Genomic DNA, 71291 nt, shown 5'->3' with positions numbered 1-71291 from the left:
GTGCACTACTCTGCCACCTGCACACCCCTGGGAACCCCATGGGAAATGGATGACCCTTCCCACGGAACATCAAGCACAGCCTTCTCTCACCTAGAGTGTTGGGAGCGTTGCAGGGGTGTGGAGTTTCTTCCTGTTGCCTGCACAACTTAGCCCACCTTTTTATCCTTTTCTGCTTTTCTTTTGAGGAACCTGGGGTTGTTCCTGAATCTCTTGAAGGCACTTTGTGGAAATTAGTGCAATGGGACACACTCCGGACCTGCAGCAGAGTGCCTGGGAGCTGGAGGCAAATGCTGCATCCTTCTGCTGAAGGGACACGGGAACATCTTCACGGCAAAGTCCACGACAGCCTTGAATAGCAGGATCACTTCCTTCTCTATGTACGCACTGAGCAACACTGTGATAAGGAGATTCCACGCTGCAGCTTGCAGGGGCTGTGAGCCTGAGCGTGAGGGTGTCCATGGGAGACTCAGCTGAGAGGCAACCTGGCACAAACATGCCTGCCTGAGCTTTCTTTCTCTTCTCTTCATTTGGTGGCTCTTTGTGTATTTCTGTGCTATGCTCCCCTGAGGCTGCAACACAGCCCCATCACCGCTCCTGTGATAACACTTATCTCCCATCCATGCATACACACACAAAGCAAGAAGTCAGTGGAGCAGGGTCCATGCACCTCGTGCCTGCGTGCGGGTGTCATTTCCCACTGTGCCACCCAGCTAACTGCCTTTGCACGTTTCAGGCTGTCTCTCACTGCCCTGCCCACCCACAAAGAGAGTGTGTCTTCCTCTCTCAACCGTTCCTCTTCACACAGCTCTGTGCCTGGACTGCCACCACGGCAGGATTGCTGGAAGGAGGTGGCCTTTCTTCATGCTTCTCCACTGGTTTCTAGTGGCCATAATGGCCCCCTGGGGTAAGTGAAAAGCCCCTGCTTTCTGCTTGAAGATCTGCATGGGATGTGCTGCTGCCTCGGATGTGTGCCCAGATGTTGGTAGTGCCCCATTCTCCAAGGCTTCCCAGGGGAAGACGGGCCAGGAATGAGGTGAACTTTTCTTCAAATGCTTAAGATGGAAAATTCTAAGGATGTTCATTTTTTTCCTGTGCCACTTTCAACTGTTCAGTTGAGAGCATTAAATTCATTATTTTCCTAACAAACTTGTTACTGTATTTGAAGCGGGAGATTTTTTCTCCTATGTGTCTCTGTCAGAGAAATGGGACACTGTCTCAAGCTCATTGACATCCCTATGCCACCTCATGCCATGTCATACTTCAAGGACGTGTGTTTGTGTCGTCTTCAACGCGTTTCATTCCTCACATCTCCTCCCTTCTCTTTCCAGGCCAGGCCCTTCAGCAATCACCAGATACAGTTGTCCGAGCGGGAGACCCTGTGACCCTGGACTGTTCCCACAAGCAGAGTTTACTCTCAACTATGTACTGGTACAAATTGCCCACTGGGGAGAAGGCCACTCTGCAGTTGGTTGTATACTCGGTGGAAGGTGTGTGGCAGAGATTGAGAAGGAATTCAGAAACCGCTTCCAGAGTAACGGGACTAAGAGCAGCCACTTATCTGTGAAGATAGATCATGTCCTACTCAATGACTCAGGCACATATTTCTGTGCTGAGCAAGACCCACAGTGCCTCAAAAGCTGGAGCAGCACAGCACAAACCTTTCCATGGAAGCAGGGATCTGCCCCCAGCACACACACAATCCTGTATTTGACGGTACATCGTTTTCTCCTCTTGCCCCCTAGCTCTGTATCAATAAGAAAAGTGCTAGTATCATCTGCCTTTCTACTGCCTGTTCTCTAATTTCTGTCCTATGCTTTCCCATATCTGAATTGCCTTTTGTTCATGCTTTCTTCCTGTACTCACTGCCTTGTCTCTTTTCTCAGCCATCTAAAGATCACTTCTCTCTTTCCTCCTCTGCTCTCGTTCTCTCTGACCGCTTGTTTTTCTTCTCTGTCCTCTATTCACACACAACCCCCTTCTATTTCCTAAATATTCTTCTGTTTCTTCTCCCTTTCAGTGTGACTCATGGGTAAGCAGGATGTGGTATAGTTCATGCAGTCTTCTCCACCAGCTAGAAAGCCAAGGCCACCCTGGAATTCAGTCTGACAAAGGAACCCGGAACCTGAGCACTGCCGTGTGCACTAATGTGTGTTCTCCTGGGATTGCTTACACTGCAGTTTCCAAGAGTACAGGTTGTCTCACTGGTAATCCAGAGCTCAGCCTAGCTGCTATGTGGGAAGGCTTTGGAGTTCCAGAATGCTGTCAGGACCATGTCACTGAGAACTTCTAGTTGTGTGCTGGTCCCTTGGCCCCACCAGTCCCCAGGAATAAGCACGCTGCAGTGTGCCAGGGTCTCTGAGTTGTGCCACTAACCTGTGACCTGAAAACTCTGATAATATTCAATGTAGCCCAAGTCTTCGAGGGTATCTGCGGACAGAGCATGGTCTTGTAGGTGAGGAGCCCAAGCTGCAAGGTGCACTGTGGCAATAACCCCACCATACTTTTGGCTCTGCTAGCAAGGACAGAGCTGTCAAAGCCAGAAAGGGATCTTCCCGTACTGTATTCCAGACCGTGGAGGCCACAGTTGTGGAACTAACCCACCTTGTGTTCCTTGCTTTCTCCTAACTCCATCACACAGAAGAGCCCAGCTCCCTTGAAGGAGCCCTTCATCTTGGACTAGTCCTTTAACATAATGGAAAATTTCCATCTGGACCAGTGTCACTGTGTCTACCAGTACTTAAGGGATCTCAAAAAAAGTGATCAAGAAATGAAGTAGAAAGATTACTGCTTAGTCTCTCATGCCATTTTTAGCATCTCAAAGCATATGCTTCTGTTACAGTCACTTGAGGTGACCCCATGTCTTTCAGGAGCCTGCATGCAGAAGTCGGCAGCTGCTTGGAAAATGATTAGTCATCAAACCATTTAAACTTTAGCAAATTCAATGTCATGACAGAAGTTATCCCTCCCAAGGATTTTGGAAGATCTCTTTAGTTTTGTTCACAGCATTTTGTTCATACGCATTACAACCGTAAACATTATTGTGGTACTGAAATACTTCTATTGCAAAGATAAGTAACTACAGAACATTGCCAAAGCTAACTAGAAAAACATGGTTCAGTACTTAGGCTGATTATTATTATCCTTTGGATTGGGAGGGAGAAATGCTTTCACAGAAATACAGGGCTCATTTCCCACATTTGAACAATTTCACTTGGGAGGTGGTGGCCAACACTGAATAGTTTGGGGGTAGTGGTGGTGTGTCGTCAAAGAAATACATATTACCTTACTGTCCATTACCAACAACACTCACCTTCTGGAAAAAAATACGCCTTTTTAAGAATGACCCCGTCAGTGTAGAGGAATCTCAAAGGGGCTGGAGGGTTGCCCTCAACAGGTGCTGCATATAAGAAGAAATGGGCAAACACCTGCACATCTTCCAAAGATCAAGTATATTTTTAAATTGAAGGCTGCCATCTGAAATAATTTAAAATAGCTCTCTGTCTCAGGAAACGCTTATGATTAACCTGATACGTTATTTGTCTCTTTCTACCAGTACCCTTAATGTTCCCATTTGAGATCTTCTAATTTTCCACTGTGTACTTTTTGTCTGGAGAAAACCTTGGACAAGAGATAAGGCCATTTCCAAAAATGTATTTCTAGCAGCTCCACTCTTCCACTCCTACACAGTCTGGGCTTGAGGCTGAGTCAAAATCATGAAGTTCTTCCTCTTTGTCACCTTGTTGGCGTGGCTGGTGAGTATACTTTTTACTTCTGTTTTTGTAATTTGTGAGGAAGCTCATTTTCTGAGCAGATTTCCAAGGAAGTCCATTGTGGGAAAGCGAAGTACAACATTTCTCTTGCAAAAGTTTCAAGTCGGAGCACTGTAACTTCTTTTCATTGCTGTCTGTTCATACTTGAATTGCTCCATAAAACGGGGAAAGGACGCCTTCACAGGAGTTCTTAAACCCAGGAATACTGAAATGTGGTCCACTAGCTTCAAACAAGACTGTCTCTTTCTTAAGGACTAGGAAGTATAGCGACCTCTTTCAGTACCTGAAGGGGGCCTACAAGAAAGCTGGGAGAGGGGTTATACGTAAAGGCTTGTGGGGATAGGACCAGGGGAGTGGGTATAAGTTGGAGAGGGGTACATTTAGACTGGACATTAGGAAGAATCTCTTCACCATGAGAGTGGTGAGACACTAGAACAGGTTGCCCAGGGAGGTTGTGGATGCCCCATCGCTGGTGGTGTTCAAGGACGAGGTTGGATGTGGCCTTGGGCAGCCTGCTTTAGTAGGATGTCCCTGCCTATGGCATGGGGGTTGGAACTAGATGATCTTTAAGGTCCCTTCCTAAGCTAAGGCCTTTGGCCCAGGAAGTGCTAAAGCTGCTGTACATTTCTGGACTATGGGCGGTGCTCGCTCCCACTGCTACTGTGAGTTTTTATGGAAAGAGAGACCTCCAGTGAGATGTTGCAATCAGTCCCAGGGCCACAAGATTCCTTTATGCCAGATGTTAACTTACGGCACTATTCTTATCTCCCAGTTGCCTTCCCCATCAACGATGATGATGACAAGATCGTGGGAGGCTACACCTGTGCAGCAAACTCCGTCCCTTACCAGGTGTCCCTGAATTCTGGGTATCACTTCTGTGGAGGTTCCCTCATCAACAGCCAGTGGGTCCTGTCGGCTGCTCACTGCTACAAGTAGTAAGTTGAAAAACCTAGGCTCTCCTGTAACCTACTTCTTTCTTCCACTTTGCTTCTAGCAGGAATTCTGAGCTGTGAGATCCAAATATGTAAGCGACTGCATATTTGATGGGAGACAACCAGGGAATGGGTGGCTCATTCAGGAAGCGAGGCTGAGGCATCACAAAGGGTTTTCCACCTCTGCAAAAGTTTCTGTGAATGCAGAGCACTTTCTGAAATGACAATGTGATCCTCTAGCAATGAGTTAGGAGTTGCAGTTCCCCACAAGAGTCATTAGTCTTGCTAAAACTTGGTCACTGGAGAACAGGAAGAGGAATGACGTCAGGGTGATAGCAGTTTGTCCCTTTCCAGAAAGTTTGTATAAAGCATTGTTATATACTCAACTTCTCCATCTCATCAAAATAAACCTGCAGAAGCTCGCCACCTGTACTGGGAGCAGGTAGGATCTCACAGGGTGGATCCCCAGGACTTCTTGCAGGACGAAGAAAGATAACCTGCATGAAAACAGCTGCTACGAGAGTGATACTGAAGAGAGTGCACACAATGAGGGGGAGGTTCCTCATCGCCCGTCAGGAGGCAGTAAAGTGTATGCCATTCCTTCTCTTTTCCAGTCGCTTCCGAGTGCAGCTCGGGAAACACAACACTGGCGCTTACAGAATCCACCGAGCAGCTTATCAGTGTAGCTAAAGTCATCCTCTACCCTGGCTATGACGGCTGCAACACTGGACAATGACATTATGCTCATCAAGCTTGCCCAACCAGCCCAGCTCACCCCGAGCCGTCCAAACAGGTTTCTCTGCCTACCAGCTGTGTGGATGCAGGCACCACATGCCTCATCTCTGGATGGGCAACACACTCAGCGATGGCCGTGAGTATTCTGTGGGAATGTACAGCATCACGAGGGCCCAGGAGGCACTCTAAGACCTCACACTCAAGTGCAATCGGTATAGGGTAAGGCACAGAGAAGTGCTGTGAGATAGGCTTTTTTGAGTGACCAGGCTGTGAAGGGCAGTGACCATTCAACTGCTTTAAAGACAAGCCCTTATCAGGTCCTTCCTTTTGTGCTGCGTTACAAACATGGAAGCATTAAAATTGATGTGTCTGAAGTGTAGGGACAGCTGACGCATGGATAGAATCTGTTCCATCAAAAGAAAAGGAGTCCATGCTGTGATTCCTATTCAGAGGAAATATGTCAAGTGCATAAGCAGGATGTTTCAGTCATTACTTTTCTGCTAAGAAAGATCTTCTCTGGGCTCTGAAATGAACTCGAGATGTCACCAACTGTCTCTACTTTCTTATAGATCTATATCCAGACACCCTGCAGTGCCTGGAGGCTCCTGTGCTCTCCTCAAGTGAGTGCAGCAATGCTTATTACCCTAGGGAAATTACCAACAACATGATTTGCATAGGATTCCTCGAGGGAGGGAAAGACTCCTGCCAGGTAAAACTTCTGCCTCTCTTTTCCCATGTGTTTTTTCTCCTGCCTTTTGCTAGTCGAAGAGGCCACCCTATCAGAGAATCTGGTGTACTCGCTCTGCTGGCACACCTGAATGCCGGGGTTTCGGTTTGGGTTTTCTTTTTTTGTGTGGAACAACAGGGGAGACTTAGGGTGAAAGTTTCTTATTCGGTGAAGCTAGGGGTTGTTGCACCCTGTTAATCATCGTCCCCTGCCATTGTCCTCCCGCCTCTCTGCCCTAATCCTCCACAAGCAGACCATGCCACCTCCTGTACCTTCGGCTATTGAAAATGAAGGAGTGCTGCACCAGAGAGGCAATAGTGATCGTGGGGACTTCAGAGCTTAAGACACAAATGTTAGTTTTGGACTTGCCAAAAATGAAAGAGCCAGTGTGCCAGGATCCAGGCGGGGTGGGAAATGGGCACAGCTGGCGATTACTCTGGATTTCCCACATGGAAATATTTCTGAATTGGAAATATTTGGCAACATAACACACATATACTAAGGCATCTGCCGAGAACTGCAGCTGTCAAGCCCCAGGCAGCTTACTCATTTCATTCTTAGCTGTGGTGCCTGTGGAGCTAAGGTAAGGCACAGTAGCATCAGGTGTAGAATGGTAGTCCGAAATGGATTCTGTAGAACCTCTGTGTAGAAAAACCCAATGGAGCTCCCTCGAATTGTCAGTGATTTCCGGCATCTCTGACTCCTCACTTGTGCTGCTGCCCTTTCTGAATATCTGGTATCCTTTATGCACACAGAATGATTCCGGCGGTCCAGTAGTCTGCAATGGGCAGCTCCAGGGCATTGTTTCTTGGGGTATTGGATGTGCAAAGAAAGGCTATCCTGGGAGTTTACACTAAGGTTTGCAATTTTTGTCTCCTGGATTGAAGAAAACCATGGCTTCCAACTGAAACACTCTTGCTCTACGTCACCTACTTTTCTCCTCATCATTTTCTTCTCTTTTGGGACTGAACACACAAAAATTATGTTAAAATAAAGACTTTTAGGCACCCCTTCTTTGTGCAGCATTTCTTTGCGCACTTCCATACACTATGATATAAAGGACAAGGGCAGGGTGTGTCACTCAGGGGAAATATTTAATAGTTATAGCAGTTCTCAGCCCGCAAAATCTTAGAACATTTTGCCATCTTCAGAAGTCTTTCAAACAGTTACAGCAGCCATTTCCGGAGCAGAATACCTTTTCTGTTTATCAGCATTTACTTGGCTACTACAGAACCGCCTAAGACAGCTGAGAGAGTGTGTTGAAACATGCAGGCCGCTTACTCCTACTGTAAAAAAACAAGCAGGCAGCAACGCAAATGCTGCCTGTGTCCCCCACTGCCACTCCCAACAACATGACACAACAATGCCTAGTAACCACATCAGTGGACATGGGAAAACAACAGATGTTGTAGTGTTTAATATTTTTAATATTTTCAACTATCATATAGACAGTGAGATCGCGCGTACCCTCAGCAAGTTTGCAGATTACACCGAGCTGAGTGGTGCGGTTGTCACACCAGAAGGATGGGTTGTCATCCAGAGGGACCTGGAACAAGCTGGAGAAGTGGACCCATGTGAACCTCATGAGGTTCTACCAGTGCAAGTGCAGGGTCCTACACCTGGGTCAGGGCAATCTGCAGTTTCAATACAGGGTGGGGAACAAGTGATTGGGAGCAGCCCTGCAGAGAAAGACTTTGGGTTGCTGATTGATAAGAAGCTTGACATGAGCCGGTAATCTGCGTTCAGAGCCTAGAAGGCCAATCATATTCTGGGCTGCAACAAAAGAAATGTGGCCAGCAGTTCAAGGGACGTGATTTTGCTCCCTCTATTCTGCTCTTGTGAGACCCCACCTGGAGTTATTTGTCCAGCTCTGGAATCCCCAACATAAGAAAGATATGGGAACGTTGGAACAGATCCAGAAGAAGGCCTATGAAGATGATCTGACGCTGAAACACCTCTACTATGAGGACAGTCTGAGAGGTTGGGTTGTTCAGCCTGGAGAAGAGAAGGCTCCAGGGAGACCCTATAGCAGCCTTCCAGTACCTGAAAGGGAAGCCTACAAGAAAGCTGGGGAGGGACTGTTTACAAGGGCATGTAGTGATAGGGTGAGGGGGAATGGATTTAATTGGAGGAAGGAAGATTCAGATTAGACATTAGGAAGAAATTCTTCACGATGAGAGTGTGAGGCACTGGAAGAGGTTGCCCCAGGGAAGTTGTGGATGCCCCTCCATGGAGGTGTTCGAGGCCAGGTTGGATGGGACATTGAGCAACCTGACCCAGTGGGAGGAGTCTCTACCCATGGCAGGGGGCTGGAACTGCGTGATCTTTAAAGTCCCTTCCAACCAACCCATTGTATGATTCTATTAAAACAGGGGGATGAATTCTTCTATCATCAAGTAAGAGTGCATTCTCAAATACTGATAAAATGACTTTGATGTAAACAGACTCCTGAAACACCCTGTTTTGGGGCCACCTGTGTTTGTGCTTGGATGATTGCAGTCTGTGTTACTGGCAAGGGCTTCCTGCACAGGCTATTAGCCGCGTGCTATAGCTGAATAGAATGTTTCTGGCCTCTATGGAGTCTCTTTGATGCTTAACATTGAAGTTTTTCTCCTGTCTGTACCCAGAAAAGTGGGTACAATTGCCTCAAGCAATTAACAGGCCATGGGTCTCACTCTGCACCAAGGACGCTGGTAGGAACTGAATGCTCTGGGCATTCTGGACTATCTGCTCTTCACAAGGGTAGTCAACATATCTTGCTGTCTCCCGAGAGACACACTAGAGGTCTGAGCTAGGTCTTCTAGCTATTTCCTTCCTCCAGAGGTGCAGTCATGATTTGTTTTTTCTGAAACTGAAAAGTTACTCTGAACAAAAGTGATCAATGGAGAATGATTAATAAATTCTAATGGCATTTGACTAGAGAATGCATTTGAATAGAGAATGCATTTCAGCGCCACCTGCACTGAAACTCATCTTTTCTCAGAGTTCTTACACAGCATAATTAGAATTAACTCCTACAGCTCCATAGATTGCTTCATGCCTCATCAAGTTTCTGAAATAGTTTCTCCCTCCAGGACATCAAGTGTGATTACCACTGTAAGAAGTTTTTGACAGGTCCTTGTTTGACAGACAGTAGTCAAAATAAAAAACTTTTGTCTCTGTGCACAAGAAATTAAGTATTAAAATAGGTGTTATTGTGTGATGGAGCCAGGGAAAACCACCATTCTTTAAACCTTTGCAATTCACATTGGAAAACAGTGGGTAACTCACTCATCAGTTTCATATTTACCAGGGTCCCCAAAACTGTTATTAGGGATGTGACTTGTTTGAGACATTAGGAGCTCAAAGTGAGTTTTATGGAAAATTGGTGGAGATCTTCTATCCCTGAATCTAAGTACATAGAGGCTACAGCATTATTATTACCAGACATCAACACACAAGGAACAGTGATCCGGCAGGAGGTAGAAGAAGCAATGATTCCATATTGCGTTGGGCTATAGAGATACCAGGGAGATACAAAAGGGTGAAATCAGTATGAATGTATCTTAAACCAGGAGCATTGCCAGTAAGAATGAACAAAGTCGTTTTAAAGTCCGAAGCTCAGTGGGGACCAGTGTCTCAGATGCAAAAGTTTTTGAAATACAAATTGAGAGTTGAATGTGAGTCAAAATATAACTGCACCAATTCTTTTCTATAATCGCCTCTGTTTGCATTCTTTCTCCATCTCGAATGCAAGGTCAGGCAGACCTGGCTCAAAAAGCTCCAATTAACAAGATATTTGGGAACCTGGTGGGAGTGACAAGCTTGCAAAACCACAACCCCAGCTGTCTAGGATGTGGGCCTTACGAAGATCACAAACCTCCAGGAGGAGGCAACCAGGAATTTCCAGGAGCCAAACACTCGGGCTGTCTGCAGGCACTGGAGTCTATGGGTTAAAGGGCGTGAAGGAGGCAACCGAAGCTATATTGCGGATTGTCCCTGATCACAGCAGGAGACATTCCAGGTGCCCACATTGCTGCAAGACAAGTCAGCTTGCCCTGACTTGCCCACTCTCCTTTATGTCCAGCGTCACTGAGTAGGAAAAGAGAATGGAAGCCTCCGGGGGAAGCAGATGCTCAAGTATATTTTCACCATCCACCAATGAGAGATCTGAGGAGTCCTTCATGGATTGTAAGGAATAGACGTGGACAGGGGTGGCTCCAGCTCATGTTGTAGCTGTGGGGAGAAAGGAGATGCTGTCAGGCATGCATAAATAAACTGTGTGCTGGTTTGAGATAAAGGTGGAATCAACTCTCTAACTTTTCATCTAAGCTTCTCCTAAGTAACTTCATTTTTCTGAGAGAAAACAACATGTTTTTCAGACAGCGTCTGTCCTCTTTGGGAGATAACTCTTAATATTTGTAGTTATCACCAATGTAATGAGACACTGGCTCACAGAAAGGCCATGGCTTATACTTGTTCCTACAGAAACCAAGGCTATCCTTGTGTTAATGGAGTACCACAGGTCAAAGGGCAAAAAAGGGTGGCACTCAGAGGGAGGAGTGGATAGGGCAGCTGATCCAACACTGACCAACAGAGTAGTCCTTTCTAGACATGTCACATTCAGTATAAGTCTGAGGGCTAATGAGGGTCAAGCCCTGTTCCTCCATGGCTGGTGTCCAGTGAGGGACCTCATCTGTCCCATCTGCTCCTATTCCTGATCTGTGTGGTCCTGAATCCAGGTCCTGAATCCAGCTCCTATCTGCCACTGAGTCCAGCCAGGGACCTTTCCTGTGCCTGCCCTGCAGCATTGGTTGCAACTTATAGTCACTGAGGAACTTGAATATGTCTGTTTGTATACATTTCATTATTTTTTGGTTAATATTATTCTTTTCTTCTTACTATTGTTTAACTTAATCTCTTTCAGTTTTAGTTTTCTAGCCCAACAAGTCTCCCTCTCTCTCTCATTTCCCCTTTCCCCATCCCTTTTGGATGGAGTGGGGCTGCAACTTGTCCTGTCTTCAGCTGCTGACTAGGCTGGGAGAGAGCTAAAACCATGATATACTGTGCAACAGCATAGTTCTCGACCTGCTGATCCAGTGTCTCCTGCTTCAGTAGCTGTGCACTGATTTCTTATAGCCTTTCACTGAATTTTTCTCCCTCGAGAAAAACTGATGTGGATGGCACCTCACTATCCTTCTCCTCTTCTCAGCATTATGAACTACAAGTACCACCAAGGATCCCAGTGACATTTCCACTTGTTTCTCCTTCCCTATCTCTTGGCAGAGCTCCAGATACAGAGTTCTGTTGAAGCAAACCTTCCAGATTCCAGAAGCCCTTTCCCCAGAGGCAGCATGAGAATAAGACAACCAGGCCTGCCCAGTGTCACAGGGAGAAAACTGTCCCTGAAGAATTTATGCAACTGGTCTTCAACAAGGAAGGTGGAGGGAGAAGCCACCCTGGTCCCCAGTCCTCAGCATCTCTTCTCCCTCATGCCTCCCCCTTTGAACCACACACAGGTCTTTCTTCCTTTCTCTGGGATCCTTCACAGGTATTTACCTTCCTCTCCCATCCCTTTCTCACCAAGTCAGCCAGGCCAGGGCTGGAGAGTAGTACTGCACACATCCAGACACACACAGGTGGACACCTATGTATGCACACATGCACACACCCAAAGACACTGATCCCCTCATATACATCCCATCCCCACCACAATGATCACTGCACCAGCCTGGAGCACTTCCAATACTCAAACACAAGTGAGCGGCCTGGCTGCAGGGGGACAGGACATCTCCTGCCGCTGCAATCCCTCTGGGGGGGAAAGAGGGCTGCAGGAAAGCAGCCAGGAAGGGAGGTCCTGGTCCAGCTTTGTTTTGTGTGCCTCCTCCTCCCAGGATGAGAAATGCCATGGGTAGGGTTAGCATGGGGCAGGCTAAGAGATCTCCCCTCCCCCATCCCACTCTTTCCTTTGGGATATTCAAGGATGTTTCCAGCTCTTCTGAAGAGAGTAAGAGAAATTTGTAACGTTGTGGAATTCACAGTTTGCTGCAGGAGAGCAGCTAGAAGGTACAGGTACTATTTTGCTCTTCAGGGAAAGAGATGGGGAAAGATCTTCACCGCAAAGCCCACGAGAGGCCTCGCAAGGCACTGAGAGGACTATTCACTCAACCAGGGCAGAGGGGTAAGGGAGTGGGGAAGGAACCAGCCATGGCTGCAGACGAGAGGATAAACACATGAAAAATGCAAGGGACTATATGTGTCCTTCATACCTCATTCCTCCACTCCCAAGGAATTAAGAAGGATGAACCTCTCAGCATTCCTCTGCCTTCTACACACTCAGACTGCCATGAAAACTATCTCAACATAGTTCTGTCCATACAATGCCTTTTTGCCCTCTTCACCTTCCCAGTGCCACACACCTCTGTGGGGTTTAATATCTTCCTGTGATGTGTGTGCATCATTCCCCAGTGTTCCAGCCAGCCAATCATATCTCACATTTTGTGCACTGCCCAACCCCAATACTATCTCATCCTCATTTGTTTCTTCCTCTTTGCATATCTCTGGGTAGCTACAAAAGGCAGATCCCTGAAAGGACAGGAGCTTTTTCCTCATGGTTCCCTGCTGGCTCTTCGTGGCCGCACTGGCTCCTGTGGGTAAGTGACCTCAAGTCACCCCTGGGCACTGACATCCATTGCTGCTGTCCCAGATGTGTACCCCGTTGCTGGTAGTGTTCCATTCCCCCGGGTTTCCTCTGCTGAGGATGGGCAATGAGTGAGGTGGGCAGGAACCCTAAATCTCCTGCAATGATTCTCTAATTTTTCTTCCTTGCACAACGTCAACATGGCTGCTGGTTTTAGACACAACTACCCAGGAATGTTTCTTGCTTATCAGAAAGAGATTTGGAAAAACCCACCTGCTGATCCAAAGAGTGATCCCATCCCTTCTGCCACTGCCTAGCCTCTCCTGTTCCTTCTTAACCTCTTCCCTAGCAACCAATGGTGCCTAGTTCATGGTTTCCCATTTTCCCTCCTCCTTAATGCTCTTCCTTTTCCCTTTCAGTGTTGGCTCTGGAACAGTCTCCGGACACAGTGGTACAGCAAGGCCAGTCCGTGAATCTGGGCTGTTTCAAGATGAAATCCTCCAGCACGGCTTTGTACTGGTACAAGCTGCCTTTAGGGAAGGATTCCAGGCTGATCTCTGTGGCTTCTGCATTCAAAGGTGGTAAATTAAATGTTGAAGCGGATTTCCAACATGTCAAAAGCAGTGAAATAAAAAGAAGGCAGGACTGACCTCTGGATAGAGCATGCCTTTCTCAATGACTCTGGAATCTATTACTGTGCTGAGAGTGAAGCACAGTGGCCAGGCTGCTGAGGCAGCTGAGCGCAAACCGCCTCCTGCACAAAAGGGACCTGCTTTCCTCCCTGTCGGTGCTGCACAAGGCAGGATGATCCCTTTCTACTCATTACCTCTTCCGCTTCCTAGCCTTCCCGTCCCCCTCTTCTCAGACTTATTTGCGCTTATTTCTGCTGCTTTCTCTTCTTACCAACCCACTCCTCCTTGCTTCCTTCTTCATTTAACTCTCATTTACGCTACATTAACTTCTGCCAATCCTTCTTGCCCTCTCTGCCTCTCTGTCTCCCCATCTTCTTCTTTCTGCCCTTGCTCAGTCTGCACTCCTCAGACTTCCTTTCATTTGACGCCAGCCAAATCTTCTTATCATCCTCACTGTTGAACAGAAAGGATGTTTGTGTGAGAAGTTCTTGGTGCACCTTTAAATAGAGGCAAGGCCAGGCAAGGTGGCGTAATGCCCAATACCAGCCGGGAGCTGCCCGGGAGCTCTTCTGTTACAACAACCTGTCTGAGGTTATCCTGTGGCCAAGGGACATATGTAGCACAGCGCAGGACAGGCCGGCACCTACTCAGATTAGCTGCTATATGGATCACTAACTCCCCCGTGTAGTGTTTGCTGGGTCAGGATCACTACCTTCCACCCCTTGGTCCACATGCAGTTTATGTTACCCAAAGATATTATTTAGATTACAGGTTATGTTACTAAGCTGTGCAGCTAACAGGATGTTTCCTGGCAGGTTGAAGTGTTATCTTTGTCGTAACATACACAACTGCACAGCGCAGACTGTGGTGGGGCATCAGCCGGTTCTTACTCTGCAGCTTCTCATGCTAACACAGAGGCTTCTCAAGCCCTAAGCACAAGGCCCAACAAAGCGAGTGTGGTGCTCGAGATCACTAACTCTTTGCACACTATGTCTTCTGCCAGGCTCCTGGTGCACTACTCTGCCACCTGCACACCCCTGGGAACCCCATGGGAAATGGATGACCCTTCCCCACGGACACATCAAGCACAGCCTTCTCTCACCTAGAGTGTTGGGAGCATTGCAGGGGTGTGGAGTTCTTCCTGTTGCCTGCCACAACTTAGCCCACCCTTTTTATCCTTTTCTGCTTTTTCTTTTGAGGAACCTGGGGTTGTTCCTGAATCTCTTGAAGGCACTTTGTGGAAATTAGTGCAATGGACACACTCGACCTGCAGCAGAGTGCCTGGGAGCTGGAGGCAATGCTGCATCCTTCTGCTGAAGGGACACGGGAACATCTTCACGGCAAAGTCCACGACAGCCTTGAATAGCAGGATCACTTTCTCTCTTGTACGCACTGGGCTTCCACTGCCATGCATTGCCGGGCCCACAGATCATCATACATCTGCAGAGACTCTGCTGGGTCTCTGACACGCACAGCGTGTGTTGGTCTGGGCAAACCATAAGCCTCACTTTCTGCCCACGGTGATTTCTCACAGCCTTGGTCTGGTGAACAAGCTGATGCCCTGCAGAGAGAAAATGACAGGATTTCCTCCAACTCTGTCCATCCTCATCTTGCTGCTCCTCTGCAGAATGCCAAAGAGGAGAATAGGAGAGGGGACAGACACCAGGATTACAAGTCAGCAGCCTGTCCCATGACTGGGCAATGTGACGAGCAACACTGTGATAAGGAGATTCCACGCTGCAGCTTGCAGGGCGGTGAGCCTGAGCGTGAGGGTGTCCAGAGGAGACTCAGCTGAGGGGCAACTGGCACAAACATGCCTGCCTGAGCTCTCTTTCTCTTCTCTTCATTTGGTGGCTCTTTGTGTATTTTCTGTGCTATGCTCACCCTGGGGCTGCCACACAGCCCCATCACGCTCCTGTGATAACACTTATCTCCCATTCCATGCATACACACACAAAGCAAGAAGTCAGTGGAGCAGGGTCCATGCCCTCGTGCCTGGGTGCGGGTGTCCATTTTCCCACTGTGCCCACCCAGCTAACTGCCTTTGCACGTTTCAGGCTGTCTCTCACTGGCCCTGCCCACCCACAAAGAGAGTGTGTCTTCCTCTCTCAACCGTTCCTCTTCACACAAGCTCTGTGCCTGGACTGCCACCACGGGCAGGTTGCTGGAAGGAGGTGGCCTTTCTTCATGCTTCTCCACTGGTTTCTAGTGGCCATAATGGCCCCTGGGGGTAAGTGAAAAGCCCCTGCTTTCTGCTTGAAGATCTGCATGGGATGTGCTGCTGCCTCGGATGTGTGCCCAGTTGTTGGTAGTGCCCCATTCTCCAAGGCTTCCCAGGGGAAGACGGGCCAGGGAATGAGGTGAACTTTTCTTCAAATGCTTAAGATGGAAAATTCTAAGGATGTTCATTTTTTTTCCTGTACCACTTTCAACTGTTCAGTTGAGAGTATTAAATTCATTATTTTCCTAACAAACTTGTTACTGTATTTGAAGCGGGAGATTTTTTCTCCTATGTGTCTCTGTCAGAGAAATGGGACACTGTCCCAAGCTCATTGACATCCCTATGCCACCTCATGCCATGTCATACTTCAAGGACGTGTGTTTGTGTCGTCTTCAACGCGTTTCATTCCTCACATCTCTTCCCTTCTCTTTCCAGGCCAGGCCCTTCAGCAATCACCAGATACAGTTGTCCGAGCGGGAGACCCTGTGACCCTGGACTGTTCCCACAAGCAGAGTTTACTCTCAACTATGTACTGGTACAAATTGCCCACTGGGGAGAAGGCCACTCTGCAGTTGGTTGTATACTCGGTGGAAGGTGGTGTGGCAGAGATTGAGAAGGAATTCAGAAACCGCTTCCAGAGTAACGGGACTAAGAGCAGCCACTTATCTGTGAAGATAGATCATGTCCTACTCAATGACTCAGGCACATATTTCTGTGCTGAGCAAGACCCACAGTGCCTCAAAAGCTGGAGCAGCACAGCACAAACCTTTCCATGGAAGCAGGGATCTGCCCCCAGCACACACACAATCCTGTATTTGACGGTACATCGTTTTCTCCTCTTGCCCCCTAGCTCTGTATCAATAAGAAAAGTGCTAGTATCATCTGCCTTTCTACTGCCTGTTCTCTAATTTCTGTCCTATGCTTTCCCATATCTGAATTGCCTTTTGTTCGTGCTTTCTTCCTGTACTCACTGCCTTGTCTCTTTTCTCAGCCATCTAAAGATCACTTCTCTCTTTCCTCCTCTGCTCTCGTTCTCTCTGACCGCTTGTTTTTTCTTCTCTGTCCTCTATTCACACACAACCCCCTTCTATTTCCTAAATATTCTTCTGTTTCTTCTCCCTTTCAGTGTGACTCATGGGTAAGCAGGATGTGGTATAGTTCATGCAGTCTTTCTCCACCAGCTAGAAAGCCAAGGCCACCCTGGAATTCAGTCTGACAAAGGAACCCGGAACTGAGCACTGCCGTGTGCACTAATGTGTGTTCTCCTGGGATTGCTCACACTGCAGTTTCCAAGAGTACAGGTGTCTCACTGGTAATCCAGAGCTCAGCCTGCTGCTATGTGGGAAGGCTTTGGAGTTCCAGAATGCTGTCAGGACCATGTCACTGAGAACTTCTAGTTGTGTGCTGGTCCCTTGGCCCCACCAGTCCCCAGGCAATAAGCACGCTGCAGTGTGCCAGGGTCTCTGAGTTGTGCCACTAACCTGTGACCTGAAAACTCTGATAATATTCAATGTAGCCCAAGTCTTGAGGGTATCTGCGGACAGAGCATGGTCTTGTAGGTGAGGAGCCCCAAGCTGCAAGGTGCACTGTGGCAATAACCCACCATACTTTTGGCTCTGCTAGCAAGGACAGAGCTGTCAAAGCCAGAAAGGGGATCTTTCCCGTACTAGTATTCCAGACCATGGGAGGCCACAGTTGTGGGAACTAACCCCACCTTGTGTTCCTTGCTTTCTCCTAACTCCATCACACAGAAGAGCCCAGCTCCCTTGAAGGAGCCCTTCATCTTGGACTAGTCCTTTAACATAATGGAAAATTTCCATCTGGACAGTGTCACTGTGTCTACCAGTACTTAAGGGATCTCAAAAAAAGTGATCAAGAAATGAAGTAGAAAGATTACTGCTTAGTCTCTCATGCCATTTTAGCATCTCAAAGCATATGGCTTCTGTTACAGTCACTTGAGGTGACCCCATGTCTTTCAGGAGCCTGCATGCAGAAGTCGGCAGCTGCTTGGAAATGATTAGTCATCAAACCATTTAAACTTTAGCAATTCAATGTCATGACAGAAGTTATCCCTCCCAAGGATTTTGGAAGATATCATTAGTTTTGTTCACAGCATTTTGTTCATACGCATTACACCCGTAAACATTATTGTGGTACTGAAATACTTCTATTGCAAAGATAAGTAACTACAGAACATTGCAAAGCTAACTAGAAAAACATGGTTCAGTACTTAGGCTGATATTATTATCCTTTGGATTGGGAGGGAGAAATGCTTTCACAGAAATACAGGGCTCATTCCCACATTTGAACAATTTCACTTGGGAGGTGGTGGCCAACACTGAATAGTTTGGGGTAGTGGTGGTGTGTCGTCAAAGAAATACATATTACCTTACTGTCCATTACCAACAACACTCACCTTCTGGAAAAAAAATACGCCTTTTTAAGAATGACCCCGTCAGTGTAGAGGAATCTCAAAGGGGCTGGAGGGTTGCCCTCAACAGGTGCTGCATATAAGAAAGAAATGGGCAAACACCTGCACATCTTCCAAAGATCAAGTATATTTTTAAATTGAAGGCTGCCATCTGAAATAATTTAAAATAGCTCTCTGTCTCAGGAAACGCTTATGATTAACTGATACGTTATTTGTACTTTCTACCAGTACCCATTAATGCTCCCATTTGGATCTTCTAATTTTCCACTGTGTACTTTTTGTCTGGAGAAAACCTTGGACAAGAGATAAGGCCATTTCCAAAAATGTATTTCTAGCAGCTCCACTCTTCCACTCCACCAGTCTGGGCTTGAGGCTGAGTCAAAATCATGAAGTTCTTCCTCTTTGTCACCTTTGTTGGCGTGGCTGGTGAGTATACTTTTTACTTCTGTTTTTGTAATTTGTGAGGAAGCTCATTTTCTGAGCAGATTTCCAAGGAAGTCCATTGTGGGAAAGCGAAGTACACATTTCTCTTGCAAAAGTTTCAAGTCGGAGCACTGTAACTTCTTTTCATTGCTGTCTGTTCATAGTTGATTGCTCCATAAAACGGGGAAAGGACGCCTTCACAGGAGTTCTTAAACCCAGGAATACTGAATTGTGTCCATAGCTTCAAACAAAGACTGTCTCTTTCTTAAGGACTAGGAAGTATAGCGACCTTTCAGTACCTGAAGGGGGCCTACAAGAAAGCTGGAGAGGGGTTATACGTAAAGGCTTGTGGGGATAGGACCAGGGGAGTGGGTATAAGTTGGAGAGGGGTACATTTAGACTGGACATTAGGAAGAATCTCTTCACCATGAGAGTGGTGAGACACTAGAACAGGTTGCCCAGGGAGGTTGTGGATGCCCCATCGCTGGTGGTGTTCAAGGAGAGGTTGGATGTGGCCTTGGGCAGCCTGCTTTAGTAGGATGTCCCTGCCTATGGCATGGGGGTTGGAACTAGATGATCTTTAAGGTCCCTTCCTAAGCTAAGGCCTTTGGCCCAGGAAGTGCTAAAGCTGCTGTACATTTCTGGACTATGGGCGGTGCTCGCTCCCACTGCTACTGTGAGTTTTTATGGAAACAGAGACCTCCAGTGAGATGTTGCAATCAGTCCCAGGGCCCACAAGATTCCTTATGCCAGATGTTAACTTACGGCACTTCTTATCTCCCAGTTGCCTTCCCCATCAACGATGATGATGACAAGATCGTGGGAGGCTACACCTGTGCAGCAAACTCCGTCCCTTACCAGGTGTCCCTGAATTCTGGGTATCACTTCTGTGGAGGTTCCCTCATCAACAGCCAGTGGGTCCTGTCGGCTGCTCACTGCTACAAGTAGTAAGTTGAAAAACCTAGGCTCTCCTGTAACCTACTTCTTTCTTCCACTTTGCTTCTAGCAGGAATTCTGAGCTGTGAGATCCAAATATGTAAGGGACTGCATATTTGATGGGAGACAACCAGGGAATGGGTGGCTCATTCAGGAAGCGAGGCTGAGGCATCACAAAGGGTTTTCCACCTCTGCAAAAGTTTCTGTGAATGCAGAGCACTTTCTGAAATGACAATGTGATCCTCTAGCAATGAGTTAGGAGTTGCAGTTCCCCACAAGAGTCATTAGTCTTGCTAAAACTTGGTCACTGGGAGAACAGGAAGAGGAATGACGTCAGGGTGATAGCAGTTTGTCCCTTTCCAGAAAGTTTGTATAAAGCATTGTTATATACTCAACTTCTCCATCTCATCAAAATAAACCTGCAGAAACTCACCACCTGTACTGGGAGCAGGTAGGATCTCACAGGGTGGATCCCCAGGACTTCTTGCAGGACAAGAAAGATAACCTGCATGAAAACAGCTGCTACGAGAGTGATACTGAAGAGAGTGCACACAATGAGGGGGAGGTTCCTCATCGCCCGTCAGGAGCAGTAAAGTGTATGCCATTCCTTCTCTTTTCCAGTCGCTTCCGAGTGCAGCTCGGGAAACACAACCTGGCGCTTACAGAATCCACCGAGCAGCTTATCAGTGTAGCTAAAGTCATCCGCTACCCTGGCTACAGGGCTGCAACACTGGACAATGACATTATGCTCATCAAGCTTGCCCAACCAGCCCAGCTCACCCGAGCCGTCCAAACAGTTTCTCTGCCTACCAGCTGTGTGGATGCAGGCACCACATGCCTCATCTCTGGATGGGGCAACACACTCAGCGATGGCCGTGAGTATTCTGTGGGAATGTACAGCATCACGAGGGCCCAGGAGGCACTCTAAGACCTCACACTCAAGTGCAATCGGTATAGGGTAAGGCACAGAGAAGTGCTGTGAGATAGGCTTTTTTGAGTGACCAGGCTGTTGAAGGGCAGTGACCATTCAACTGCTTTAAAGACAAGCCCTTATCAGGTCCTTCCTTTTGTGCTGCGTTACAAACATGGAAGCATTAAAATTGATGTGTCTGAAGTGTAGGACAGCTGACGCATGGATAGAATCTGTTCCATCAAAAGAAAAGGAGTCCATGCTGTGATTCCTATTCAGAGGAAATATGTCAAGTGCATAAGCAGGATGTTCAGTCATTACTTTTCTGCTAAGAAAGATCTTCTCTGGGCTCTGAAATGAACTCGAGATGTCACCAACTGTCTCTACTTTCTTATAGATCTATATCCAGACACCCTGCAGTGCCTGGAGGCTCCTGTGCTCTCCTCAAGTGAGTGCAGCAATGCTTATTACCCTATGGAAATTACCAACAACATGATTTGCGTAGGATTCCTCGAGGGAGGGAAAGACTCCTGCCAGGTAAGACTGCTGCCTCTCTTTTCCCATGTGTTTTTCTCCTGCCTTTTGCTAGTCGAAGAGGCCACCCTATTAGAGAATCTGGTGTACTCGCTCTGCTGGCACACCCGAATGCCGGGGTTTCGGTTTGGGTTTTCTTCTTTGTGTGGAACAACAGGGGAGACTTAGGGTGAAAGTTTCTTATTCGGTGAAGCTAGGGGTTGTTGCACCCTGTTAATCATCGTCCCCTGCCATTGTCCTCCCGCCTCTCTGCCCTAATCCTCCACAAGCAGACCATGCCACCTCCTGTACCTTCGGCTATTGAAAATGAAGGAGTGCTGCACCAGAGAGGCAATAGTGATCGTGGGGACTTCAGAGCTTAAGACACAAATGTTAGTTTTGGACTTGCCAAAAATGAAAGAGCCAGTGTGCCAGGATCCAGGCGGGGTGGGAAATGGGCACAGCTGGCGATTACTCTGGATTTCCCACATGGAAATATTTCTGATTGGAAATATTGGCAAAATAACACACATATACTAAGGCATCTGCCGAGAACTGCAGCTGTCAAGCCCAGGCAGCTTACTCATTTCATTCTTAGCTGTGGTGCCTGTGGAGCTAAGGTAAGGCACAGTAGCATCAGGTGTAGAATGGTAGTCAGAAATGGATTCTGTAGAACCTCTGTGTAGAAAAACCCCAATGGAGCTCCCTCGAATTGTCAGTGATTTCCGGCATCTCTGACTCCTCACTTGTGCTGCTGCCCTTTTCTGAATATCTGTATCCTTTATGCACACAGAATGATTCCGGCGGTCCAGTAGTCTGCAATGGGCAGCTCCAGGGCATTGTTTCTTGGGGTATTGGATGTGCAAAGAAAGGCTATCCTGGAGTTTACACTAAGGTTTGCAATTTTGTCTCCTGGATTGAAGAAAACCATGGCTTCCAACTGAAACACTCTTGCTCTACGTCACCTACTTTTTCTCCTCATCATTTTCTTCTCTTTTGGGACTGAACACACAAAAATTATGTTAAAATAAAGACTTTTAGGCACCCCTCTTTGTGCAGCATTTCTTTGCGTACTTCCATACACTATGATATAAAGGACAAGGCAGGGTGTGTCACTCAGGGGAAATATTTAATAGTTATAGCAGTTCTCAGCCCGCAAAATCTTAGAACATTTTGCCATCTTCAGAAGTCTTTCAAACAGTTACAGCAGCCATTTCCGGAGCAGAATACCTTTTCTGTTTATCAGCATTTACTTGGCTGCTACAGAACCGCCTAAGACAGCTGAGAGAGTGTGTTGAAACATGCAGGCCGCTTACTCCTACTGTAAAAAAACAAGCAGGCAGCAACGCAAATGCTGCCTGTGTCCCCCACTGGCACTCCCAACAACATGACACAACAATGCCTAGTAACCACATCAGTGGACATGGGAAAACAACAGATGTTGTAGTGTTTAATATTTTTAATATTTTCAACTATCATATAGACAGTGAGATCGCGCGTACCCTCAGCAAGTTTGCAGATTACACCGAGCTGAGTGGTGCGGTTGTCACACCCAGAAGGATGGGTTGTCATCCAGAGGGACCTGGACAAGCTGGAGAAGTGGACCCATGTGAACCTCATGAGGTTCTACAGTGCCAAGTGCAGGGTCCTACACCTGGGTCAGGGCAATCTGCAGTTTCAATACAGGGTGGGGAACAATGTGATTGGGAGCAGCCCTGCAGAGAAAGACTTTGGGTTGCTGATTGATAAGAAGCTTGACATGAGCCGGTAATCTGCGTTCAGAGCCTAGAAGGCCAACCATATTCTGGGCTGCAACAAAAGAAATGTGGCCAGCAGTTCAAGGGAGGTGATTTTGCTCCTCTATTCTGCTCTTGTGAGACCCCACCTGGAGTATTTTGTCCAGCTCTGGAATCCCCAACATAAGAAAGATATGGAACTGTTGGAACAGATCCAGAAGAAGGCTATGAAGATGATCTGACTGCTGAAAACACCTCTACTATGAGGACAGTCTGAGAGAGTTGGGGTTGTTCAGCCTGGAGAAGAGAAGGCTCCAGGGAGACCCTATAGCAGCCTTCCAGTACCTGAAGGGAGCCTACAAGAAAGCTGGGGAGGGACTGTTTACAAGGGCATGTAGTGATAGGGTGAGGGGGAATGGATTTAATTGGAGGAAGGAAGATTCAGATTAGACATTAGGAAGAAATTCTTCACGATGAGAGTGGTGAGGCACTGGAAGAGGTTGCCCAGGGAAGTTGTGGATGCCCCTCCGTGGAGGTGTTCGAGGCCAGGTTGGATGGGACCTTGAGCAACCTGACCCAGTGGGAGGAGTCTCTACCCATGGCAGGGGGCTGGAACTGCGTGATCTTTAAAGTCCCTTCCAACCCAACCCATTGTATGATTCTATTAAAACAGGGGGATGAAATTCTTCTATCATCAAGTAGAGTGCATTCTCAAATACTGATAAAATGACTTTGATGTAACAGACTCCTGAAACACCCTGTTTGGGGCCACCTGTGTTTGTGCTTGGATGATTGCAGTCTGTGTTACTGGCAAGGGCTTCCTGCACAGGCTATTAGCCGCGTGCTATAGCTGAATAGAATGTTCTGGCCTCTATGGAGTCTCTTTGATGCTTAACATTGAAGTTTTTCTCCTGTCTGTACCCAGAAAAGTGGGTACAATTGCCTCAAGCAATTAACAGGCATGGGTCTCACTCTGCACCAAGGACGCTGGTAGGGAACTGAATGCTCTGGGCATTCTGGACTATCTGCTCTTCACAAGGTAGCAACATATTCTGCTGTTCCCGAGAGACACACTAGAGGTCCTGAGCTAGGTCTTCTAGCTATTTCCTTCCTCCAGAGGGTGCAGTCATGATTTGTTTTTCTGAAACTGAAAAGTTACTCTGAACAAAAGTGATCAATGGAGAATGATTAATAAATTCTAATGCATTTGACTAGAGAATGCATTTGACTAGAGAATGCATTTCAGCGCCCACCTGCACTGAAACTTCATCTTTTCTCAGAGTTCTTACACAGCATAATCTTAGAATTAACTCCTACAGTCTCCATAGATTGCTTCATGCCTCATCAAGTTTCTGAAATAGTTTCTCCCTCCAGGACATCAAGTGTGATTACCACTGTAAGAAGTTTTTGACAGGTCCTGTTTGACAGACAGTAGTCAAAATAAAAAACTTTTGTCTCTGTGCACAAGAAATTAAGTATTAAAAATAGGTGTTATTGTGTGATGGGAGCCAGGGAAAACCCACCATTCTTTAAACCTTTGCAATTCACATTGGGAAAACAGTGGGTAACTCACTCATCAGTTTTCATATTTACCAGGGTCCCCAAAACTGTTATTAGGGAGTGACTTGTTTGAGAAATTAGGAGCTCAAATTGAGTTTATGGAAAATTGGTGGAGATCTCTATCCCTGAATCTAAGTACATAGAGGCTACAGCATTATTATTACCAGACATCAACACACAAGGAACAGTGATCCGGCAGGAGGTAGAAGAAGCAATGATTCCAATTGCGTGGGCTATAGAGATACCAGGGAGATACAAAAGGGTGAAATCAGTATGAATGTATCTTAAACCAGGAGCATTGCCAGTAAGAATGAAACAAAGTCGTTTAAAGTCCGAAGCTCAGTGGGGACCAGTGTCTCAGATGCAAAAGTTTTTTGAAATACAAATTGAGAGTTGAATGTGAGTCAAAATATAATGCACCAATTCTTCTTCTCTAATCGCCTCTGTTTGCATTCTTTCTCCATCTCGAATGCAAGGTCAGGCAGACCTGGCTCAAAAAGCTCCAATTAACAAGATATTTGGAACCTGGTGGGAGTGACAAGCTTGCAAACCACAACCCCAGCTGTCTAGGATGTGGGCTTACGAAGATCACAAACCTCCAGGAGGAGGCAACTCAGGAATTTCCAGGAGCCAAACACTCGGGCTGTCTGCAGGCACTGGAGTCTATGGGTTAAAGGGCGTGAAGGAGGCAACCGAAGCTATATTGCGGATTGTCCCTGATCACAGCAGGAGACATTCCAGGTGCCCACATTGCTGCAAGACAAGTCAGCTTGCCCTGACTTGCCCACTCTCCTTTATGTCCAGCGTCACTGAGTAGGAAAAGAGAATGGAAGCCTCCGGGGGAAGCAGATGCTCAAGTATATTTTCACCATCCACCAATGAGAGATCTGAGGAGTCCTTCATGGATTGTAAGGAATAGACGTGGACAGGGGTGCTCCAGCTCATGTTGTAGCTGTGGGGAGAAGGAGATGCTGTCAGGCATGCAAATAAACTGTGTGCTGGTTTGAGATAAAGTGGGAATCAACTCTCTAACTTTTCATCTAAGCTTCTCCTAAGTAACTTCATTTTTCTGAGAGAAAACAACATGTTGTTTCAGACAGCGTCTGTCTCTTTGGGAGATAACTCTTAATATTTGTAGTTATCACCAATGTAATGAGACACTGGCTCACAGAAAGGCCATGGCTTATACTTGTTCCTACAGAAACCAAGGCTATCCTTGTGTTAATGGAGTACCACAGGTCAAAAGGGCAAAAAAAGGGTGGCACTCAGAGGGAGGAGTGGATAGGGCAGCTGATCCAACACTGACCAACAGAGTAGTCCTTTCTAGACATGTCACATTCAGTATAAGTCTGAGGGCTAATGAGGGTCAAGCCCTGTTCCTCCATGGCTGGTGTCCAGTGAGGACCTCATCTGTCCATCTGCTCCTATTCCTGATCTGTGTGGTCCTGAATCCAGGTCCTGAATCCAGCTCCTATCTGCCACTGAGTCCAGCCAGGGACCTTTCCTGTGCCTGCCCTGCAGCATTGGTTGCAACTTATAGTCACTGAGGAACTTGAATATGTCTGTTTGTATACATTTCATTATTTTTTGGTTAATATTATTCTTTTCTTCTTACTATTGTTTAATTAAATCTCTTTCAGTTTTAGTTTCTAGCCCACAAGTCTCCTCTCTCTCTCATTTCCCTTTCCCCATCCCTTTTTGGGATGGGAGTGGGGCTGCAACTGTCCTGTCTTCAGCTGCTGACTAGGCTGGGAGAGAGCTAAACCATGATACTGTGCAACAGCATAGTCTCGACCTGCTGATCCAGTGTCTCCTGCTCAGTAGCTGTGCACTGATTTTCTTATGCCTTTCACTGAATTTTCTCCCTCGAGAAAAACTGATGTGGATGGCACCTCACTATCCTTCTCCTTCTCAGCATTATGAACTACAAGTACCACCAAGGATCCCAGTGCATTTCCACTTGTTTCTCCTTCCCTATCTCTTGGCAGAGCTCCAGATACAGAGTTCTGTTGAAGCAAACCTTCCAGATTCCAGAAGCCCTTTCCCCAGAGGCAGCATGAGAATAAGACAACCAGGCCTGCCCAGGTCACAGGGAGAAACTGTCCCTGAAGAATTTATGCAACTGGTCTTCAACAAGGAAGGTGGAGGGAGAAGCCACCCTGGTCCCAGTCCTCAGCATCTCTTCTCCCTCATGCCTCCCCCTTTGAACCACACACAGGTCTTTCTTCCTTTCTCTGGGTCCTTCACAGGTATTTACCTTCCTCTCCCATCCTTCTCACCAAGTCAGCCAGGCCAGGGCTGGAGAGTATACTGCACACATCCAGACACACACAGGTGGACACCTATGTATGCACACATGCACACACCCAAAGACACTGATCCCCTCATATACATCCCATCCCCACCACAATGATCACTGCACCAGCCTGGAGCACTTCCAATACTCAAACACAAGTGAGCGGCCTGGCTGCAGGGGGACAGGACATCTCCTGCCGCTGCAATCCCTCTGGGGGGGAAAGAGGGCTGCGGAAAGCAGCCAGGAAGGGAGGTCCTGGTCAGCTTTGTTTTGTGTGCCTCCTCCTCCCAGGATGAGAAATGCCATGGGTAGGGTTAGCATGGGGCAGGCTAAGAGATCTCCCCTCCCCCATCCCACTCTTTCCTTTGGGATATTCAAGGATGTTTCCAGCTCTTCTGAAGAGAGTAAGAGAAATTTGTAACGTTGTGGAATTCACAGTTTGCTGCAGGAGAGCAGCTAGAAGGTACAGGTACTATTTTGCTCTTCAGGGAAAGAGATGGGGAAAGATCTTCACCGCAAAGCCCACGAGAGGCCTCGCAAGGCACTGAGAGGACTATTCACTCAACCAGGGCAGAGGGTAGGGAGTGGGGAAGGAACCAGCCATGGCTGCAGACGAGAGGGATAAACACATGAAAAATGCAAGGGACCTATGTGTGTCCTTCATACCTCATTCCTCCAGCTCCCAAGGAATTAAGAAGGATGAACTTCTCAGCATTCCTCTGCCTTCTACACACTCAGACTGCCATGAAAACTATCTCAACATAGTTCTGTCCATACAATGCCTTTTTGCCCTCTTCACCTTCCCAGTGCCCACACCTCTGTGGGGTTTAATATCTTCCTGTGATTGTGTGCATCATTCCCCAGTGTTCCCAGCCAGCCAATCATATCTCACATTTTGTGCACTGCCCAACCCCAATACATCTCATCCTCATTTGTTTCTTCCTCTTGGCATATCTCTGGGTAGCTACAAAAGGCAGATCCCTGAAAGGACAGGAGCTTTTTCCTCATGGTTCCCTGCTGGCTCTTCGTGGCCACACTGGCTCCTGTGGGTAAGTGACCTCAAGTCACCCCTGGGCACTGACATCCATTGCTGCTGTCCCAGCTGTGTACCCAGTTGCTGGTAGAGTTCCATTCCCCCGGGTTTCCTCTGCTGAGGATGGGCAATGAGTGAGGTGGGCAGGAAACCCTAAATCTCCTGCAATGATTCTCTAATTTTTCTTCCTTGCACAACGTCAACATGGCTGCTGGTTTTAGACACAAACTACCCAGGAATGTTTCTTGCTTATCAGAAAGAGATTGGAAAAACCCACCTGCTGATCCAAAGAGTGATCCCATCCCTTCTGCCACTGCCTAGCCTCTCCTGTTCCTTCTTAATCTCTTCCCTAGCAACCAATGGTGCCTAGTTCATGGTTTCCCATATTTCCCTCCTCCTTAATGCTCTTCCTTTTCCCTTTCAGTGTTGGCTCTGGAACAGTCTCCGGACACAGTGGTACAGCAAGGCCAGTCCGTGAATCTGGGCTGTTTCAAGATGAAATCCTCCAGCACGGCTTTGTACTGGTACAAGCTGCCTTTAGGGAAGGATTCCAGGCTGATCTCTGTGGCTTCTGCATTCAAAGGTGGTAAATCAAATGTTGAAGCGGATTTCCAACATGTCAAAAGCAGTGAAATAAAAGAAGGCAGGATGACCCTCTTGATAGAGCATGCCTTTCTCAATGACTCTGGAATCTATTACTGTGCTGAGAGTGAAGCACAGTGGCCAGGCTGCTGAGGCAGCTGAGCGCAAACCGCCTCCTGCACAAAAGGGACCTGCTTTCCTCCCTGTCGGTGCTGCACAAGGCAGGATGATCCCTTTCTACTCATTACCTCTTCTGCTTCCTAGCCTTCCCGTCCCCCTCTTCTCAGACTTATTTGCGCTTATTTCTGCTGCTTTCTCTTCTTAACAACCCACTCCTCCTTGCTTCCTTCTTCATTTAACTCTCATTTACACTACATTAACTTCTGCCAATCCTTCTTGCCCTCTCTGCCTCTCTGTCTCCCCATCTTCTTCTTTCTGCCCTTGCTCAGTCTGCACTCCTCAGACTTCCTTTCATTTGACGCCAGCCAAATCTTCTTATCATCCTCACTGTTGAACAGAAAGGATGTTTGTGTGAGAAGTTCTTGGTGCACCTTTAAATAGAGGCAAGGCCAGGCAAGGTGGCGTAATGCCCAATACCAGCCGGGAGCTGCCCGGGAGCTCTTCTGTTACAACAACCTGCCTGAGGTTATCCTGTGGCCAAGGGACACATGTAGCACAGCGCAGGACAGGCCGGCACCTACTCAGATTAGCTGCTATATGGATCACTAACTCCCCCGTGTAGTGTTTGCTGGGTCAGGATCACTACCTTCCACCCCTTGGTCCACATGCAGTTTATGTTACCCAAAGATATTATTTAGATTACAGGTTATGTTACTAAGCTGTGCAGCTAACAGGATGTTTCCTGGCAGGTTGAAGTGTTATCTTTGTTGTAACATACACAACTGCACGGCACAGACTGTGATGGGGCATCAGCCGGTTCTTACTCTGCAGCTTCTCATGCTAACACAGAGGCTTCTCAAGCCCTAAGCACAAGGCCCAACAAAGCGAGTGTGGTGCTCGAGATCACTAACTCTTTGCACACTATGTCTTCTGCCAGGCTCCTGGTGCACTACTCTGCCACCTGCACACCCCTGGGAACCCCATGGGAAATGGATGACCCTTCCCACGGACACATCAAGCACAGCCTTCTCTCACCTAGAGTGTTGGGAGCATTGCAGGGGTGTGGAGTTTCTTCCTGTTGCCTGCACAACTTAGCCCACCCTTTTTATCCTTTTCTGCTTTTTCTTTTGAGGAACCTGGGGTTGTTCCTGAATCTCTTGAAGGCACTTTGTGGAAATTAGTGCAATGGGAGCTGGAGGCAATGCTGCATCCTTCTGCTGAAGGGACACGGGAACATCTTCACGGCAAAGTCCACGGCAGCCTTGAATAGCAGGATCACTTTCTCTCTTGTACGCACTGGGCTTCCACTGCCATGCATTGCCGGGCCCACAGATCATCATACATCTGCAGAGACTCTGCTGGGTCTCTGACACGCACAGCGTGTGTTGGTCTGGGCAAACCATAAGCCTCACTTTCTGCCCACGGTGATTTCTCACAGCCTTGGTCTGGTGAACAAGCTGATGCCCTGCAGAGAGAAAATGACAGGATTTCCTCCAACTCTGTCCATCCTCATCTTGCTGCTCCTCTGCAGAATGCCAAAGAGGAGAATAGGAGAGGGGACAGACACCAGGATTACAAGTAAGCAGCCTGTCCCATGACTGGGCAATGTGACGAGCAACACTGTGATAAGGAGATTCCACGCTGCAGCTTGCAGGGCTGTGAGCCTGAGCGTGAGGGTGTCCAGAGGAGACTCAGCTGAGGGGCAACTGGCACAAACATGCCTGCCTGAGCTCTCTTTCTCTTCTCTTCATTTGGTGGCTCTTTGTGTATTTCTGTGCTATGCTCACCCTGAGGCTGCCACACAGCCCCATCACGCTCCTGTGATAACACTTATCTCCCATCCATGCATACACACACAAAGCAAGAAGTCAGTGGAGCAGGGTCCATGCACCTCGTGCCTGGGTGCGGGTGTCATTTCCCACTGTGCCCACCCAGCTAACTGCCTTTGCACGTTTCAGGCTGTCTCTCACTGCCCTGCCCACCCACAAAGAGAGTGTGTCTTCCTCTCTCAACCGTTCCTCTTCACACAGCTCTGTGCCTGGACTGCCACCACGGGCAGGTTGCTGGAAGGAGGTGGCCTTTCTTCATGCTTCTCCACTGGTTTCTAGTGGCCATAATGGCCCCTGGGGGTAAGTGAAAAGCCCCTGCTTTCTGCTTGAAGATCTGCATGGGATGTGCTGCTGCCTCGGATGTGTGCCCAGATGTTGGTAGTGCCCCATTCTCCAAGGCTTCCCAGGGGAAGACGGGCCAGGAATGAGGTGAACTTTTCTTCAAATGCTTAACATGGAAAATTCTAAGGATGTTCATTTTTTTCCTGTACCACTTTCAACTGTTCAGTTGAGAGTATTAAATTCATTATTTTCCTAACAAACTTGTTACTGTATTTGAAGCGGGAGATTTTTTCTCCTATGTGTCTCTGTCAGAGAAATGGGACACTGTCTCAAGCTCATTGACATCCCTATGCCACCTCATGCCATGTCATACTTCAAGGACGTGCGTTTGTGTCGTCTTCAACGCGTTTCATTCCTCACATCTCTTCCCTTCTCTTTCCAAGCCAGGCCCTTCAGCAATCACCAGATACAGTTGTCCGAGCGGGAGACCCTGTGACCCTGGACTGTTCCCACAAGCAGAGTTTACTCTCAACTATGTACTGGTACAAATTGCCCACTGGGGAGAAGGCCACTCTGCAGTTGGTTGTATACTCGGTGGAAGGTGGTGTGGCAGAGATTGAGAAGGAATTCAGAAACCGCTTCCAGAGTAACGGGACTAAGAGCAGCCACTTATCTGTGAAGATAGATCATGTCCTACTCAATGACTCAGGCACATATTTCTGTGCTGAGCAAGACCCACAGTGCCTCAAAAGCTGGAGCAGCACAGCACAAACCTTTCCATGGAAGCAGGGATCTGCCCCCAGCACACACACAATCCTGTATTTGACGGTACATCGTTTTCTCCTCTTGCCCCCTAGCTCTGTATCAATAAGAAAAGTGCTAGTATCATCTGCCTTTCTACTGCCTGTTCTCTAATTTCTGTCCTATGCTTTCCCATATCTGAATTGCCTTTTGTTCGTGCTTTCTTCCTGTACTCACTGCCTTGTCTCTTTTCTCAGCCATCTAAAGATCACTTCTCTCTTTCCTCCTCTGCTCTCGTTCTCTCTGACCGCTTGTTTTTTCTTCTCTGTCCTCTCTTCACACACAACCCCCTTCTATTTCCTAAATATTCTTCTGTTTCTTCTCCCTTTCAGTGTGACTCATGGGTAAGCAGGATGTGGTATAGTTCATGCAGTCTTTCTCCACCAGCTAGAAAGCCAAGGCCACCCTGGAATTCAGTCTGACAAAGGAACCCGGAACCGAGCACTGCCGTGTGCACTAATGTGTGTTCTCCTGGGATTGCTCACACTGCAGTTTCCAAGAGTACAGGTGTCTCACTGGTAATCCAGAGCTCAGCCTGCTGCTATGTGGGAAGGCTTTGGAGTTCCAGAATGCTGTCAGGACCATGTCACTGAGAACTTCTAGTTGTGTGCTGGTCCCTTGGCCCCACCAGTCCCCAGGGAATAAGCACGCTGCAGTGTGCCAGGGTCTCTGAGTTGTGCCACTAACCTGTGACCTGAAAACTCTGATAATATTCAATGTAGCCCAAGTCTCGAGGGTATCTGCGGACAGAGCATGGTCTTGTAGGTGAGGAGCCCCAAGCTGCAAGGTGCACTGTGGCAATAACCCACCATACTTTTGGCTCTGCTAGCAAGGACAGAGCTGTCAAAGCCAGAAAGGGGATCTTTCCCGTACTGTATTCCAGACCGTGGAGGCCACAGTTGTGGAACTAACCCACCTTGTGTTCCTTGCTTTCTCCTAACTCCATCACACAGAAGAGCCCAGCTCCCTTGAAGGAGCCCTTCATCTTGGACTAGTCCTTTAACATAATGGAAAATTTCCATCTGGACAGTGTCACTGTGTCTACCAGTACTTAAGGGATCTCAAAAAAAGTGATCAAGAAATGAAGTAGAAAGATTACTGCTTAGTCTCTCATGCCATTTTAGCATCTCAAAGCATATGGCTTCTGTTACAGTCACTTGAGGTGACCCCATGTCTTTCAGGAGCCTGCATGCAGAAGTCGGCAGCTGCTTGGAAAATGATTAGTCATCAAACCATTTAAACTTTAGCAAATTCAATGTCATGACAGAAGTTATCCCTCTCAAGGATTTTGGAAGATCTCATTAGTTTTGTTCACAGCATTTTGTTCATACGCATTACACCCGTAAACATTATTGTGGTACTGAAATACTTCTATTGCAAAGATAAGTAACTACAGAACATTGCAAAGCTAACTAGAAAAACATGGTTCAGTACTTAGGCTGATATTATTATCCTTTGGATTGGGAGGGAGAAATGCTTTCACAGAAATACAGGGCTCATTCCCACATTTGAACAATTTCACTTGGGAGGTGGTGGCCAACACTGAATAGTTTGGGGGTAGTGGTGGTGTGTCGTCAAAGAAATACATACTACCTTACTGTCCATTACCAACAACACTCACCTTCTGGAAAAAAATACACCTTTTTAAGAATGACCCCATCAGTGTAGAGGAATCTCAAAGGGGCTGGAGGGTTGCCCTCAACAGATGCTGCGTATAAGAAAGAAATGGGCAAACACCTGCACATCTTCCAAAGATCAAGTATATTTTTAAATTGAAGGCTGCCATCTGAAATAATTTAAAATAGCTCTCTGTCTCAGGAAACGCTTATGATTAACTGATACGTTATTTGTACTTTCTACCAGTACCCATTAATGTTCCCATTTGGATCTTCTAATTTTCCACTGTGTACTTTTTGTCTGGAGAAAACCTTGGACAAGAGATAAGGCCATTTCCAAAAATGTATTTCTAGCAGCTCCACTCTTCCACTCCACCAGTCTGGGCTTGAGGCTGAGTCAAAATCATGAAGTTCTTCCTCTTAGTCACCTTTGTTGGCGTGGCTGGTGAGTATACTTTTTACTTCTGTTTTTGTAATTTGTAAGGAAGCTCATTTTCAGACAATACTTCCAAGGCAGTCCGTTGTAGGAAAGTGAAGTACAGTTTTGACTTGCAAAAGTTCAAGTCGGAGCACTGTAACTTCTTTTCATTGCTGTCTGTTCATAGTTGCTTGGGCCACAAAATGGGGAAAGGGCGCCTTCACGGGAGTTCTTGACCCAGGAATACTGAAATGTGTCCATAGCTTCAAACAAAGACTGTCTCTGTCTTGAGGACTAGGAAGTATAGCGACCTTTCAGTACCTGAAGGGGGCCTACAAGAAAGCTGGAGAGGGGTTATTCGTAAAGGCTTGTGGGGATAGGACCAGGGGGAGTGGGTATAAACTGGAGAGGGGTACATTTGGACTGGACATTAGGAAGAATTTCTTCACCATGAGAGTGGTGAGGCACTAGAACAGGTTGCCCAGGGAGGTTATGGATGCTCCATCGCTGGTGGTGTTCAAGGCCAGGTTGGATGGGGCCTTGGGCAGCCTGATCCAGTGGGATGTCCCTGCCTATGGCAGGGGGGTTGGAACTAGGTGATCTTTAAGTTCCCTTCCAACCCTAACTATACTATGATACTAAGCATAAAGCTAAGGCCTTTGGCCCAGGAAGTGCTAAAGCTGCTGTACACTTCTGGACTATGGGTGGGTGCTTGCTCACCACTGCTACTGTGAGTTTTTGTGGAAACAAAGACCTCCATTGAGATGTTGCAACCAGTCCCAGGGCCACAAGATTCATTATGTCAGATGTTAACTTACGGCACTTCTTATCTCCCAGTTGCCTTCCCCATCAACAATGATGATGACAAGATCGTGGGAGGCTACACCTGTGCAGCAAACTCCGTCCCTTACCAGGTGTCCCTGAATTCTGGGTATCACTTCTGTGGAGGTTCCCTCATCAACAGCCAGTGGGTCCTGTCGGCTGCTCACTGCTACAAGTAGTAAGTTGAAAACCTAGGCTCTCCTGTAACCTACTTCTTTCTTCCACTTTGCTTCTAGCAGGAATTCTGAGCTGTGAGATCCAAATATGTAAGCGACTGCATCCTGACGGGAGACAACCAGGGAATGGGTGGCTCATTCAGGAAGCGAGGCTGAGGCATCACAAAGGGTTTTCCACCTCTGCAAAAGTTTCTGTGAATGCAGAGCACTTTCTGAAATGACAATGTGATCCTCTAGCAATGAGTTAGGAGTTGCAGTTCCCCACAAGAGTCATTAATCTTGCTAAAACTTGGTCACTGGAGAACAGGAAGAGGAATGACGTCAGGGTGATAGCAGTTTGTCCCTTTCCAGAAAGTTTGTATAAAGCATTGTTATATACTCAACTTCTCCATCTCATCAAAATAAACCTGCAGAAACTCACCACCTGTACTGGGAGCAGGTAGGATCTCACAGGGTGGATCCCCAGGACTTCTTGCAGGACAAGAAAGATAACCTGCATGAAAACAGCTGCTACGAGAGTGATATTGAAGAGAGTGCACACAATGAGGGGGAGGTTCCTCATCGCCCATCAGGAGCAGTAAAGTGTATGCCATTCCTTCTCTTTTCCAGTCGCATCCAAGTGCAGCTCGGGAAACACAACCTGGCGCTTACAGAATCCACCGAGCAGTTTATCAGTTCAGCTAAAGTCATCCGCTACCCTGGCTATGACTCTGGACATACAACTGGACAATGACATTATGCTCACTGGCAACATTGGACAATGACATTATGCTCATCAAGCTTGCCCAACCAGCCCAGCTCACCCGAGCCGTCCAAACAGTTTCTCTGCCTACCAGCTGTGTGGACGCAGGCACCACATGCCTCATCTCTGGATGGGGCAACACACTCAGCGATGGCCGTGAGTAGCCTTTGGGAATGTTCAGCGTCATGTGGGCCCGGGAGACACTCTAAGACCTCACACTCAAGTGCAATCAGTATAGGGTAAGGCACAGAGAAGTGCTGTGGGATAGGCTTTTTTGAGTGACCAGGCTGTGAAGGGCAGTGACCATTTAACTGCTTTAAAGACAAGCCTTTATCAGGTCCTTCCTTTTGTCCCTGCGTTACAAACATGGAAGCATTAAAATTGATGTGTCTGAAGTATAGGACAGTGGATGCATGGATAGAATCTGTACCATCTAAACAAAAGGAGTCCATGCTGCGATTACTGTTCAGAGGAAAAATGTCAAGTGCTTAAAGCAGGATGTTCAGTCATTACTTTTCTGCTAAGAAAGATCTACTCTGGGCACTGAAATGGACTCGAGATGTCACCAACTATCTCTACTTTTTATAGGTCTATATCCAGACACCCTGCAGTGCCTGGAGGCTCCTGTGCTCTCCTCAAGTGAGTGCAGCAATGCTTATTACCCTGGGCTAATTACCAACAACATGATCTGCATAGGATTCCTCGAGGGAGGGAAAGACTCCTGCCAGGTAAAACTGCTGCCTCTCTTTTCCCATGTGTTTTTCTCCTGCCTTTTGCTAGTCGAAGAGGCCACCCTATTAGAGAATCTGGTGTACTCGCTCTGCTGGCACATATGAATGCTGGGGTTTCGGTTTGGGTTTTCTTTTTTTGTGTGGAACAACAGGGGAGACTTAGGGTGAAAGTTTCTTATTCGGTGAAGCTAGGGGTTGTTGCACCCTGTTAATCATCGTCCCCTGCCATTGTCCTCCCGCCTCTCTGCCCTAATCCTCCACAAGCAGACCATGCCACCTCCTGTACCTTCGGCTATTGAAAATGAAGGAGTGCTGCACCAGAGAGGCAATAGTGATCGTGGGGACTTCAGAGCTTAAGACACAAATGTTAGTTTTGGACTTGCCAAAAATGAAAGAGCCAGTGTGCCAGGATCCAGGCGGGGTGGGAAATAGCCACAGCTGGCGATTACTCTGGATTTCCCACATGGAAATATTTCTCCATGGAAACATTTGGCAAAATAACACACATATACTAAGGCATCTGCCGAGAACTGCAGCTGTCAAGCCCAGGCAGCTTACTCATTTCATTCTTAGCTGTGGTGCCTGTGGAGCTAAGGTAAGGCACAGTAGCATCAGGTGTAGAATGGTAGTCAGAAATGGATTCTGTAGAACTTCTGTGTAGAAATACCCCAATGGAGCTCCCTCGAATTGTCAGTGATTTCCGGCATCTCTGACTCCTCACTTGAGCTGCTGCCCTTTTCTGAATATCTGTATCCTTTATGCACACAGAATGATTCCGGCGGTCCAGTAGTCTGCAATGGGCAGCTCCAGGGCATTGTTTCTTGGGGTATTGGATGTGCAAAGAAAGGCTATCCTGGAGTTTACACTAAGGTTTGCAATTTTGTCTCCTGGATTGAAGAAACCATGGCTTCCAACTGAAACACTCTTGCTCTACGTCACCTACTTTTTCTCCTCATCATTTTCTTCTCTTTTGGGACTGAACACACAAAAATTATGTTAAAATAAAGACTTTTAGGCACCCCTTCTTTGTGCAGCATTTCTTTGCGTACTTCCATACACTATGATATAAAGGACAAGGGCATTGAGAGTCACTCAGGGGAAATATTTAATAGTTATAGCAGTTCTCAGCCCGCAAAATCTTAGAACATTTTGCCATCTTCAGAAGTCTTTCAAACAGTTACAGCAGCCATTTCCGGAGCAGAATACCTTTTCTGTTTATCAGCATTTACTTGGCTACTACAGAACCGCCTAAGACAGCTGAGAGAGTGTGTTGAAACATGCAGGCCGCCTACTCCTACTGTAAAAAAACAAGCAGGCAGCAACGCAAATGCTGCCTGTGTCCCCCACTGCCACTCCCAACAACATGACACAACAATGCCTAGTAACCACATCAGTGGACATGGGAAAACAACAGATGTTGTAGTGTTTAATATTTTTAATATTTTCAACTATCATATAGACAGTGAGATCGCGCGTACCCTCAGCAAGTTTGCAGATTACACCAAGCTGAGTGGTGTGGTTGTCACGCCAGAAGGATGGGTTGTCATCCAGAGGGACCTGGACAAGTTGGAGAAGTGGACCCATGTGAACCTCACCAGGTTCTACAGTGCCAAGTGCAGGGTCCTACACCTGGGTCAGGGCAATCTGCAGTTTCAATACAGGGTGGGGGACAATGAGATTGAGAGCAGCCCAATGATCTGACTGCTGAAACAGCTCTACTATGAGGACTGTCTGAGAAAGTTGAGGTTGTTCAGCCTGGAGAAGAGAAGGCTCCAGGGAGACCTTATAGCAGCCTTCCAGTACCTCAAGGGAGCCTACAAGAATGCGGGGAGGGACTGTTTACAAGGGCATGTATTCATAGGGTGAAGGGGAATGGATTTAAATTGGAGGAAGGAAGATTCAGATTAAACATTAGGAAGAAATTCTTCACGATGAGAGTGGTGAGGCACTGGAAGAGGTTGCCCAGGGAAGTTGTGGATGCCCCTCCATGGAGGTGTTCAAGGCCAGATTGGATGGGACCTTGAGCCACCAGATCCAGATCTATTTGTTCTGTGGGCATATGTCTGTAGCTGGTAGACTTTACCCTAATAAATGGGTAAATGACTAATAAAATGACTTTGATGTAATAGACTCCTGAAACAGCTCTGTTTGGGGCCAACTGTGTTTGTGCTTGGATGATTGCAGTCTGTGTTACTGGCAAGGGCTTCCTGCACAGGCTATTAGCCGCGTGCTATAGCTATGCAGGTGTTCTGTAACTGTATGCATGAGATGGAGAAAAACATCCCTAGCTGAATAGAATGTTCTGGCCTCTATCAAGTCTCTTGGATGCTTAATGTTGAAGTTTTTCTCCTGTCTGTACCCAGAAAAGTGGGATAGTTATCTTCCTCTCAAAGAGTGCTAATAGTTTCCTTAATCAGGTGATGCTCAACAAAAAAAGGAAAGAGAGGGTTATGATGTACATACGATATACCAGAAATATCAGCACAAACACAGGCAGCCAATTCTGTGTGTCTCTACTGAGGCACAAACAGACACAAAGTATGTGAACCTGGTTACTTTTCTCCAGTGGGCAGGTGAGGCACTAGAAGAAGTTGAGCTCCTCCACCCTCAAGCAATTAACAGGCATGGGTCTCACTCTGCACCAAGGACATCAAGTTTCTGAAATAGTTTTTCCCTCCAGGATGTCAAGTGTGATTACCACTGGAAGAAAAAAATTTTAACAGGTCCTGTGTGACAGACAATAATCAAACTAAAAATCTTTTGTCTCGGTGCACAAGAAATTAAGTAATAAAAATATGTGTTAATTGTGTGATGGGAGCCAGGGAAAACCCACCATCCTTTAAACCTCTGCAATTCAAATTGAGAAAACAGTGGGTAACTCACTCATCAGTTTTCATGTTTACCAGGGTCCCCAAAACTGTTATTAGGGTGTGACTTGTTTGAGAAATTAGGAGCTCAATTTCGGTTTAAGAAAAATGGGTGGAGATCTCTATCCCTGAATCTAAATACATAGAGGCAACAGCATTATTATTACCAGACATCAACACACCAGGAACAGTGATCCAGCAGGAGGTAGAAGAAGCAATGATTCCAATTGTATGGGCTATAGAGATACCAGGGAGATACAAAAGGGTGAAATCAGTATGAATGTATCTTAAACCAGGAACATTGACAGTAAGAATGAAACAAAATCCTTTTAAGTCAGAAGCTCTGTGGGGACCAGTGTCTTTGATTCAAAAGTTTTTGAAATACAAACTGAGAGTTGAATGTGAGTCAGAATATAATGCACCAATTCTTCTTCTATAATCTTCTATAATCTTCTTCTATAATCTGTTTGCATTCTTTCTCCATCTCAAATGCAAGGTCAGGCAGACCTGGCTCAAAAAGCTCCAATTAACAAGATATTTGACTGTTGTGAAATTCATAATAACATTAAAATTAGTCCTTGGAAACTGCTAGAATATGCATAAGGTTCTGGAAAAAATTATACATATGCATATAAGTGGGAAATCTATTCTGTCCCCAGCTCTTGTCTTGCTGCACGTGAGTGATGGAGATCGTATTCCCTCATGTTGCCCAGGCCTGATAAAGGATGCTTGCTTTCTAAAACTCCAAAACGAGTCGGAGAGTTTATTTCCCAGCATTTTCAGTATCAGAAGGGACAGCCCCTCAGCAGCTTTGCAAGCAACAATGTGCCCTCCAGCACTTTTATTCACCTGCTCCACACACTGCTTAACTACAGGATCCCTCACTTCCTTCCTATAGAAATACACACAGTTCTGAGCTGGACCAAGGCATTTCTTCACAGCAAAACCATAGGCAGAGAAAGGAAACCACAAGAAGCTGTGGTCGCCTGGTGCTCCCCTTGGGAGGGACAGCTGAAGGCAGAAATTGCCTCTAATTCTGTCTCTATCTTCATTGCTTACAGAGATGAGCTATTGATGAACTAATTGCTCATCTGTGATGAGCCTGTGAAAAATGAGGACAGGATATTATTATGGTTCCCCCACCTGCCATTGCCTGTGCTCCCGTTTTGATCATGCAACCTGCGGCCTAACTTTTCTTAAAAGAAAGGGAAACTGCACATAAAAGGGTGTTCTTCAGGAAAGCAGGGTTATACACTTGTGTATTTGGAGCTTCTGGTTTTAGGTCATGTCTTTAAAAACCTGCGTACTATTGAGCACAGACCAACTGTTAGTCTCTTGTGCTCATGTGGAAGACATAGCATATGAAGCATGTAGCTATTGCAGGGAGTAAATGTACTATGCTGCTCACTGATGTGGCAAAACTGGATATGCTGAAACGAAACAGCAATTTGATTACAGCAAAAAAAGGAGTGAAGATGATGAGAATAGCTGGAGAGAACAAGGAGCAGCAATCAGCTGAAAGCACGTCCTGTAAAAGTTATTCTCACTCCATTTCACCAAAATTGCTAGTAGACTTTTGTACTGCCCCTCACCAGATTCGTTGCTCTTCTCTGGACACACTCCAGAGCCTCAACATCCTCCTTGTTGTAAGGGGCCCAGAACTGAACACAGTTCTCAAGGCGCAGTCTCACTAGTGCCGAGTATAGAGGGAGAATAACCTCCCTGGACCTGCTGGTCACACTGTTTCTGATACAAGCCAGAATGTCATTGGCCTTCTTGGCCACCTGGGCACACTGCTGGCTCGTGTTCAGTCAGCTGTCAACCAACAGCCCAGGCCCTTCTCCTCTAGGCAGCTTTCTAGCCAGACTTCTCCTCATCTGTAGCACTGCATAGGGTTGTTATGCCCCAAGTGCAGGACCCAGCATTTGGCCTTGTTAAACCTCATGCCATTGGTCTCAGCCCAGCAGTCCAGCCTGTTCAGATCCCTTTGCAGAGCCTCCCTACCCTGCATCATATTCACACTTCCACTCAGCTTAGTGTCATCTGCAAACTTGCTAAGGGCACACTCAATGCCTTCATCCAGATCATTGATAAAAAAATGTCTCACTCAATTTCATGACAGGGTCCTAGTCTCCTCATCAACCATGCTACTTTGCTTCCAGATTCTGCTCTAAAAGAAGCCAAACTGCTCTTGTGTAGGGAAATACAGATATGTGACAGAAATTCTTGTTCATTGTAGTCTCACCCTGGACACAGTGGAAGCTCTGAAAAGTCCAAATCTAGTTGCATGCTAGACTTACTCCAGTCCTCCACAGAGTCAGCTTCGCTCATCGCTCCTTGCACACCCTGGTAGTCAATATTCTTCTGATTATAGGAGCTGCTCCTCAACAAGTATAGCACACCATTCCTTCTTCCCAGGGGCACTCATGTGAGTGTTCCTCAGAGCACTTTCAGGTCAATGATCTACTCACTGTTCATATCAGGGTACAGACACAGCAGAAAAGAACTAGGAAAGCACTGTCTCTCACATAGCAGAGACACACCGAGTTCCTTATTCTCTTCAACCACTGTTCTTATCTAGAAAACATCTTTACACAGGGACCAAACACATTCACTCTGTTACTGTTTGGAACTTATTACTGATGATCTGAATGCCTTGTAAAAGTTTTAGGAAAAGTAGATTATGCTGAAACCATGAAGGAATATAAACACCATGGTGTTTTATATATATGGTGTTTTAAGCATAAACTTTAAGGGATTTTTTTAAATTATTCTTTATTTCCTTTTTATACCTTATTAGTTCCTGAAAATCATAATGTTATAGTCTTAGCTCAGACCTCTCACATAAACATTGAAAACCAGCTTTATGCCCTGGGAACATAACACAGGAAAGACCCCTTCCTGTTTCTCAACTCTTGAGCATTTTAGTTTAGATTAGCAAATGCAATTTTAAAGACCCATGAAAACAAACTTATCAGTAGCCTTCAACATTCAGCAGGTTAATGAGCTGACTATCACTGGTCACAGCTGAGCAGTACCCAGGTGGTAGCAGAAAGCCACAGAGATCTCTAATAGTAATCGCCATCCTGACATTCTGCAGTTACGGTTCCCTCTTCTAGCTCTGAAATACAGTTTTCTCCTATGCAGTACTTCTTTTGTCAGCCCTAAGTGGCACCACACAAAAAGCAGATGTTCTAAGTTGTTTCTCATGAAACAACAACTTTCCTCCTTGCTGTACTCCCTGTCCTCATATTTATTCTCCTTCACCTCCTGTTGTAGAACATGGCAGGGGGGATGTAGCTAGAGAAACCACAGTCAAAGGTGCTTGGCAGGGCACTCTCAGGCACCTCTGTGTAAACAGCCGCATATTTTATAAATAATAAATAGCAGTTTGTCAATAATAGCCTATCTGCAGTCTAGAGGTTACACTGGCTACTCAAAAGACCAGGTGACGGAGGGAGACACATAAAGTCATATCTCTATGCAGATAGTGATGCTATACCATGTGATATAGTCATCCTGCAATTCCTGGGGAGGGTTTGCAGAATCACAGAATCATTGAGGTTGGAAGGAGCCTCTGAAGGCCCTCTTGTTCACCCACCCTACTTAACAGGGCTACCTCGAGCCAGTGGCCCAGAACTGTGTGGAGACATCTTTGCAATATCTCTAAGCATGGAGCCTCTACAAGCTTTCCAGGCAATCTTTTCCAGTCCTCAGTCACCCTCACAGTAAAAAAAAAAAAGGATTCCCTTATGTTCAGCAGAAACCTCCCGTTTTTTAGTTTGTGCCCTTGGCTCCTGGTTGTGCCACTAGGCATCACTGAAAAGAGCTTGTCTCCATCCTCCTTACACCCTCCCTTCAGGTACTTATGCACATTAATCAGATCCCTCCCGAGCCGTCTCTCTCTCGACTAAACAGTCCCAGATCTCTCAGCATCTCCTCCTATGTGAGGTGCTCCAGTCCCTTAATCATCTTTGTGGCCCTTTGCTCTCCAGTGTGTCCATGTCTCTCTTGTAGTGAAGAGCCCAGAACCGGACACAGAACTCCAGGTGTGGCCTCAGCAATGCTAAACAAACCGGAATGGTCACCTCCCTTGACCTGCTAGTGATGATTTGTATGATGCAGCCCAAGATACTATTCATTTTCTTTGCAGGGAGGACCCATTGTTAGCTCAGATGCAGCCTACTGTCCACCAGGAACAAAAGTCCTTTTCTGCCAAACTGGTTTCTAGCTGGGACACCCCCAGGATATATTGGCTGAATATATATATTAGGATTTTCCTTCCCTGGTGTGAAACTTTGCACTTCCCCTTGTTGGGCTTCATGAGGTTATTGTTGGCCCATTTCTCCAGCCTGTTGAGATCCCTCTAGATGGCAGCATGTTGTGATTTGAGCTAAATTGGAGTCAGTTCTGTGACTCTAACTCGGTTGCTGTAAGTAACTTAATTCTCTCAAAGCTACCTGCATGTTTTGGGGTCAGTGTTCCTCTATAGAAGTGATAACACAAGGCACTGGTATGCAAAAAGGCCAGTGCTTATGCTTACTGCTATAGCAAACAAAGCCATCCTCAAACTGATGTGAAAGGGTTGCTCTTGCAAGGAGGGGAGGACAGGACAGGTGGCCCTAAGCCGTCTAACAGAGTATTCCATCCCATATACGTCGTACTCGTATTAAAATTGAGAAACCATGAGGGTCACATCCTCCTCTGTGATGGACAACATTCAGTGAGGACTTTGTCTGCTTGCCCCTAGTCCTCGATCCATGCATTCGTGAATCCATTTCCTGAGCCCAGCTCCCTCCTTGCCGTGGACCCATTCCCTTGTGTCTTCTCTACAGTATTTCTGGTGACTTATAGCCATTGAGGAATGGGGGTGCAATATCATATATCTGTGTATAACTTATTACTTCCTGATTATTTTCATCATTATTATCATTATTATTGTAATTTCATTAAAGAGGTAGTTTTAGTTTGCAACCCACAAGTCTTTGTTCCTCTCATTTTCCTTTCCTCTTTCCATGGTGGGAGGGGTGGGGTAAGGGAATTGAGAGTTCATCTGCACAGTTTTAGATGCTGAAATTAGCCAGGTTGGTTGACAAAGCATGACCCTGTGGTGTACCAGCCACTCCTCCCAGTTTGGTGTTGTCAGCAAAGTTGCAGAAGTTAGGCTTTGCCCCATCATCCAGATCATTAATGAAGATGTTAAACAGAAGGTGTTTCCCACAACAGCTGCTGTTTCTCAGGATTCCTATGAGAAAAGAACTGACTCAGAATAGAATTAACTGGACAGTCAAGTTTGCGCTATCATGCAATGTAGGTATTGCTTGGGAGCAGAAGATGAACATTTGGTAAACAATATTGTTCTTTAGTGGAAAAACTTGGGTGTAAATAAGTCCTCTGAGAAGAAACATGAGTATACAGAGGCTGGAAGAGAAGGGTAACCAAAGCAAGGAAATAAATGAAATATACCTATGTATAGGATGGTATAGCATCACTATCTGCATAGGTATGTAAATTGGGTCTGGCATAGTGGGATGGAGTTAATTTTCCGCACAACAGCCCTCATGGTGCTGTATTTTGTACTTGTACCTAGAAAGGTACCAGTTGAAAATGCACCAGGGTTTTGGCTACTGTTGAGCAATGCTCTCACAGCATCAAGGTTTTCTCTTCTAACCTACCCATCCCACCCTCCGCCCCTGCTCCACAGCTCCTCTCCTGCTCCCAGTAGGCGGGGAGCAGGCAAAAGCTTGAGAAAGGGCATAGCTAGAACAGCTGATCCAATATGACCAAAAAGATATTCCATACCAGCAATAAAAAGCTATTTTTAGAAAATAATTTTTTAGAGGAGGACAGGAGACATTCATTATGAAGTCCTTTGTCTTCCAGAGCAACTGTTACGTAAACTGAGGCCCTACTTGCCAGGAAGTGACTGAACATCCCTTGATGATGGGAAATAGAGAAAAGATATTTTTGTTTTTATTTGCTTCTGCACAGAGTGTTTGCTTTTTCTTCATTTAACTACCTTTTATCTTGATCCATGAAGTTTTTTTCGTCTTATTTTCTCCACCCCATCCTGCTGCGGAGGGGGAGTGATAAGAGGGGCTTGGTGAGTACCTGGCAGCCAGCCAAGGTCAATCCACCACAGGATATGATTGTACACATTCTCTCCTTCCATCATCTTATCTTTTTGGCAGACAGATATGCCCTGTGAGGGGGCTGTTGCTTAATTTTAGGCATTTGTGATCAAAAGTACCGAACGTTTATGAAAATAACTTCCTAGTGTCCCTGAAACAAATCCGGGTAAAAAGCTCAAAGTGTCTGTGTACTTCTTCCTGGGTCTTTTTAGCTGCTTCTTCTGTAAACTGTAAAGAAGAATCCTGGACTGATGTAAGTGACACAATTTTTACTTCTGATTGAATTTACTCCTCTAAAATGACACCATTGTTAGAAATTATGATCCTAAATGTCTCTTGCTTGCATATTCTCACCTGTCCTTTTTCTCTGAAGTTTTCCACAGCTTGGCACATGAAGACTGCTGTGAGAGATGTGACAATAAAAATCAAGGAACTGTCTTTCTTCTCTCTCTCTCAAATATTTGTAATTCATGGACTACAAAGCCTTTCCTTTTGACAGCTTACAGATGAACATTAAAGTGGGATAAGACTGGTCTCTGCTGGCATGTTTTGGAAATTGCCTTAGAAGCATGCCCTGAGGAAAGGTTAGTACCAAATAGAAACACTGCCTCAAAATTAATACACAGGTGATTTGCTTGATTATAAATGAAAGACAACACACAGGAGACAGTGTGTTAGTGACAGTCAGGACATTAATGGAGCTGTAGACTGGAGAAGGACGCAGAACAACCTTGAATGAATTTTGGAAGAATGCTTTTAGACCTAAAATATAGGCAAAGCCACACAAATTCAATCCTAAATGTATTTTTTTCAGAAGAATTCAATCTAAACAAAGACAATCATCTGCAGTCATTCCTATAATTAGTGACTTAAGCACACTTCTGTTGTTGTAGAAGAGAGGATGCTGTACAGGCATCTGACATCACCTGTCCAATATCTTTGTCCTCTGTAGTCCTATGTCTTGGTCCTAAATGTTTCAGCTTCAATTGTGTTTCTTATTCCCATCCCTGGGACACTAACATCTGTTCTCAGCTGAACAGGCTGTATCATAAATAATGGGTTCTTCTGTGATATCTGAAAACAAGAGAAAATAATTTGTGATTTTCCTAGGAGAATTCACTTGTTTTGAAGGACTGTGTCCTGTACTTACAGAATATTTTTTTATATTGAGACAGACTGAAGTGAAACCATTGAAGAACGTTATGAACAATATGTTTACTACAGGTAGTTGGTCATGTTGCTGATTACGTTCTCACCTTTTATGTGAGAAGACTAGGCCAGGATGAGCTGTGTATGCCACAAACCTAAACTGGTTTGTTCACTTGCCTTATCTTTTCCTTCATTGCCTCAGCGTGTGCCGGTACTCACAGGCTCCCTGGCACATGTCTTTCCCTCTTTAAAATTGTATCGTACCTGGATAAACCTAGAGGAAAAGGGAATAATGGATACATTAAGAGGTAATTACACTATCACACAGCAACAACAATGGCAGAGGAAGGATGTGGCCTGTGGTTCCCATGGCAGTCTTTCATGGCAACTGGGTGACAAAAATGGGAGGGTGTACCAATGGGTGGGATTGTTTTTGTATGAGGTTGTATCGTTGTGGGGACAGGGGATCCACAATGATACATTCCTCACAAAGCCTTTACAAAAACCCATATGTGCATAAGCCTGGTGAGAGCATGCTTTAAGACAGATGCACAGAATTCTGCAGCACAGTGGGCTTGTTCTGTCTTGTGTTTTCTTGACAGGCCTAGAATGCTAGGACTTACTTTTATCATCTGATGAGCAATCCCAGCTGTCTGGAAAACAAACCAGGAGATTATGAGACACTGAAATAATTTTCAAGGAACCAGATTGACTGCAGATGCACCTAAAACATATCTGATTATGTGACACAGAGAATTAGTGGGTTTTTTCTGATGTGATAGTGTTCGGCAGAGACTACAAAATGGTTACTTATTAATGTGAGAAAAGCGTTAGAAAAAGAACACTGACATGCAGCAGGTTTCTCTCAGAAGCAGTATATAAAACATGTTGGGTTTTTTTCTTTTAGAAAAATTTCCACTATCCACTGGCTGATTCCTGCCTATGAGGCCAAAGATTTTCTCTAGACGTTCTCCACACTATCTCACTGCGATTCTTTCTAATGGATATCAAAGGCTTGCTTGACACCAGCCAACAGATTCTTCTGGACTCTCCTTGTATGGATTACTTGTAACCTATCAGAAAATTGAATGGGGTCACAAAAGATGATTCAAGATGGCCAACCTACCATTTGACGGGAAAACAAGTGGATTTGCTTTAGTTCAGTGCTGCAAAGGTGAACCACCAATATGAAAAGGCATGTAACTAAGACAGCCACAAAGCAAGTATTATTTGATTACTAACTCCACAATTCACAGAAAAGAAGGTTTCATGATACTTACAGTACGTGACTGCGAGGAAGATGTAGTTGTAGAGGAATTAAACTTCTAAACAAAGAAAGCATCTACCACTTTGTGTATGTCTGTGTGATTTCTACATCTGGAACAAGAGAATAGCAGGTAATATAACTGAGATAAAATGGAGAACAGAGAGAAATTGTAAAACAACTTGAGGTGAAATGTAGGCAATAAAATAAGTATAAAAAAAACTCTTGGAAAAGCTTTTATAATGCAATGGAATTTCAAGCTCATTTTATGCCAAAGCCCTTCAGACAGAGACTGAGGGATCTTTGGGATTCCAGATGCAGTAGACATTGCTTAAGCTTCTGCTTACTAAAGTCAGCTGAAATGCTTCCCTATTCTTAGATTATGATACACCACTTTGTCACTGTGAACTATAACCTGAATTTCGGCAGTGGCACAAAAATTACAGTAATGGGTAAGAAATTTTTATTTTCTTTTTTAAAATCACTTCAGATGCCAGGTCGTCTCTTTAGAAAACTTCACTTCAACCTTATTCTCCCTTTTGTTATTAAACTGGTGTTTTCCTGATGTGCTAGTAACACAGTCTAGTTTGGAGAATAGGCTTGGTTAATGGCTTTAGGTAGGGACGCACATTTCAATTCGGAAAACTGAGTGGATGCATTTTCAGTGAATAAAAAACTGCCTATAGAAAGAATTGGGATGAAGAATGGATTAAAATAATATGTGCATATCACGAAGATGTTTTCTTAATAAATCTACATCTGCAAAAATCACTATCCCCCAAAAGCATAACTATTCTCCATAATACTATTTCTCCTTGGGCTACAGGTGATTAAGGACAACTCAATGAAAGGCTATCTGTCTGGAAAGAACTGAGTTACATTTACACCTTGGACACGTCTACAAAACAAAATTAAATCTCTACAAACTTAAATTACTTTGGATCTTTTCAGGGTAAACTAAAGCATCTGTTATCTCAAATAACCAAGAAAAACAGATAAGTGTACTAACGTTTTTAACTGACAAAACAGAAGCCACAAATAACTACTCAACTTCCTAATAAGAAATACTAGCAGCTTTCTGCATCTGTTTAATTCCTTGTTGTTATAGAAAACAATTGCACAGCAAGTTTCCTTCCACAAAACAGGCTCATCAGGATGGTGATAATAAAGTTCATTTAGGACAACAGTCTTACTATTTCAGAGTAAGTGAAGATGCTAAAAGACCACTGAAAATCACAGAAACAAAAGATGTGGTTCGTTTCAAATAAAATTAATTCTCAGAGAATGTCTGGGCCACATTTCTACATTTGGACTCCAAATCCAGGGGGGAAACAAGGCTGCTTCTAAGACTGTGTCAATGCTGTTGATTTCTTCTTGTTGCATTGCTTCTGGAGTCAGAAGAATTGATACCTCAGGCTTTTGTAGCACACCATTCCACTGCAGAGTAAAATGATGACAAATGATAAAATTCAATCTCCATATGAAAATACTCAGTGATCAGCACATTTTTTCAGTGTAAATCTGAGGCGTCTAAGCTGATGAAAATAAATGCTCTGATTCCTCTCAGACAATAGCCAATTATGCAGCTAACTTTAATAATCGTAGCTCAGAGAACAGGAAAAAAGCAGATAATTCATTCCAGGGAATGAGGAAGAGAGGGATGTTTAGGAGCTGCTACAATGAGGAAAGTGGACCAGTGTCCTGTGTTACATACTACGAGTTATTTTGTAAGTTAAAAAAAAAGACATTTATTTTACAATTGAAGAATATTCATGATATTGAAAGGAAATTAAGAAGATTAGACTGTTTACTTGAAAACAAGTGAAGAAAATTACTCTATCTGCATATAGGGAATATTTTCTAATAATACATCTAGACAAATAGATAAATATCCTCTAAAGAAATTCTGAAAGCTGCAAAATTTATTCACCTAAGCCTAAAGAAAAAGGACTCTAAAAGAGATATTTCTGAGATTGATCTTACCTGGTCAGAGACACAGATGTGTTGGACCATAAGTTAGTGTATTTCTTGTTTCTTCGTTTACTAGTACCATGAGGGGAGGGCTAGTCCACAGGTTTGGATCAGAGAGCAGAGAGTAGAGGAGAGGTTTTCCTGCAGCTGCAAAACAGTGTGAATTACGAAAGACTGTACTTTGGCAATGGGACAAAACTCACAGTCCTAGGTAAGATAGAAGTCAGATCTTTTTGATATATGTTATACTATTTTCGGGGACAAGTGCATTCTTAGTTAACAGTAGAATAATCGTTTTTTATACAGCCATGAGGATAGGATTAATGCTTTACTGGTTGCTTATTAAAATGAGATGTTCTAATATAGAAGTGTAGGATTTGCTGGTTTGAATTTTGACATTCTTGTGTCCATTAGCTCTCTCTCTAAAGTTCCCTTACTGGGAACTTTATGATGGGAGAAAGTAAGAAATAATTCTGTTTCCTCCCATTCTCTGAGAAAACATTATAGAGCTTGGGAATGAAAGATCCTCCTTCGATCTGCAAGTTTTTGCAGGTCATTTATGTAGCAATCAAAAGCAACATTTCAGAGGTGGACTCTGTATTCTTATTTCTGCTCAATCAGGCAGAGAAAGAATAGTCTTTGTGATAATTTTCTCCCTTCTCCCATAGAGAGTGGGCAGCTTGCCTGAAGTTGCTTTGGGACATTGGCTTTCTCTAACAGTCCTCTACCCAACTTCTAATTTTCAAAAAGGTCTATTTTTTCCCTGCCTTCTCTATTCTTTCTTTTTCCCTACATTTTCTTTGTCTACATTCTCCCCTCCACTTATACCAAGGCATTTTGGAATCAGAGGGCAAAATAACCTTTTCTGTCTTCTGGTGCCACATGTGACAGCAAATTGTAGAAATACACACTGGAACTTGCTCCTTTAAACAGTACTGTTTTAAAGAACTAAGTGGCTAGCAAGAGGAGGATATTCTGGGTTATAGTCTGATCAAATATAACTGTGCTTTTTAACTATGCTACATACCTTTGGAGTTCCTGCAGTGCGCAGAGTCACAGGTAAGTAGTTGTGATGAACCCAAGTGCATGATGTGGAGGATACTTGAAAATTTCTGTTGCATTTACGATATCCAACATAGACACAGATGATTTTAAAATGAGAGTAGGAGTGAAAAAGAACAAACCATGAAAGCTACCATAGGACCTCGCCATCATGGGAATGGAAGAACTGTGGAACTTCTTCTCTTAAGTGGGTGAAGAATATGTGTTAGGGAATGCAGGAGTTTAAGAATGGAAGTGGTTATCCATTGTGCTAGTGTCTGCTGTGAACACTGTAGAAGATTAGAAGAGAATCAGATTTTTTTCTAATTGTCTCTGTTCTTGCTTGTACCAGACTCCTTATTCCACTTCAAGAGTGCTCATTCTCTGGATTTTTTTATCTTTCCAGTGGTTTTATCATTCTTTCTGTCTACCTTTTTCACCTTTTTGACTTTTTGTTTCAGTCTTTTAAATCTCTCCCATTTTTCTTTGGTGTTCTCCCTATCTGTTTCCATGTCTTCACTCATTAGCCATTTAGGCTGTGAGCCAATGAACTTACATCAAAGATAATTCTAGAATAGAAAAAAAAAAAAATCATAAGGCCAAGTAGTAGAAGGGAGCAGTAAAAATCATAAACCTTTCCTCACATCTACTGGAAGGACAGCAGAGCAGTGCCAAACCCACTAGGGAGTTATCTTCATTGCTATCTAGTTACCTCTTCTGAAGCCTATACAAGCTCACACATCTTCACGGAAGCACCCTAGGGATCTTTGTAGAGTAAGGACTGTCAATCACAATTAAGGCTATCAGTTGAAAGCAAACACTATGGCTTAGTGGTCAAGATCTATGAAAGATATGTGTTTCTGCTAATTCTGCTGCTTTTTTTCCACTCTAGAATGGAAGGAGTGATCATGAAGAACAGTTACAATTTTCACACCAGAAGAAAAAGTTAAACTTTTCACTTTGTTACAGTAGTTCTCTGCATTTCTGTTTCCATGTGCACTCTGCAGACCTGGTGTGTTTATCAGGTTAGATGAATAAAAATGACACTAATAAAATATATGAAAGAAAAGGTGGCTTTTAGGGTCACTGCCTAGATTCTGTGTAACAGCTGATTGTTGTCTCGTAAACCCTTTAGACTGTAGAAGTCTGCTGTCTTCAGCCCTATATATAAGTATTAAAAACTTTAGGACATGGGATATCTTTTGGTTTGTGAATGTATAGAATCTTGCATCATTTGGGGAAGAAGTCTACGATAAAGCTTGTCATACTGAGGATAATCTAAATAGTAAAAAACATGAAGAGACATTTCATAGCCTTAAAAAAGAATAGCAAGTTAAGACCTGAAGCAAAATTTGTCCCAGGCACATTTGGGTTACCTACCTAAATGGTTCTACACTTCAGATATTGAGAAAGATTAGCTTTTTCCTTTCAAGTCACCTTAAGTGTGTGGGTCCAAGTAGGGTACCGCATGGCAGTAAAATCCTGAACACTGCAATAATTATGTTTTACTACATCTCCAGGAATGTAATGCAGTCAATTAAAGAGGTTCGTGCCTTACAACATCAAATGTTAGTATAATATTACAAATATTACAGGCTTTATAGCACTACTGGTTGCTTTTCTGACTACCTTTTCTGCTTTTCTGCTCAGCATCTTTTCAGCTTTCCTACTGTTCTGACAGAGACAATACTAGAAATTTAAAGAGTCATGCATTTCTGGTTTTATGTTTTTTGTGTAATGAATGAAGACAAATGTTTTTCTGATTTCTGCTTGTCTAATAGATGTCAATCACCTAACAGACAGTTGTTGAAAGGATGGATATATCAGGAATCACACAGCACAAATACAGTACGGGGTTTCTGATTGAAGACAGTAATGGAGGCTCTGGACCATTTTGCTCTCTGTTTCAGGGAAGAATGATGAAATCATACCTCCAGTTGTGGCCATCTTCTCCCCATCAAAGCAAGAGATCCAACAGAAGAGCAAAGCCACACTGGTATGCCTGGCCTCTGGTTTCTACCCTGACCACCTGAATCTGGTCTGGAAGGTGAATGGCGCTAAGAGGACAGAAGGGGTGGGGACAGATGAGTTTTCCACATGGAATGGGAGTACTTACTCATTGACCAGTCGACTGAGGATCTCAGCCCAGGAATGGTTCAACCCTTTGAATCGTTTTGAATGTGTTGCCACTTTTTTTAAGAATGAAACACTGGAATCGATACAAAAATTCATCTATGGTGATGCTGGTGAGTAATAAATGTGTATCACTATGCTGTACAAACCAGAAATAACAAATCAACATCATCTCTATACACAAATTCTCTGCAGAGCGTTGTTGTGGCACAAAGATATATGTCGATACATAGATATTTGCGTATGTTTCTTCATATTCTTCTCATATTTCTTCTACATTTTCATTACACATCTATAGTTTTTTAAAGGTTTCTTCAGATTTTCACTGAGAAATCTCTGTATTATAGCAAAATATATAGTATAGTGAAATTAATCAGGCAGTATATTATAAACTGAATCTTCCAGAATTTGTGTACTGTTTGTACTGAAGAGAAACATGACTTTTGGTTCATTTTTGTCTTTCAGGTTGTGCACTCACGGAAGGTATGTGTCTTCTCACAGGCAAATGCCAGTGTGTATTTTAATTTCAATTTTTCTGATGATAAGTACAAGATGTGTTAGATTTCTACTAAAAGAATAATTTGTTCTTCCTCATCTAAATGGGTTTATGTTAGATTAAAAAAGAAAAAGAAAAGACTTTGGGAGGGTTGCTTGCTGTTTTTTGCTGTGCTTTGTTTTGTCAACCTGCTCTAGGATTCCCTTTCAAAATAACAGAAGAAATTGTGGAACCTCCTTATAGAGCACAATTTGCTCATTTAATCATCTTTTCTGGTCCTTAACACTGCTTTTCTTAGGAAGCTGCTTGCTAAGCCATGAAAAAAAAAAAATCATGCTTAGCCAAGGAATTATGCCATCAGGAATCAGAATGAGGAAACCTAAATATTGCTTAGAAAAAGAATCCAAATACTTCTCATTACAAGTCATATTCCCCTCCAAACTGCAAGGACACACATATTAAAAGTTGTGTGTCTTTCCTTTAGGTATATGTCTTTAAACACTCTTGTTTTTCACCAGCTTCTTTAATGCTTCAGGAATCTTAAAGCTGAATGAAGATCAGGCTGGTGCCTACGTACTACTGCGACCCCTTAAATGTGAAACATCTCTAAGAACAAAAGCTCTAGATACCTTGTCATTCTGGGCTATTTAACTTCCCTGATATATCAGTAGCATTCACAAGACCACTGACAATAACAAGTGAAAAACATTCATATCTTGTGGTTTTCCTTGAGTTCATAAGAGGGATTCACATTAAAAGCCTGTTTTTTTAGTAGGTGATACAACACAACAATTAAACATTCCCAATCAGAACACACATTCCTAGCAAAAAGCCAATCTCTGTCTTTCCTAGACTTGCTTTATCTTTTGGTTCTTCAAATCAGAGTGTTCTTTCGCATTCCTCTGGATTTTTTGTCAACAGATCCATTCATTCACCTGTTCATTCATTTGTTCTTTTGTGCCACTTCACTAAAGATTTCAAGGGTTCTTATTTATTCAAAGACTTTTAAAGCCTTAGAAAACAAGCCATTTGTTAGATCTAGTCTCCCATGAGGATAATAATTCAATTTATAAATGATGTTTGATTTGCAGAGTCCTACTTGCGGTACGGAAATTCTCTGAAGCTCACTTACCTCATTCTCTGTGGTAAAGCCTTGCTCTATGCAGTTTTGGTGAGCAGTCTGGCGTGGACGGCCAAGGTAGGCTAGTGTGCCACTTGAAAACTAAGCTTACTTACAAAGATCAGTGGACACAGACTAAATCTGTTCTTAGCTGTGGGGTTGTTGTCCATGTCTCTGCTGGGATTTGTCTGGGCTAATTGGAAAAATCACAAGTGATCGGTTTTCTACTATTATTTTTCCGGAACTCAAATAAAATCAATGCTATCTAGCAGAGCAATTTCTTCTCAAAATACTCTTTGAACATTAGCAAAAAGATGAGAATTAAGGGCAACATCTCTGGAAAGTAACAAAGGGAAATATCAGATATAACATCATACTTTTCTGTAAGCACTGAAAAGGGATTCATGCCTACAGTGAAAGTAGTAAGCAGGGGTTTTGAGGAGGTATGTGGGATAAACCTGAACAAAGACTTACAGAGATTTATGAAGAACAATGGGATTAATCTGAAAAAAAATGAAAAAGTTTAACTAACCACCGGGAAATGCTTCTTTTCAGTACCTTTATCATTTGGCTGAAAGATATTCCCAGTGAGAGTGGTGGAAGCCTCAGTAGTTACTCTTTTAGAAGCAGGGCTGGGAAATACATTTAAAAGTGACCTGGTAGAGTTGAACATGAGTATGAACACAATCTTAATTATGGGGTTTTGTCCTTTTTCAAGGATGCTAGAGAGAGTAGGTTTGTACTTTACTGGATTACAATCACAGATTCACAGAATGTTTTGAGTCAGGAGGAACCTTTAAAAATCATCTGGTCCAACACCCTCCACCACCAGCAGGGATGACTTTCACTAGATCAGGTTGCTCAAAGGACATCCATTCTGGCTTTGAACACTTCCAGGAATGGTTCATCCACAACTTCTCTGGGCAACTTGCTCCAGTGTTTCACCACCCTCATTGTAAAAAATATCTTGTTATATTTAATCTAAAGCTACCCTCTTTCAGTTTATAGCCATTGACCTTACAGTTCTTGGTAAAAAATCTCTCTATCTTTCTTATAAGCCCCCTTGTACACTGAAAGTCAACCAGAAGATTAGTCATCTAACACACAAATTTCAGTATGTAAGTGAATTTGAATTTGAGTGGGTTAAGACAATTTCTTGGTACAAAAAGGGGAGAAAGTACAGAAATATATCATGTCCATTTCTGTTAATGATGTCAGGAGACAGAACAGTTAGGACACTCATAAATATTGTCCATTGTTTCCTAGATTATTGTATTTGTTCCTTTTGCTCATTTTTTTTATCGGTTTATTTTTGTTGTTGTTTTCAATTAGGCTCGTGGCAAGTTGTATAGAGATTAAATGAAGAGTCTTCTTCACCACTTCAGCAGGAACACAGTAAATTATACATTCTACCTTTCCATAGCAAAGGATCTATGCTTCTGTCCAAGAACTTCTGAATACTGTTTCTTGGTGGTTCTGTCCCCCTCTTGTTCTTTCCACTTCTTTGTAATCACTGCTGGGTTTTCCCTGTAATTCCATATTATACGGTATTTTATCGCATTGTATTGTGTTGTATCTTATCATATCTTTAAAACTAACACCTTCTCAATCCTTAGTAGCTCAGGACCCAGCTCCTTGAATTAGAAATAAAGTTTTAGCTTCTTTTCTATTCACAAAGCATGAGTTGGTTTTTTATGTTGTCTTATGTAGGAATAATGTTCTACAACACAACTTCCAGTGATATGTAGTATCATACGGGACTCACTATAAAGAACATTCACTATCAGTCCCTAGAGGGATAGCTTACCTGTTAGGAGAAGAGTAGAACAATCATCCAGTGCTTACAAGGTGTACCAACCACTGGAGTGGTGCTGCAGGCTTCAGAGCCTTGCACGCTGCAGCAGCAATGGCTGTGAGAGCAAAAATATAGGGCCAGCTAGTAAGCAGGTGGCATGTCTAGAGCTAGTTTCTGGGAAATTCATAGTGTATGTGGGTCCTTGAGTGTGTGAAGTAACTGGAGGACTGGGGACTACAGGGCCAGTTGTTGAGTAGACTGAGTGTCTAAAGCCAGTTGCTGGGGTCCAGCATGTGTGTGTGTGTTCACGTGCAAATATATACACATACAAACGTGTGTGAAGGACTGCATGAGGGCATCTGTGAGAAAGGGAGGGTCTAGTCTGTGTGAGTGCTGTGGGTCCAGAGGCCTCAGGGGCTTGCACATCCAAGTCTTTTAGTGCTATCTGTGTTTGCATGAGTGTTTCTGTCTGTCTTGATTTGTGTGGCTGGCTGTGTGTGTACATATATTTGTATCGTGTATGTTTTTGTATGCCTATTGGGAATACAGACTCAGCCTTGCTAGTGGGTGAACCTAAGAAAACTGAGTTGCAGGAGCTTCACCTCTATTGGGCTGCTCAGTTCAGTAACCCCAAATGAAACAGCTAGAACTTACCATTCAGTTGTCATCTTAAGGTATTTAGGACATCAACCAACCCACATCTACTGCAGAGTACTATTTAGATGGACAGTTGTATATTTTGTCAGCAGTAGGAAAAACAGACTTCTTATGTTTCATTCCAGTGTTGTCAATAGTTTTTATGCTACGGCATAAAAAGGTGGGTCCAATCTTAGTCTAAGAGAAGAAAAGAAAAATAGGGGTGGAGAGTAGAAGGGATGAGCTTGTGGTTTTACATTTATAAATTTACTGGGGAAAGAGGAAGGAAAGAACTAGAAATCTGCAGTATTTTATGTTACTTCCTGCAATATCATGCGCATTGGCAGCTGGGAAGCATGAAAGTATCTACCGAGCAGCACAGTTCCCCCATTCATTTATTATGATATGTAATCCCCACTGCTGTTACAGAATGGCCTCACTGTTGCCTTTCTCGTTATAGAAGCCAAATACTAAATACGCCATGAAAACTGAATTGCTCTTTTGCTCATTGTGCAGAAGTTAAAATAAGGGGAAATGCAAATAAATGAAGTGTTGACACTTACTTGGACAAAAGAGAATTTCTGTATTACAGAGTGGGAAAAAAAATAATACATTTTTAAACTCCTACAGAAAAAGAAACAACGGCAGGACCTGTGTGAACTGCATTCCATCAGCTGTGTACTCCTTTTTAACACTTAAAAGGCTCTTCAGAATGTCCTTCTGTATCTTTCCCCACACTTGCCCTGATATATGATTGGGGTAATGGTAATGCTTTTATATATTAGAGGCTATACATGCCATTCTACTGCATCCAACACTGGATAAGGATGCAGGATAAATGGTATCATGTCAGAAGTGCTGAAAGCTGCAAAAAGGAAGGTTTGACTTCCATAAAAATGTAAGCCTGGGAAGAAGACTGAAAAGAACAGGCCAGAGCTATTGCCACATGGAGTTCAAAAAGCAAGGGAAGAAGTGTTTGTCTTCCTGAAGGTCAAGAGTGACATCTTGACCATTCCCATCTTGTGATATCTTCATAGTGACAATAAGGTTGTCCATACTGGTGAAGTTGCCCTAAAAGGAATTTACCCAGTCCCTAGGACAAGTCAGAAACACGCCTGAAGCAGGAGTGGATATGTGTAGAGAGCTTCCAATCTTTGACTATACACTATGTTAATTGCTTAGAAATATCTGTACATAATTTTGGTCAGTCTTTGTGGTGCTGAAGATGACCCAGCCACTCCAAATTATGGAAGAGCTACACATGGTGTAAAAGTGCATCTCTCCTTTATTCTCTGCAACCAATGGAGAAATAATAAATAATAAACTGGATAAGTTGTTCCTTTTCTCGATAAAGATAAACCATGAGTAGATCTCAGGCTGCCAGCAGGCCAAGGCCTATGACAAAACCAGCTTGAAAACTAATTTCAAAGCTACTATTTTTATGAGCCCATATATGTGTCAAAATGCTAAAAGGGTCCATTAAATTACCATTTTGATAGCTTGTATATTGCATAGCAAAAAACTAATATAATTAATTTTACTCTGCACTGAGATTATAAATAAATAAATCTTGTGTGCAGCTAAAGCATGCAGTAATGATGGGAGGTCTTCAAGAAACTAAGAAACCACCTCTTCTTTGGTAATTTTTGCAGTAGTTGAGCACTGTCACTCTTCACTCTTGCACTTTAAAACAACCTCCCTTTTCTTACACTCTATTGCTTGATGTTGCATCTAAGGCTTGCACAAATCATACCTACTACAGATCATGCTTGAAGCTCGTGCTAAGTTGCCTCTCCAGCAGGCAGCTAAGTCTTCCTGAGGGACTCCATTCCCTGCTGAATCCCCTCATCATTCCATAAGTTTGGCTTCTATTTCTTTTGCCTGGAGACTACCATGAGGAGAGACTGTACGATTATGTCCATGCACTATTAGTTCTGTATATACTGCTGAGAAAGATGACAAGAAGAAGCAAGGGCCAATGGGGAAGGCAAACCAGGAACCAAGGGTGACCATAGCTCAAGCAGTACATTTACTAATCAGAGCACAGTCCCACAGCACCAGAATATAGCAAGCAGAGTAGGGTACAGGGTCCATCAACAGTCCCAAACAAGGCAATCAGTGAACCAGGTGCAGGATATACTTAGGAAGTCCAATGAGGAGCAAAAGAAGATTGGGCTGTAGTCCAGAGAAAGGACTGGAAAGAAGGCTACAATGTGGATTAACAGAATCAAAGAATAGTTGAGTTTGGAAGAGAACTCTGGAAGTCCTCTTGTCCACCCATCCTGCTTAAGCAGGGCCATCCAGAGCCAATTGTCCAGGACACAGGCATCTTTAATAATATGCAAGGATGGAGACTCCTCAAGCTCTCTGGATAACCCGATCCAGTACTCAGTCACACTCATAGTAAAAAGTGTTTCCTTGTGTTCAGAGGGAATCTCCTGAGTTGCAGTTTGTGCCCAAGCCTGCCCTTGCAACCACCGTTTCTGTCCTCTTTTCATCCTTCCTTCAAGTATTTGTACACATTGAGGAGATCCCTGCAGACTTTCTCTTCTCCGGTCTGAACAGTCCCAGCTCTCTCCACCTTTCCTCCTATGAAAGGTGGAAAGTTCCTTAATCCTATTTGTGTTTTTTTGCTGGATTCTTTCCAGTATGTCCATATCTCTTGTAGTGAAGAGCCCAGAACTGGGCTCAGTGCTCCAGGTGTGGTCTAACTGGAGCTGAGTAGAGGCAAAGGATCACCTCCCTCAGTCCACTGGGAATACTCTTCCTAATGCAGCCTAGGATACCATTAGCTTTCTTTGTCACATGGGCACATGCTTCAACTTCTGTCCAAGATACAGGACCAAAGACACAACTGGAGACAAGCTACAATTTGCATATGAGAGGTCCATGCAGAAGACAAGCTACCTACAACATTAGGTACAAGGTCCATTCAGGAGGAAGGATCAGAAATAGGGCTGAATACAGTTACACTCACAACACAGATCAGGGAAGAATTGAAGGCCCAGGTCTAAGCTTAAATGGAGATCCTGGGCCCATGGGCAGAGGTCCCTGGAGGGTAGTTGGGGACATTAACGGCTACAGGCACACTCAGACCCAGACAGAAAGCATCACAGAGTGAAATACGGCCTGAGAGTGCCCTCAGAGTGAATGAAATTTTTATTACATCTGTCTTGTTCTGACTCATTAGATGATTCCAGGATGTGCTGAGAAATAAAGCACAGATCACTGTTATTGGGGACGCTTACCTGAGAGTTCAGGACTACATCCACCAAAATCTACATCTTTGTTGTATATACAGTGGGAGGCCAGAATGTGATTGTCAGCCAGGGAAAAAATGATAATTGGCTTCAGACACGGAGGAAGTCAAAGAGCTCAGCCTGGTGTGGCATGACTAGAAAGACCAACGTTAACTTATGCCAATTATCTTAATTAGAGAAATATTAGAGACACGAGCTCCAAGAGCTGTCTAAATACATTAATGAATGTCCAGTACTGTAGGAGACTGAGCCTTAGGTCCACATGAAAATGTAGGTGACCAGCCTGGACTAAGACACTTCAATGAGTTGGAGTGAGCATCTTGATTATCTGAGTCGAGGGTGCTGGCCACAGGTGCACTGGGGGGCTTGATGTGTTTGCTGTACAGTGTGTGTGTGTGCGTGTGTGCGTGTGCGCGTGTGTGCGTGTGCGTGTGCGTGTGTGTGCCAGAAATTTCAGAATAGAAATTGCTGTCCATCTACCGTACCCTGCCCATCAGTATATATACTTAATATTCTATTGCACTATCTTTTCTCCTTTTAACTATCTCACTCCAAAATCACCCCATGACAACGACTCTGCACTCCCCCTCGTTAGTGCACCTGTGTTGTTTATCCTCCTGCCAGTACTGGGCATCTGTATTGTGGGCTCATGCCCATGTCAGTTTCTCTCTAGTTTTCAGCCTATCACAGCCATCTTCCCTTCCTGTTTCTCATCAGATATAAATACAAGATTCGTTTGGTGAGTAGGAGTGGGTCACAGAAGACAAATAACAGCTGTGCATATAGAGGCACAGCAGCCCTTCTTTCTTTCCAGATGTCTCTGCAATACAGACACATGCAATACAGCCAAGACCATTTATTTTTTGAAGTTCAGTGTGTGTAAGCACAGAGTCTGCATTTTCAAGAGTCTGTCCTCAGCCAAAGGCAGCAGAGCTGAAGGAAGCACTAGTTTTGTATCAAGCTCAACCATTGTGAGAACACTGGAGAGATGGTGATGCAATCCTTTGGGAGACTTTCACAAAAAAAAAATCTCCGAGAGGGATAAACCCTAAATATTGCTCCAAGATAATACTTCTGAGGAGTATGTCCATTAAGAATAGATGGACAAAACATAAAGAATCTCTCCTCTGATACCCAGAAGTCACACACATATAAAAAGAATTTTCCTGTAAGAAAATCCTGGCATCATACCTTTTTGTCTTTACATGGGAAGGTTTCTAGTCTAGACTTCATTGTAAATTGTGTGTAGAAAAAATGTTCTGCTCAGTCCATCATCACTGTATATATATTTCCACCACTACATGACAGTCTTAAGTAAGACATATCCTGAACAGTAATCAGCAGATTTGTGGTCATTAATGAGCAGACACATGCCAATCATATTGCTTCATGCAATGTCATTCTTATCCCACATTCAGCCTTGGAAGATTGTGCCTGGTTGACAGACGAAAAGAAATGAATACACTGTCATCAGAAAAAGAAATAGTAATTTCAGCATATTTACAAACACTCTTCTTTCTAGGAGAAAGCACCATGTCAGGTAATTGACCTCAAGGAAAGAGGCTACAAGAATATCTGTTGTATCTACCCTTCCACTCCCATATTATCCTTTCTACAAAAGCCTAATAGGATAACCCTTAGGATGTTGTCCAGACCAGTTTCCATTTTGCTGTAAAACAGCATTTACACCACTTCATTTTGGGAAGTGGATTCCATGGCCTACAATCAGCTTTCCTTCAATGTCTCCTGTGAGCATCAAACCCTGGGATTGTCTCCCAGGATGACACGTCTCTTTCCTGGATTTTTCATATAGGATGTTCATACTGCTCCCTTCCATTTTTGTTATGGGGAAGCATATATTTTTGAGATAATCTCTGTAGAATTGTGGTACATAGTCAACATTTTGGTCCCGTAACAATACTAGGTAAGGAAAAGAAGCTTACACTTCTAAGAAACATGTGACACTGGATTTTTAAGACAAAAAGAGATCTTTTGTAGGAAAACTGGTCAAAAGGAAAGTTGGGGAAGAGGTGCAGGATGTGCAAGATCCAGAAACTCAACTCTTCTTTAGCACGGTTTAGTGATAGCAGAAAGGTGACAGATTCACTGTTTCTGCTTTTATTTACAGAAGATATCTCAGGCTGAGTTCTGAAACTACAGATGAGGAGAAGACACAGATAGAGACGGAAAGAGCTACTTTTTGGATTTGCTACATTCAGGACCTCTTGGAGCAATATACCATCTGTTTCAGCATATTCTTTTGCAAAAATCACACTATTTTCTAAGACAGATGAGAGTATAGTAGTCCCTTCCATTTGTGACCTCACGAAAGACAGGGTATAGGGTGATATCAGACAGGCTTTATGTGCAGTTGAGAAGTTCTAGTGGCAGAAAATCCTAGGAGTTGTTAAAAATATTGTGCAAACTCACCACTGTGAGTGGTGAGGCCCTGGGACACAGCACCCAGCTGACAGTGCTTAGGAAGTTTCCTTAGATGTTTATGTTTCTTACTGTAGACTAAGAATTCATTACAGGATAAAATGCTGATACAACCTATAAAATGTACTTAAATGGTTGATTGAGGAAAAAAGTTAAAATTATTTATTTTTTTTGTAAATCCATGCCTATTGATGTAAAGGAGGAAAAGAAGTGTCTGTTACTAAGCACATTTATAAAATGTTTATTTGGATTCAGTGTAAGATCAGAAAAGTAGGACAAAACTATAAAGGATTCCTCAATTTACTGTGATCTTTGAACTTAAATGCTTTGGAGATAAGAAAGCAACCACTACATGCCTTCTTTAGTCTTACAGTCTTTGCTTTGCATTCACTCTTCATATTGTGTCAGCGTAGCAGAACCCTGCAGCATGACTCACACAGCTTTCCAAATAATTTTCCATTCCTATTTAAAATACAAACAGCAAAATCGGGAAAGGGCAAAGCTTTAGAACATATTCTACTATATTTGCCTGTGTGACTAGTGAGAAGAGGAGCTCTCTTCTATTTCTGCTATCTATTACCTAAGCAAATCCTCAAACAACCACTAATAAAAAATGTGCTGACTTCAAGCCTTTTGGCTAGATGTAGAATTCAAAGGTGGTAGAGAAAGGAACAGAACGCCAGCCAGATCAGAAGTCATACTCTTTCAGGAGAGGCATCGTAGCTGCTTTTTCTCTCACTCTGTTCTTACTTGAGTTTAATTTGGTGACAGCATCCGGCTCATGGTGGTCGCGAAGAAAAACTTGGTGAACAGATTAAAAGACATCTGTCAGTTAATGCACTTCTTTGTTTGAAAAGACTCTGATGATAGATCTGGGGGGAACTTGACATATCTTTTTTAATGTCATATCAGAAAAAAAAAATACCTTCGTGCTGTGTGACAGATGGGTATAATCCCATGAAATGGAGTAATTTTTCCTGCTCTGTGCTTGTCATTTCTTTAATCTCCTCAATCACTTCAGAACAGGAGAACAAGAGGTTTGAACACCTCCCCCCCCCCCCCTCCGAAGACTGTGCCTGTAACACTTTTTATTTAACAAATTAAAATCAACTCAAATCACCTTCAAAATATTTCCCTTCTAAGTTGACACACAGCTATATACGATGCTGTCAACATTCAAAGCAATTCCACATTTTCTGAAAGGTTGTTTAGGATCTCTGTTGTTTTTGCTTTCACATCTTCTAAAAACAAAAAACGGGTTCCTTGAAGCACTGATTTGATCTTTGGGATCTCTTTACTGTAAGACTCAGTCACTAACTGAAAAGTCTTCGTTCTGGATTTCTTCAGTTTCACAAGACACTTGATCTTAAGATCAACTTGCTGTTCACTCACGTACACCAACATTTTCTGCCTAAGTGCAAGAAAACCTCAATATTTGAGCACACATCCACTTGTACTGAGTGAAATGATTGAGTTGAGTCTTGTCTCACTGTGACGAGTTAGAACATGTTCTAGAACCATCTCTGTGTGTCTCTCTCCCACTCTTGGCTCCTGAGTTATATGGTCAGTCTCAGTGCTTTTGTTGGATCTTGTATCATTGAGAGAGGTGATCAGTCTTATAGTTGTAATCATTTTCATAAAGTTTCTGCCACATTTGCCCTAATCATTGCAAAAGACCCTTTTTTTGCTTTTGAAAGAAACAAAGAAATAGACAAAGATACAGAAGAAGGGGGTGGGGGATAGAGAAATGAAGAGAAACACAGACAAATTGTGAGTGGGGGTAGCCCCAGAAGACAATGTTTTGATTCTTGAAGTAAAACTCATAAGCTGGAGATAACTTGCAGATCAAGGCACTAACACTCAATTCAGGAACTCAATGATAGATCAAGGAACACATTAGAGTATTTTATGAGGAGGATTGATAGCAAGGGACTGCTATCTGAAAATCCAAGCAGAAGACTAATATACATGAGAAACAGCATTTGAAACAAAAGGATGACAGAATATAACCTGAAGTGAAGGAAGCCTCATTATTCATGATCTATGAATTTAGGACAGACTAGAGCAAGCTGAATGGAACATAAAAAATAATTCCAGCTCTTTCTGGAGCACATTAAGATGAATATTATCTATAAGGATATCTGGTGAAAATGGCTGCATTTATCAAGCCTATAAAAAAAAATCCTTATCAATCTAGTTCTCACAGACAGACTTTCAGAGTGACCATGGCAGAGCTTGGTGAATGGGGGAGATACTTGAGCTTAAGGATTTTGGAGCAGACAATCTACATTTTAGAGAAGTGATGCAGCTAAACAGTTCTATGTAAAAAAGAATTATGGCAAACTGGAGAGTTCCTCTAAAGAAAGAGAATTTTTTATGAGACTTAAATCAGTAGAAACTGGTGATCCTCACTGGGATTCTCTTCGAGAAGACAGAGACAAAAAAGCCAGACACCCAATCACGTTTAAGAGCAGGTAAGCAGATGGCAACTGTGGTGCCAAAGTGCATTTGTGCATGAGTGTATAAACCTCCTGTGGTCCGGCACTGGTGAAAATTGTTGTGTTGCTGAAGAAAAATAGTTCACAGTTGTGGATACTGTGTTACCGTCCATGCATTTCCTAATTAACAGCATTTATTCTTTCAGAAGGTAGGATCCAGATACCATTTTAAGGGAAAGAGAAATGACCTGCCTGTCCAGCTACATAAAAACTCAGAAAATGTCATTTTTCTCAGATTAGGTGCAGGCAATCTGATGCTAGCCCTCGATCCATCCAGGAAGCAAAAATAGAAAACCGAATATTAGAATGCTGCTGTCATTGAAATGAACAACAATGCTTCCACTAGTTTCACTAGAGTAAAAATTACACCTCCATTTTTAGTTCGTCTGGTTTTGTACGCATTCTTTAGAGTTATTTTTACCATGATTCCTCTGACCTGTCTGCAATGCTGTCTGGCTAGTAAGATTTCAGGTGTATACACTGGATTCCTAGCAGATGGATGGGAAAAGAGGAAGAGAGGAGAAGGAGATGGAGAGAAAATCAGGAAAAAAATGTAAATGCTGGTGCAGGAAATAATTCTATAAAGTCATCAAGTGAGGGTGTAAGGAAAGCTAAATGAGAAGAACTGGAATTAAAGAGACTATATATCACAGAACATTTCTGTAGCAAGATAAATACTTATAGATAATGCACACAGAGAACCACGAAACTCAAGCATTCATATTTTCAGACACAGACAAACAGACTTTTGCCAAGAGGAATGACTATATATTGTCTCCTGTTTTACTCTGATTTCAATTCTTTCTGCATTGCCACGATTTTATGCAAGGAAGAAATAGGAGATATTTTTAATAGAAGTGATGGAGCTGGTAAGTCCCATGACATTGGCATGAGAAACACAGTTGAAGTACCATTTGTTTCTTTTCACAGTGTAATAAACTTGTACTTTGTGTCCTTTTTGGCATCAGGAGAAGACATCAAGGGTCTCTTCTCTGTGCTCTTCTTCGAGCACATTTCTTTTTCCTCAAGTAGAGTGGAAATGGTACTAGCAGTGCAGAATCAAGACTTCACAATTTAAATCCTATTTTGCTCAATTGATGTTTGGAGTGTGGAATTTATTACTTTTATCTCTTTGTCCTCTAGATATCAGCAACATTTTGTGACAGGAACTAAGCTGACTGACAAATAAGAAAACATGACCTACTATTTCTCTAAAATATACTTACTCTTAGTTTTTGGAGGCAACTTGGTAGGTTAAAGATTTTGTAGGTTTAAGGTTTAGATGTCTGGGAGCAATTTGTTTGCTTGTTTATTATATTTTTAAAACTGTAGTATAAAGAGAAGGAGAGATTGAGGTGAAATGAGCCCAGAAATTTCAGAAAAATCTTGACTCAGAACCCAAGGAGGTGGACAGACACAGAAAGAGATACAGACTATAGAGGATGAATGCAGATCGGTTTGCCCCCCTGTTCATTGTACACCTTAGAAGAGCAAACCAGAGAAGCAATTCTTATCTTAGCTTTAGTAAGCTTAGCCATTTGGTCAGTGTCCAGTGAAAAAAGTTTTGTACTTCCTCTTTACATTTATATTTTAAATTCTGGAGCCACATTCTGTTCAAATAACATATTTTTTTTTTAATCTCAATGGCATATACAGCATGGCATATTTAGTACATAATGTGTTGGAAAGACAAATTAAAATTTAATGTAAATATCATTCTCTTTTAGACCAAAGACCATGCTCAGTGTTATTCAATCTTGAATTCAGCATCCAGTCTCCAACACATGTATTTCTACAAAAAACACATGGCCTGATATTTAGACACAAGAGGATGAAGGCTCTGGGGCATTTTGCTTTCTGTTTCAGGGAAGGACGATGAAATCATACCTCCAGCTGTGGCCATCTTCTCCCCAACAAAGCAAGAGATCCAACAGAAGAGTAAAGCCACACCGGTATGCCTGGCCTCTGATTTCTACCCTGACCACCTGAATCTGGTCTGGAAGGTGAATGGTGTTAAGAGGATAGAAGGGGTGGGGACAGATGAGATTTCCACATGGAATGGGAGTACCTACTCATTGACCAGTCGACTGAGGATCTCAGCCCAGGAATGGTTCAATCCTTTGAATTGTTTTGAATGTTTTGCCAATTTTTTAAGGAATGTAACAGTGGAATCAATACACAAATTCATCTATGGTGATGCTGTTGAGTAAAACTTATGAGGGTGTTGGGGTCATCCTCTGGAGGCTCCTATATCTAGAGTAAGTATTCTTTATCAAAGACATGTTTCTTGTCAATCTACTGCACTTAAGTCAGATCTGTCAATGCCCAGAAAAACAATAAGAAGCATAGGAATCCAGTTCACTTCTTCTCCAACAGAGAGGCAGAAGGAGTAAAGGGCATAGAATGGAGACTCTGAAGGGAGCTTCGTCCTAGCATAACCAAGGTCTCCAACAGAAAGGGGGAATATCTCTGAAGGCCTCAGCAGAAAATGATATCTCAGAACCAGAGCGGATGACATGCCAAACTGTGCTTGAAATTGTCTCTTTAAGGGAATAGCTGTTGAATTTTAGCCAAAACAGGATGTGGTTTGACATTTACTCAAAAAAATATTTTGGTAACACACCAGCCTCTTTTACCACAACACCGCCCCAGCCTCTCAAGTTGAGGCACAGGGTGCAGCTCCGTTCACTGTATTACAGTTGGGACAGAAATAGTGACACATACAGGCCTTATGAAAGCTCATGTTATCATACAATCTTCTTGTTACTGAAGTCTGCAGATGGGTTTTGCATATGCAGCTGCTGTTTCTGCTGTGCAATGCACAAAAAAACAAAAGACTTGTGGGTTTTGGAGAGTTGCTGACCTGCTTTTACAAAATTTAAAAAAAAAACCAAATCCACATGCTTTTTCTAGGCATCTCAGAACAGCAAAGTAAGATGATAATCATATACTCGTAGTAAAATTGCTGTGGAACATGGCTTCTGGAGATCTCTCAATCCAAATTCCTGTTCAAAATAGGGCTAACTCCCAAGTTAATCATGTTGTTTAGAGCCCCGTCTGAGTGATTTCTGAATATCAAGGACAGAGATCTGACAAGCTCCCTGAGAAGTCTGTTCCAGCGCTGAAGCACCCTCAGGAAGAAGCATTTTTTTGTTACAACTAATCAGAGTTTATCTTGCTGCAGCTTGTTCCCAACGGCTTCCACTGTGCCCCTTTAACACTCCAACTCTGTTTAGGCAGTTGGACTCGTGCAAAAAGCCATCCCTTAGCCTGCTCCTCTCCAAGATGAACAATATCAGTTCCAGCCTCTCCTCTTACATTTCTGCTCCTATCCCCTAATAATCTTACTGACTCCTTGCTCGACTCTCTTACAGTTGTTGATCTCTCTGTTGTACTGAGTTTAGGGTAGGGTGGAGGTGTGTATGGAAAAGAGAGGTAGTAGTCCAAATACGGCCTCACAAGTGCTTCAACATATTAACTGCGTTCTTGCTAATGCAACCCAAAGTGTAATCACCCTTCGTTGCTGAAAGGGTTTGCTTCTTACTCATGTTCAATTGCCTTTCTGCAAAGCTGCTCCCCAGTCGGTCAGCTGTCATTTAAATGACTCAGATAAAGGTTCTTTCACCTTCTTCCCACGGGATTTGCCTGTAATCCAATAAGTCCTTTCCCAGTAAAGAAATGTTCTGTAATGACCACAAATTGAAATTTTCCCTAGAAGTTCAGCACACTTATCCTGCATATGTGGTAATAGAGACACTCCTTTGCTCTATGACATTTAGAATATAATAAGAACAATTTCAGAATGTGGATGCTGTGTCTGTAATTATGGAATGGTCCCATTCTACACCCTTTCTTCAAACCTTTCCAAAACCCTCAGTCTGGAAATAAATCATTATTCTTATTTATTTCAGAGCTAGAAAATCATACAGTTGACTTTTACACATCACAAAGGCTTTGCTTAGTGCTTTCTTGGACAGTTTAGGGCAATTTGGTTTATTACCATCACGGAACACTTACACTGAAGAGTACCTCATGCTGTGACTAATTCCACTGCATCAATAACACTCTCTGGGAGAATGGCAATGCTGGAAAGACACCAGTAAGCCTTTGTGTGAGACACCAGTAAGTTTTTGTGTGAGACACAAGACTCTTCATACCAAGTCTGAAATACTCCATCAGGGAGAGATTATATTGTAAAACTATATATATATTCACTTTCTTCATGTCCATTGCTATGTTTTTAACTCCAAAATACAGATGCTTTCTGGAGAACTGTCCATAGTAGGGCTTAGCTCAAAGGCAGAGAGACAAGACTTTGAATGGGGAACATCACAATGTTGACTGAGAGAAAAAAAAAAACCAAACTCAGAAATTATTTGCAGAAAGAAGGAATAAAGACTGTGTTGATGCTTATTAGACAGTGAAGGAGGTGTAAGAATGAGGCATAAAGAGATGTATGTGACACCACACATAGTGGCATGTGCTTCACTACCTAGCCAGAATTAAACCAGATAATCAGAACAATTTCAGAATATATGGAAGTCTACATGTTATTTCTCTTGAATGCAAACATTCTAATTTGCATACTATTTTGTGTCCCTTTCTTCTTTATATCCTCCATGCATATGTAACTTTTCAGGACAGTGTCTATGCACTTGCACATCATGGTAGTGGCTGCTCTTTTGTAATTTTAATGCGTTCTGTGCCATATTAGCTCTGTTTAGCTTCTATTCTTATATGCTTTTTTGTTCAGACTCCTTCTCATTACTGTTAACAATTTTAGTTCTACAGATGTCATGTGACTAGGGTAGCCTATCCAAGCACAGTAGATTTCACTGCTTGATAATATTCAGAGACGAATGAGAGTGTACATACAAGTCACTACTGTCACTGTTGAGACACAACACGGCGATGTGGAAGCAAGTTTCTTTATTGAAGTTACAGGGCGGGCTGGCCGGCCGGTGCTTGATCTTACACGCGCCTCTTATACCCTTGATTAACACACGCGTCTCCGCATGATTGGATTAGCTTATACATAAACAATCTGTGAATGGATAGTGCTACTTTCATGCATGGTCCTATATTGTCTGCCCACTTCCCGTCCCATGATCTCCTTCCGGGTGCATTAATCAGGGGTCCTCAGCCCGCTGTGGACCCCACAACTACCTTTAATGTATTTTAAACTTACACATATGTATATTTCAAGTAATTGTTCTGTACTAGGTAAGAAAATGGCCTGAGGATAATAATTTGTGGCTGTATAGATTGCAGTTTCCATTTCCCTTATTTTAGGTCTGCATTTGATTGACGAACTTTATCGAATGCTCAGACAAGACAGAATAAAATGGCTGATCAAGAAACAGAAGTTCAGCAATTAACTTGTATTTCAAAGACCTGTACTGCCTTTCTTGTTCCAGCTCCTTGGTTTCATCTGGCTTGTCAATAGGCCTACATACTCTTTTCCTGTGCTGAGAGCAGCTCCCTTCTGAGGGAAGATGCTGAAAAGGAAAGAAGTTTATGTAAAGAAAGCAAATGACTTTGAAGTGTTGTGTCCAAACTGCTGGCACAGAAATAGACAGCTGAATGGATTGCTTTAACAGATAAAATTTCCAAATAGAAGTCATTGAGGTTTAATCGCTTAGCTTTGTATCCAGTGGAATAGTCACCCTCTTGCTCCAGATTTGCTCCAATGGAGTAATAGAGCAATTGCAGCCCTTTCCCTGGCTGCTGCAGATACCAGCTCATGTAATTATGATTATCATTTTGACTGCACGTCAGGGTAGCATTGTCCTCTTCTTTCAATACAAGACTTGAGGTTTGGATGATCTTAGCTCCTAAAAGACAAAGCAAAACAAAAACACAGTAAAACAAGTAAGCTACATTTTCAAACAGTAGAGCAGGTATCATTGCTTTACTGATGCCTTACTTGCTCCAAAGAAGTACATAGCCACACACCAAGCTGTCCACATCCTCATTTCTGCCACAAGAGTCAGTGAACATGACCCTGTAAGGGACTTATATAGCTCGGTTTCACATGTTTCTCTTAAACCAATAGCAGAGATCTCTGTAACAGCTACATCTATGTTGAAAACCAAGCTCCTTCCTGCAAGAAATTTCCAGGAAACACTCTTCTTGGAGTTTGCTGAAAACACACAGAAAGTTTCAAACTGACAGGGGTGGAAGTTTTTCTTATTCTATCAGGCAGGATATTGTTAGATATGACAATTGTCTTTTTATCTACCTTTTGATACCTTGTTTCCTGAACACAATGGAAAACGTTTAGCGTAGCCAAGTAAAGTGCTTATTTTGTATTTGTGACTGCTGGAATTCTTCTTTCTGGAAAAAGAGCACATACAACACTTATGTTCAGACCTTAATTATTTTCCTTCCTTCACGTGTCAGAGCCAGCATTCATAATCTTGTTTTAGGAATAACTTTATATAGGACCCTGTTGTAGCCTTAGCACACACTAAAAGTGAAGGAAACTTGTTTTGTTTTCTTTCCTGAAGCAAACATCTAACAACTTCTTTTCCCTTAGTTGTCCCAGCAGCACCTGTGCCAATTATAAACCCACATTCCAGGATTCAGAATCGTATCACTGTCTTTTACACAATCTTTTGACCTATGTTAGGAAGATTGATCACTGTCCTACCATGGTATTTTGGAGGCACAGTGGGAACCATCACAGCAGTCGTATTTGCCATTTGTAGAGATGAATACTAAAATTAAAACAACATATGAGCTGTGCTACTGAAATTATGCCTTCTAATTCAAGTGAAAGTATGACATCTGGTGGAATGAACCAGTGATTACAGTGATCCTTAGGGGCTGGGTTTCCCACAGCTCTCTATTTCCACATCAACATAACTGCCTAGAAAGGGAAATGGAACTAATGCAC

The 71291-nt window shown here is 43.8% G+C and overlaps 2 protein-coding genes, 1 pseudogene and 2 gene segments (V, D, J or C); all 5 read left to right on the top strand.

Annotated features, from left to right (window-relative positions):
- Positions 1-3713: 3713 nt before the first annotated feature.
- On the top strand, positions 3714-7049 carry LOC128851767 (trypsin I-P1-like; annotated as a pseudogene).
- An 11186-nt stretch (positions 7050-18235) lies between these two features.
- Positions 18236-21855, top strand: LOC128851753 (trypsin I-P1-like). The gene is made up of 5 exons (XM_054062983.1): positions 18236-18493; positions 19275-19437; positions 20048-20301; positions 20734-20873; positions 21643-21855. The coding sequence occupies exons 1-5, from the start codon at positions 18454-18456 to the stop codon at positions 21853-21855; spliced, it is 810 nt and encodes a 269-aa protein (XP_053918958.1). The 5' UTR covers positions 18236-18453.
- Positions 21856-27394: 5539 nt separating this feature from the next.
- LOC128852708 (T cell receptor beta variable 14-like) lies at positions 27395-28245 on the top strand. The segment is given in 2 exon segments: positions 27395-27490; positions 27899-28245. Coding segments are annotated over 2 exon segments (354 nt in total).
- Positions 28246-33109: 4864 nt separating this feature from the next.
- On the top strand, positions 33110-36511 carry LOC104062828 (trypsin I-P1). Of its 2 annotated transcripts, none has more exons than XM_054071751.1 (6): positions 33110-33149; positions 33960-34122; positions 34730-34831; positions 34867-35018; positions 35451-35590; positions 36362-36511. In XM_054071751.1, exons 1-6 carry the CDS (start codon positions 33110-33112, stop codon positions 36509-36511), a joined length of 747 nt encoding a protein of 248 aa, XP_053927726.1. The 2 variants fall into 2 exon arrangements, with proteins under 2 accessions (XP_053927726.1, XP_053927736.1); XM_054071761.1 differs by having other exon boundaries at positions 34730-34834; positions 34870-35018.
- A 10860-nt stretch (positions 36512-47371) lies between these two features.
- LOC104064384 (M1-specific T cell receptor beta chain-like) lies at positions 47372-56672 on the top strand. The segment is given in 5 exon segments: positions 47372-47456; positions 51927-52262; positions 52615-52632; positions 53737-53843; positions 55098-56672. Coding segments are annotated over 5 exon segments (558 nt in total).
- The last annotated feature ends 14619 nt before the right edge of the window (positions 56673-71291 follow it).

Source organism: Cuculus canorus, chromosome 1 (genome assembly GCF_017976375.1).
Source record: "Cuculus canorus isolate bCucCan1 chromosome 1, bCucCan1.pri, whole genome shotgun sequence".
Lineage (NCBI taxonomy): Eukaryota > Metazoa > Chordata > Aves > Cuculiformes > Cuculidae > Cuculus > Cuculus canorus.
The sequence above is the reverse complement of the archived record's forward strand: the minus strand, read 5'-3'. Positions and strand labels throughout refer to the sequence as shown.

Coding starts and splice junctions, on each gene's coding strand:
- LOC128851753 (XM_054062983.1), top strand. CDS start 18,454: ATGAAGTTCTTCCTCTTTGTCACCTTTGTTGGCGTGGCTG. Junction 18,494..19,274: donor CACCTTTGTTGGCGTGGCTG/GTGAGTATACTT, acceptor CTTATCTCCCAG/TTGCCTTCCCCATCAACGAT. Junction 20,874..21,642: donor GAGGGAAAGACTCCTGCCAG/GTAAGACTGCTG, acceptor TTATGCACACAG/AATGATTCCGGCGGTCCAGT.
- LOC104062828 (XM_054071751.1), top strand. CDS start 33,110: ATGAAGTTCTTCCTCTTAGTCACCTTTGTTGGCGTGGCTG. Junction 33,150..33,959: donor CACCTTTGTTGGCGTGGCTG/GTGAGTATACTT, acceptor CTTATCTCCCAG/TTGCCTTCCCCATCAACAAT. Junction 35,019..35,450: donor CAACACACTCAGCGATGGCC/GTGAGTAGCCTT, acceptor TACTTTTTATAG/GTCTATATCCAGACACCCTG.